Below are 72,089 nucleotides of genomic sequence, written 5' to 3'. Positions count from 1 at the left end.
AGTTTGATGTTCTAGTCCAACAGCGTACACATGCTACTATTGCGGGAGAAGGATGTTCCTTCCTCGTCACTTAGTTGTACAATCGATCTTATGAATCTCTCTTCTCAAGATGAAATCGAAGAAATCTTTTTGTGCTACTCACTATGTCATTTTTTGTCAAATGTTGATAATGTTTTGGATGACAATTCTTCAATGCCGCATGCTTCTCTCTCTTCTCTTCTAGCTATGGCTACTTCTCTCTCTCTATAGAACAAGCAAATGTTGATAATAAGTTAAAAGATTTATTAATGGAATACAAAGATGTATTCCCAAATGATTTGCCACCAGGCTTACCGCCGACACATTTTGTGCAACATGGCATAGATGTGGTTGCAAGCAACAAGCCCATACATCAACCACCCTATTAAATGAGTCATTTTGAGGTTTTTGAGGTGGAATGTCGCTTACTGACTATCTCAATAGAGGGTTTATCTAACCGAATTATTCACCATGGGCCTCTCCCATCTTGTTAGTGAAGAAAAAGGACGCTGGTATACGCATGTGCATAGATTTTCGTGGATTGAACGTGGTTACTATTAAGAACAAGTATCTGTTGTCAAGAGTGTATGAGTTATTTGATAAGCTCACCTATGCTCGTATCTTTACGAAAATAAACTTGTGGTCAGGATATCATCAAGTACGCATTTGGCTTGCTGATATATTCAAAACTGCGTTTTGAATAAGGTTTGGACATTATGAGTTTTGGGCTATGCACTTTGGGTTGACCAATGCGCCAAAAACTTTCATGACACTTATGGACAATGTCTTAAAACCATATCTAGGCAAGTTTGTTATCATTTTTGTCAATGAAATTCTAGTGTACAGTGCCCAGCACTTACAACATTTGATGTAGGTGTTTGAATTGTTACAGCAAAATAAGTTGTATGCCAAGGAATCCAAGTTGTGTGATTTTCTCCATGAGTAAATTCACTACTTGGGGCATGTGCTTTCAATTGTCGAGCTACATATAGATAAATCCAAAGTGGAAGGCATAGAAGATGGCCTTCTCCCAAAAATCTAGAAGAGTTCCAGGTTTTTTTGGGATTTGTAGGTTTTTATCAAAGGTTTATTAAAAACTATTCTCATATTGTTGTTCTACCAACTGAAAGCCAAGGGGAAAACCTTTCAATGGGGACAACAAAGTTTCAATGCTCTCCAGGATGCAATAGCTACACCTCCTATTTTGGTAATTGTTTGAAACCATTTGTATTAGAATTGGATGCAAGTAACCATGCTATTGGAGTAGTTCTTCTGCAAGAGGAAAGGCCAATTTCATTTGAAAGCCAGAAGCTTAATTTTGCACAACAAAATTATTCTACCCACTACAAAAGAGAACTCTATGCAATAGTATCTACTCTAAAAATGTGGCAACATTATTTGTATGGAGCTTAGTTTGAGAATGTGTTTGACCTTAAAAGTATCAAATGGTTTACACAACAAACACATTTGAAGGGTTGAAAGGCTAGGTGGACTAAGATTCTTCATGAGTATGATGCAAAGCTCCGGTATCATAAAGGACGATACAATGTGGTAGATGATACTCTTAGTTGTATGCCTGGGATCAACTCTCTTCCTTTCACTGAGCTTCAAAGTGAGTTTTCTGAATCTCTTAAGGGAAAATATGAGCATGATGATACATACTCCAAATTGCGGAGCCATGTGAAAATGAGAGATACTTCTCACCCTAATGCTTATAGTATGCCTTTAACCTCCATACCAAGTTCTCCTCTTTTGATTGATGAGCTGCAAAGATGAAAGAATTTTCCCATAGATGATGGTTACCTACTCCACAAGGGAAGAGTTTGGGTATCGACGGAGGCGGACATTTGACACCAAAATATTTATGAATGTCATGACAATCCTAGTGCAGGGAGACCATGCATAAAGAAAACGTATGCACTCATACGACGATAATTTTACTGCCCAAGTTTACATGGCTATGTTCAAAAATACATCTTGCATTGCCATAAATGTCAAGTGAATAAAGCAGAGCGTCTGAAAACAAGAGGTGTCTTGTATCCACATTGGAGATAGGTTGTATGAATTGCCAAGTAATATTGTGAGTGATCATGATACCAAGTTTAATAGTCATTTCTGGAGGGCCGTGTTTAAACGATTTGGTACTCAATTCATGTTAAAAATGAGGATCAATCTAAGCTAGGGAGTATGCATCCTAAGCTCTACCATGACACATGCGTGTGAGATATGTACAAACAAGTAATGTGACTCAAGCAAACTAGGTTCCAAGATAGATTAGCTTGGACTCATAAACACAATCTTGAGTTAAGTGCAAGTGATCACAAGTTCATAGGAAGCATTGCATTTCATGTTCACAAACTTCGATGATTTGCATTGAGAAATGGGCCTCTTTTATACCATGCCATACACTAGTACATTGCATGTGGGGTTTATTCCCCCTTCTCTCCTTCACTCTCCACCAAACTCACTACAACCTTCAACACCCCCCATCAAAGATACAATCTTTGCATTTCCATGTCCTTTATTCCTACTTCTAAAGTAGCATAGCCCACCCATGGTACCCCAGACTCCTTTAGCCCAACAATGGCTGCTAACCCGAGCCTTCACAAATGCACAAAGTACAACTGGGGTAATCTAGGAATAAATGATTTGAATGCGACTGGAGCATTTGTCAGGCCAAAAAAGCCTCTAATTCTTTGGGAGAAAGCTTATTTTTACCTTTGTAAGATTCTTTCTCCTTGGCCTTGTTGTTGTCAATGTTGGTGTTGCACTCCACACAATGAGAGAATGTGTGTGTGTGTGTGTGTGTGTGTGGGGGAGAGTATACCCCCCTCTCATGCTTGGTCCACACCTTTCTCTCTCTCTCTCTCTCTCTCTCTCTTGTATTATTTAATTATTTCATTTGGACATGTGTCCTCTTTTTCCTTTTTGAGAGAAAGAAATTATTTATTTATGTTTATGTATCTAAATTCTCATTGGGCCCCTTAAAAATCTATCCAATAGGATTCAAGCACATCATGAGGGCCACACGTGAAGGATCATTTGAACATGTGTCTTTGATGCTTATTAAGTCATTTGGTTTGAATTGAATACTTCAAGCACTTAGTCAATCAAGCATGGAAACTTTTTGTGCCTTGTGAGAGTTTATCTTTGAATTGAACACTTCAAGAACCTTAGTCATTTAAGCATAAAAATCACCTCAATCTTTGGACAAGGTTCCCACAACCACTTTAGGCATCTTAGCATCTCATGCTTGGGTAGGATTCCCACCTCAAGGTTAGCCTAGCCCTAACTTGCCTAAGGTCAAAGGACTTTTTAACACTAACTTTTGGAGGTCGTTATGGAGCTAACCCTAAGGTTTTTTAAGCTCCATTAGATGCATATTGCTCTTTGATAGACTACCAAACCTGCAAAATTGCGATGAGCTCGCCAAGCAGATAATGTAACTCTGTCCACTCTACATTTGGAGTGTGAAGATTGCTCACCAAAGAAACTCAACAAGCGTACATTTTACTATTTTTGTGTAAGTTGTAAAAAGAAAACATGTGAAGTTCCCGGAGTACACAGGCTAAAAATTGTATCGCATATACCCTCCCTTTCTGTCAAAAGGTAGTGCCAAAAAAGCGCTTTCTAATGTAGCCAGTACCAAGAAAGATAGGTGATCGATGTCACGAAGGAGGTCTCAACCGTGCGCTACTCGATGTGGCTTGGTAATATCTCTGTGTCTGCAAGGCAAGCCAGTCCAGTCCTTGCACGTTCTTTCTTGTCGCCTTGCTCCTGTCGACGGCCTCGGTCTTGCGTCACCTTCCCTTGACGCTCCTTCTTGGACACCCGGTTGCTCTTCGAATGCGAGCCAATAGATCGTGGAGTCTGCAACCTCCGCCTATGCAATAGCTCTCAAGCGAGACAACCTCGCTACTTGTTTGCGATTTTCTACAGGATGGTGAAGCTTTGATTTACTATAGATTTATGGTGGAGTTCAACAAAGGTTACCTAGTCTCTATTAAAAGGTTTGTCTTGCCTTCTGGTGTACAAGCTTATGCAGAAGTCAACCGATGCCCTGCACGATAGGAGGAGAGGGATGGCTTAGTTGAAGTTGCAAACCGAGAGAGATGGGATAGCGGAGTTACTTGGAGCAGTAGCAAGCTATGAGCTGCAATTTACTGTTGTTATTTAGATTGATATGAACATAGTCACCCTACCGAAATGTCTCCAAAGCATTTAGAAAGTCTAAAGACTGGGCCAACACATAAATTATCTCCGAGGTATTGTGGGCCTTTTAAGATACTCAAGTGAGTTGGTGATATGGCCTACAAACTCTCATTACCTGTGCACTCTCGTATTCATCCGATATTTCATGTAAATTGTTTACATAAATGCTTACATAAGAACAACAATGTTATTGACCATGTTACGAGACTGGGCACCCTCCTGTTGTAGTGGTTAGCTGCAATTCGGATAGCTGACGTAATGGTTAATTATGTGATGTCTATTTATTTTACTAATTGAGTTGATGATGATTTGTAGAGTGGAATGCGGGGAGTTGATGAAGAGGCGACGGCAATTACTCTTGGCCATTTTATAGTTGCACAGTATCTTAGAGCATCATTTCAATAAGCCACTATGGCTCTGTAAATAGTTGTAGTGGGAACTCCCCTTATGGGTCATGCAAGAACTAATGAGCTTCACTCATTTACAAAAGTGAAGTGGTTGTAAAAAGAGGGGCCTCAATTTTTGGCACCTTAAACTTAAAATAATATATTAAATACCAACTCCACAAGAGAGGTGCCGTGGAGTTTGGGGCTAGATTTAGGCCTTTCTCTTGCAGATTCTCTTCTCTACTCTCTTAGGCTATGGTTATTTGCTGTGTACTCTCTAATCTAGTCTCCATCTCTTACACATCTCTTACAAGCATGACTATGTCAATTTTATGTTTACTGTGTGTGTGTGTGTGTGTGTGTCATAGTCTAGGTGTGAGTGTGTGTGCTTGGAAATTGGAAGAAGAGGTGGACAGGTTGATGGTGATTGCTTGGAAGCTTGTGTTGAATATTTTAAGCGGTCAATCTCCCCCTCTTCTCCCAACAGTGGTATCAGAGCGAAGGTTCTGTCCAATTGGAGTAATTTTGCGAACAAGAAGACTCCAATTCGTCAATTAAGAAGCTATGTTTGCAAAAAGCAGAGGTACATCTTAGAAATTTGGGTTAAATTTTTCATTAAGGAATTATAGACTTCGATCAAGAATCAAGGAAAATCTATATCGACCACAATTCAAAACCGGCGAAGCTTTGAAATCGGCAAGCCTTGAAAATGGCAAAGCTTTGAAGTCTTGCTACGAAGACTTGAACATTGAAGGAAAGCAAGAAGCGGCGAAGAAGAGAAGAGAAAAGTTTGCAGGTATTCGAGAGCTGGGCAATTTCCAGCTTCAACTAGCACCTCCAAGAGGCTCGGGTTCTCTAATCAACTTGGGAACAGGCTTTTGGTCGCAATTCCCAGCACTGTCGACCACCACAGAAATTAGCCCAGTAGCCCTCAAACTGGTCGCCCAAGGTGCGTGTACCCTTTGTCCTTCTTGCTCGCGGGTCGAGAAGCCTTCTACAGGCCGTAGCAATCTCTGCAGGCCCTCGCGCTGTCGGCAGCTCTGACTGCACGCCACCATGCACTAAAGTGTACACACTTTAATCAAAAAGTGTGGCTTAAAGCATTGGGTCTTTGGCCGGCCGCCCAAAATTAACCCTATTTCAAAAATTAAAAAAATCCTGCTTAACCTCGAGTCCCACCATTCTGCTCAAGTCCCTTACCAAGTGAGCTATACCCCCTAGCTCCACTTACCAACCCAATTGGGTCTTCCTCATTCGGTCACCATTTCCCAAGAAGTATCGAGCTCGTGCTACCAAAAAGTGGAAGGACAACCACCGAGTTGCTAAATATTTTTGCAACGAAAAATTATCGGCTCATCCAACTTACTTCCTCCTTGACACCGACTATCTCAATGGAGCTGCCAGATTACTTGCCAAGAATCCGAACATCGTCAAATGAATTGAAAAAAAAAAAATCAACCTACGGACTTCTTCTACAATCGATATTGTTGTCTTCTTTCGAGAGGATAAGGGAGACCGCACGCTACAAAATTCAATTGGCTTGGTAAAGCACCGTCGGACCGTCTACTTCTCTGGCAATTTCCTAACGCATCGCCATTCAGGACTGGACGCCACCGCTATTTCTCAGCTACGTACATTACATTTCTGTCATTTATTTTACTCTTTTATTCCGCATATTGCATCTGTGAATATCACCAAATAGCCTTTTTAGCATTACCATTTAAATATTTATTTATTAAAAAAAAGGAAAACATAAAAAGCACGCAATCATGGCACATCTTCCCCAGGCACCCACGATTGCGAAACAACTTCAAAATCTGCAACAATCACTCACATATGAACGCATGCGAAGGCAAGAACTTGAAGATAAATTATTGCATTCTACACGCACCGAATCTGCACCGGCACCCAAGAAAAACAAAATTAGCAGAAAAGCCTTCACTTTCAAAGATTTTGATGGCACTAAAGATGCTAGCACGGTTCTAGCATGGGTTAGTCAACTAGATGACTATTTTCATGATGAAGACTTTCCCGAGTGTGAAATGGTAAAGCGTGCATCCAATCATCTCACTAGCAGTGCTGCATTGTGGTGGAACGCCACCAAACAACATGGAAGAAGACCACGCACTTGGAATGCCCACACAGTACAAAGCTAAAGCACAACGTCAGTGGGATTTTATTCGACAGGGTAGAAATGAAGATGTACAGGGTTACATTGACCGTTTTTGGAATTGTTTAATTCAATTGCAAGCCATTGAACATGTTAGTCGTAGGAAATTGAAGCGAAAGTACATATCAGGCTTGGCACTACAAATTAGTGATGAGGTAGATATGTTCAAACCAGATTCTCTGTCAAAGGCTATTAATTTGGCTCTCAACGCAGAAAAGAAGAAAGGTGGACATTCCTCTCACACTGATCAACCTGCTCTAACACTAACCGCAACAAGAGACCTCCTTCCTCTCCTAACTTTGACAGAAGCAAACACCAAAGCCGTACTTTTTTCAAAAGACGTAGATTCGACAATCCTCCTACAACTGTTCAACCTCATACAAGCAAAAACAACAACAACACCCAGCAACGAGGCAACCAAAATTCTTTCAACCAACGTTCTCCTCCAAATTCTAATGGTAACAAAAAGGTGAAGTGTTTTAAATGCTTTCAGTATGGTCACTATGCAGATAAGTGCCCAAATGGTCATGCTAAGGGCAATGGTCAATCCAATGGCCATTCCAATGGAGTCCACAGAAATTCAACTCAAAAACCCTTCAACAACAACCGCCCCAACGGAGCTACTCTTAACCTCATCAAAGATGCTACATCCGACGACAATGAAGTGGAAGTTAACTACGGTGAGGGATATGATCCTGATTATGATAACTATGACAACCCATCCTCAGGTACTCCTATATCTCCTCACACTTTGTTTAAAGTGCAAGGCACTGTTAAGGGTGAAAATGTCACCATTCTGTTAGATGATGGTAGTAACCATGATTTCATTTCCACACGATTGGCACAGCAACTATCACTCTCTGAAATCTCATCACCTCACAAGGTCAAAACTGTTTTTAATAATCAACGTTTTAATTGTAAAACTCAAGTCACTGTTGAAGTTTGCATTGGTGAGTTCACTCAAGCACGTACATTTTTGGTAGCACCATTGCATGGTCTTGATATGATTTTGGGAATGCCATTTCGTCATGAATTTGACCCGTTGATTAATTATAAAACACGTACAATGTCTCTCACTTATAATAATAAAAATTTCTCCATCCAAGCAACACTGGCACATCAAAAATTTCCACTCCTCTCTCACACTCAAGCCAAACTAGCAATTTGAAAACAGGGGAGAACATATCTAGTGTTGGTAAATCAAATTTCTATTGAAACGGAAACTTCACATAACTCCACCCACGATGAATTTCTTTCACAATTTAAAGATTGTTTCATGCATGATCTGCCACCTGGAATTCCACCATCATGCCCAGAAGACCACAAATTGACATCATACCGGGTAGTGAACCTCCTTGTAGAGCACCTTATCATGTAAATCCTACCGCACACAGGGAAATACAAACTCAAATCACTGATTTACTTGACCGAGGCCTAATCCGACCTAGTAGTTCACCATACGGAGCTCAAGTACTTCTTGTCAAGAAGAAAAATGGAACCTTTCGTATGTGTATCGACTACAGGGCTTTAAACAAGATCACCATTAAGAATAGGTTTCCTATTCCTAGAGTGGATGATCTATTAGACAAACTGAAAGGGGAAAACATCTTTAGCAAAATTGACCTCAAATCAGGGTATCACCAAGTCAAAATGTTTGAACATGATATCTACAAAACTGCTTTCAGAACACAAAGTGGACACTATGAATTTCTTGTCATGCCATTTGGTTTGACAAATGCACCAGCCACATTCACACGCATGATGAATAGAATTTTCATTGACCATCAAGATTTTGTGATTGTATTTTTTGATGACATTTTGGTATTCAATAAATCTGAAGAAGAGCATAAACAACATTTAACACGTGTATTTGCTCTGCTTGCACAAAATCACTTGTATTTGAATCCTGAAAAGAGTTCGTTTTTCCAATCTAACATTGAATATTTGTAACACATTGTATCGGGTAAGGGAATACATGCTGATCCAAAGAAAATTGAAGCCATTCAATCATGGCCTAGACCCAAAAACTTGCATGAGCTACGATCTTTTATTGGTCTTTGTAGCTATTACAGGAAATTTGTTCGTAATTTTTCTTACAAATCACATTATTTGACTCTCTTGTTGAAGAAAAATAAACCTTATGAATGGACTGATTTGCAAGAAAGATCATTTAATGCACTTAAACATGCTTTGACTAATGCACCTGTATTGCAATTGCTTGATTTTGAAAGACCATTCTTTGTGGTAGTCACTGATGCTAGTGGAAAAGGTATCGATGCAGTCCTTATGCAAGATAACCATCCAATTGCTTTCGAAAGTCGTAAATTCAAACCGTCTGAAGCAAAGTCTAGTACTTATGATAAAGAGTTGACTGCTGTGGTACACGCATTGAAAATTTGGAAACACTATGTAATGGGTACTGACTTGATCATTAAAACTGATCAACAAAGTATCAAATATTTACTTTCTCAGCCCTTAATAGATGATAGACATATTAAGTGGGCCGCTTTTTTTCAAAGTTTTTAGCCCAACATTCAATACCAACCTGGTAAAGAAAACGTTGTAGTTGATGCTTTGAGTAGAAGACCCTCACTTAATCATCTATCAACCATTACGGGAACTTCATTTGACACTATGCTTGACACTTATGCACATGATGATGACTTCAAAACGACATGGTTACACATGCTTGATAATTCTGTACACACATTTCTCGAATACACTATTCAAAAAAACTTCCTTTATTTCAAACAAAAATTGTGTGTGACTAAACGCTTCTGTACATTAATTATTGAAGAATTGCACAAACCACCTTATGCTGGACACAGAGGATTTGCTGCAACTTTTCAAAATTTATGTCGTGATTTCTATTGGCCTACTATGAGAATGGATGTTAAACAGTATGTTTCAACTTGTTTGATTTGTCAAAAAATCAAAGCAGCTACAGGTAAGAAATTTGGACTTTTATATCCTCTCCCCATTCCTAAAGACCTTGGGAACATATTTCAATGGATTTTGTTACTGGTTTCCCACTAACAACGCACAACATGATATGATATGGACTATTATTGAACGTTTCTCTAAACAAGCGTATTTTGTTCCATGTAAGAAAACACTCACAGCACATCAAGCTGCACTTTTGTTTCTTAAGACTGTTTTCCCACATCATGGTTTACCTAAAGTGATTATTTCTAATCGAGATTCAAAATTTTGTAGTGCTTTTTGGACTACTGTGTTTGACAATCTTGGGACTACACTTGACTTCACTTCTGCGAATCTAATGGTCAAAGTGAAGTCACCAACCGCACTATTATTGACTTGTTAAAGGCTTATGTTTCTTCTCAACCTAAGAAATGGGATGATTACCTACGTATTTTGCAATTTGCATACAACAACACCACTCACACTGCCACGGGTAAGTCTTCATTTGAAATTGTCTATGGTCACTCACTTCCTACTCCTGCTTCAAGTCTTTCTAATGTTGTGCCTCGGCGGCTGATGATTTCACTACCGACTTTCATGATATTTATGCAAGTGTGCATTTTGCCATTAAACACTCACAAAACTTTACACCAAGCATGCTAACAAGCGCTGCAAGGCACACCAATTCAAAGAAGGTGATCATGTTTTACTTCGCATCGAAAAACGAAGGATCAAAAGTGTTGATACTAATGTCTTTATTAAGCTTGCTCCTCATTTTAAGGACCTTTCAAAATTTCAGCTGTCATTAATGATGTTTCTTTCTGTTTAGAACTACATGCACATTGTCACCTTCACAATGCCTTTCACATTAGTCTTTTACGCCCATTCCGAGGACCCCTACCTACACACCACATTTATGAAGACCCACCTTCACTTGTAGACCAAGAAGAGCAACTCATCTCTGACAAAATAGTTGACCATGAGACCACCACTACACGCACTGGAATGGTTTATAACCGTTACCTTTTGACCTCCAAGGGCCACCCTAGAGAGGATGCCAAATGGATGCCTGAAAAGTTTTTTCGCAACTTTCCCGACCTTCTCCACACTTTCCATCACTCACGGTCCAATTGATTTCTCTATTGAGCAAGTGAGGACAGTTGCTATCCCTGGTGGGAGGGATGTTACGAGACTAGGCACCCTCCTATTGTAGTGGTTAGCTGCAATTGGGGTAGCTCGCGTAATGGTTAATTATGTGCTGTCTATTTATTTTACTAATTGAGTTGATGATGATTTTGTAGAGTGGAATGCGGGGAGTTGATGAAGAGGCGACGGCAATTACTCTTGGCCATTTTATAGTTGCACAGTATCTTAGAACATCATTTCAATAAGCCACTATGGCTCTGTAAATAGTTGTAGTGGGAACTCTCCTTATGGGTCATGCAAGAACTAATGAGCTTCACTCATTTACAAAAGTGAAGTGGTTGTAAAAAGAGGGGCCTCAATTTTTGGCACCTTAAACTCAAAATAATATATTAAATACCAACTCCACAAGAGAGGTGCCGTGGAGTTTGGGGCTAGATTTAGGCCTTTCTCTTGCAGATTCTCTTCTCTACTCTCTTAGGCTATGGTTATTTGCTGTGTACTCTCTAATCTAGTCTCCATCTCTTACACATCTCTTACACTCTCTTACAAGCATGACTATGTCAATTTTATGTTTACTGTGTGTGTGTGTGTGTGTGTGTGTGTGTGTGTGTGTGTGTCATAGTCTAGGTGTGAGTGTGTGTGCTTGAAAATTGGAAGAAGAGGTGGACAGGTTGATGGTGATTGCTTGGAAGCTTGTGTTGAATATTTTAAGCGGTCGATCTCCCCCTCTTCTCCCAATAGACCAACAGAAAGTCTCAAGATTGGGCCAACACCTAAATTATCTCTGAGGTATTGTGGACCTTTTAAGATACTCAAGCGAGTTGGTGATATGGCTTACAAACTCTCATTGACCAATAAATTTGGTTGATTTCATTGAACTTCCAACCCAACCACATGAACCTGAGCGTATTCTCGACTATCATGATCTATGTATGCGTCAGTATGTACATCGACAAGCATTAGTCAAGTGGAAAGACGGATTTGAAGAAGGTGCCACTTGGAAAGACATTAGTGCTCTTAAGAAGAGAATTCCCACTTTTGTTTTTGAGGACAAAAACACTTCTCCAAGGGGGAGTAATGTTAGGCCAAGAGAGCAGAGGCCAGGGGCCAGTCTAAATGGAGCTCATGAGTGCCTATATAACGGGCATTGGTTTTGCAAAGAGTCATAGTTCAGGCTTTCTCTGGTCTCAAAAAGGCCTTTCATGTATACCAAATTCACCATAACTATGAAATTTAAATTCAGATGTGATTTGTGAAAGGCCTCTCTCTCTCTCTCTCTCTCTCTCTCACACACACACACACACACACACACACACACACACACACACACACACACACACACACACACACACACACACACACACACACACACACACACACACACAAGGTGTTGAGTTCAAGTACGATCAGGTAGATCTTTGACTCTCTTGGAATTGTAGATCTTTGAGTCTCTTTGGATTGTTCCTACAGGCTACAACATTAAAACCTCTCTCTCTCTCTCTCTCTCTCTCTCTCCCCCCCCCCAACCCTAAGTTCTAACCTAGTAGCCCTCAAATTAGAAGGTTTTGAAGCAATAGTTATATGCCCTTTCAACATGGGTGCCCCAATAGTTAAAAAAGAAAAAATATGGGGTTCCTTGCAAATGCCCCATACTCTCTCTCTCTCTCTCTCTCTCTCGCGCGCGTATTTTTCAATGGTAAGGCTTGCCAGGTGGACAAAAGGGAAGGGGATCTCTCTCTCTCTCTCTCTCTCTCTCTCTCTCTCTCTCTCTCTCTCTCTCTCTCTCTTCAACGAGTAGGTTGTTGGCAATGGTAGCGCCTTCACCCCCCCCTCTCTCTCTCTCACGCTCCTATATTCTCTTCACCGAGTAGGTTGCTGGCAATGCTAGCGCCTTCACCCCTCTCTCTCTCTTCTCTCTCACGCTCCTATATTCTCTTCAATGAGTAGGATGCTGGCAATGGTAGCGCCTTCACCCCTCTCTCTCTCTCTCACGCTCCTATATCCTCTCTCTCGCTCTCTCTCTCTCTCTCTCTCTCTCTACGTGCATGCAATGCATCCTTCTCTCTCTTTCAACCTCCTCTCGTCTTGTCCTGTCTGATCTATGTAGCATTCATGATCCAAGCAAGGCAAAGATCATGACCTTTGGAGGTAGAGGGGACTGGGTGTAGGGAGGAGGTGTGCGATCTAAGAGAAGGTGTGAGAGTAGGGAGGAGATGTGCAAGTGAGGGGAGCTGAACCTTTGGTTTGGGGGGGGGGGGGGGGGGGGGGGGTTGTGGCATCTAGCTAATTACTATATTTTATTATCATACTATCCAATATGGGCGCATGATTCAAAAAATGGCGTGACTGTATCGGGATGGCTAGCTGGAATTCGTCCGTTTAAGTCGAGAGTTCGATTCCAGAGCTGCGTGATAATTTTGCTTCATCCGCACGCTGGTATGAGGACAAAGGTATAAGGGAGCCAATATGGTGAATATGAATATATGAGAGAACAAAAAGGGAATTTCTTGTAATTTTATTACCATATAGGGTATGGGGCCCAATAATGGGATGGAGTCCAATGTGTGGACACCCCACCCCGCAAAAGTTGACTATACGCGAGACCACTTTATGACAACAATGGCAAGAGTTATCACGACTAGCCCAATTGAAGTTGAGTCTAGACCGTCGGATGCATGTTCAATTCGTGCCGATAGTTTATCCTTGTAAATAGTTTGTGGTTGTTTCGCTATCGGCCCTGCTTTTTGGTACATGAGATCGCACAAACCCTACTTGACCTCGGCTTGTAAATATCATTTGCACCGGGCTTTATGCTGTAGGTAGGTCTACACTAAAGCTATCAATTGTGCCCCTCCTCGCCCAAAATGGAGCAATACATACAAATTCCGTTCGACACCACCTTAAAGGTTGTTAATATGACCCTTTCGCCCTAGCCAATATGGGTGAATATGAATATATGAGAGAAGAAAAGGGGAGTTTCTTTAAGGCTTTCAAACTCAAAAGTGCTTTTAATTTGAGGGTTGTAGGTTAACCCCTACCACGAGGTGGGATGGATGGGATCAATGGTCCCCGTGCAATGGGAGCCTCGTCACTTAATCTCGTGCGTAGATCTATAAAAATTAATTTCAAGACAAAAATTGAACTCGAGATCCCCTTATTAAAACTAATCTCGGGATCATGAGTTTAATTTTTATCCTAAGATTAGAATTTTTATAATTATAACCACATGGCCCCGCATCTAAACAAGATATGCACGCGGACGTAATGGTTAGGGAGTTGGGCTCACCCCATTGATAAGGGTTCAAATTGTGGGTGCAAGGCGTCTTGAGATTAGTTTTCCTTGCACTAATCTCGACATCCCGAGATTAGTTTTTACCACACGACGACTGAGGTCCACCACGCCCCCTAGATGCATCCTCCATCATCGATCTCATCTAGCCCCCGTGGTAGATAGAGATGAGGGCTGCAACCCCTCATAACTAATTGACACTGACCTCCCCAATAGGGATCAATGGTCCTTATCAAAAGGTGTCCGACGATGTTCATCTACGACGTTGGATTGCGGATGTGATCAATTGTGATGACAACGTGATCATCATATGATGTGATCACAATGTGTTTTTTCTATAATCACACAGTGATTGCCATGTGATCTAGACAAGTTGTGTGATCCATAGAAACGTCAAAATTTGGGCTTTTCTTTATATATCTTATTTATGCACCTCCTTTCAAGTTGCGACGAATATTTTAGTGGTAAGGCATTGGGTCAAGAAGCTCGAGGTGATGAGTTCGAACTTCGCGCCCCATCCACGTGTCTTTCCGAGGCCCATAAGATTCTGTAGAATCTTTAATTATTCTCCTTATCGATCGGGCGCCCTGGATGGAGCTTGCATGCCAACCCTTGATCCCAAGTGGGAAAAGGGTGTCAATTAGTCTCGTGGGCTGTAACCTAGAGACTTGGTGAATCACACACAAAAAGTACGGATGGCTCTCTCAACCCCCACCTTCAATTTCGTTCCGTGAAGTACACTTCTGCAGAGGATCTGCTGCAGGTCAGCTGCTCCTTCTCTGGTCGTTTTGTTGGTTGGAGGGACCTTACTGGACTGTCCTTTGTTACGTGCTGCATACCCGCCAATAACACAGTTTCTTGATCATTATAATTCTATTCTGGAACGACAAGATCTACAGTAGTTCTTCGGTTTCTTGAATTGAAACAAAATCTTCATTGTCCTTACCTTGCTATCTTTCATTTTGATTTAAATCGGATGAATTGCGGCCTGTGCAAGCTTACATGGGCTACTACATGTGACGAGATGTTGGTAGCAGTTTTTCAGCTGTTTCCTTAACCTATTTGTGAGCTGGGTAGCACTTGTTCTTCTCATTTTCACTTGTTTTAGCAGGTAAGCATGATGCACATGCTTTTGGCACCATTCTTTTATGTAAACCTTTGACTTTTCATTTTTGCGCTGACAGTCGACTTCGTTCATTTGATTACTGTAGCTCATACCAGCAGTCCCTTTTCTCGCTTCTCTAGCATTCAAAGTATCTTTTATTCATGACATTTTTCCAACACACATGGGCATGTAACCATTTGACAAACATTTGATGTGCATGAACTTTGGATACGAGATGTGTGAGAAGGAACGTGGTTGACATACCCAAATCAAATTTTTTCAAGTTTCTCTTAGGGAGGCCTAAGGAAAGCATTAAGCATGAGAATTGTAAAAGAGAGGCTTCATTTTTCTTTAATGTCAAGCCTTGGTATCATTTTTTTTTTTTGAGAAAGAATTTGGTTGGCTTCTCTAGAGAAACACTTTCTCGGAGGGTGTAACACACGATTTTTGAGACAAGCAAGATTGCGTTTCTTCTTGAGTTGAACCAAAGAGTTTTGAGGGGCTTCTTCTTCTTTATCTTCTTGTGACACACAATGATTATTGTACCCCATCGGCTTCGGTGTTTTTTAATTAAGCTCTTAATTTATCTTTCGGGTTTCTTTGTTTTGTCTTTGGAGATCTGCACTTCTACATATGACATTATTGAATAGAAAAATTCTGAAAGGTGGATCTACCCCATGGTCTCTCGGTGATTTTTAATTAAGGTCTTGATTTTTCTTTCATGTTTCTTTTTTTGTCTATGGTGATCCCGAGCTTTTATATATGTCATTATTGAGATAGAAAAATTCTGAAAGGATTATTCACTTTTTACATTGCTACTAGTCAACCTAGTTGTAACCAGGTTGGACATTAAGAGGACAAACAATTGTATAATTTCAAAGACAAAGTTGAAAGGCAATGGAGCCAAGTCTGAGAATGGTTGGCCCCTCTCTCAAAACTTTTGTTTATTCATGGGAGAAATTAGAATGTTATTCAGTATCACGGGAAATACAATGCCAAACTTCCATATGGATGCAAGTTGAAACTCAACATGTCTGACCCCTTTATAGGCAGGGACGAGTGGTAGGCTAGGAATGCTCTTTTCATTTGTGTCGGTCATTTGTTGGTCTTCTTAGGCAACTGACTGGCGGTTGATGGTGGTTCTGGGGGTTTGATCAACCCCGTGTGACATCTCTACTGTTTTTGTCCCCTCTCTCTCTCTCTCTCTCACACACACACACACACACACACACACACACACACACACTTCTGCACTTGCAATCTCACACAATACATGTATGAAAGATATTAAATTTCAATGCATAATGTATATGTCAAATGAACCATGAAAGTGTGCACTATGACACGGGACACATGTAGATGATCGAAGGTCGGTTCAAAAATGTCTTTTGGCATTTGGTAATCGATTGTAGATAATATTGATAACTGTACTTTGAGTTTGTATGTCACCAAGGGATAGAGTGAGTCCTCTTTTTAGTTCAAGTGTTGTGGCTTCCAAGTTCATTCGTGTGTTTATTGTCGATTCATTGCCTCATTAGTGACTTGTTGGTTACAGTGGTGTTAGAGCACCAATCAACTCTTTTTCTGCGGAGGATCCGATCCGACTTTTAAGCGGAACTACAAAGTTTGAAGATTGAGAATATTAAGATAAAGTAGCAAAGGAAGCTGGGGAAGAAGCTGAAGAAGGAGTAGCCGATTGTGAAGACGTTTTGTACGATGAGTTTTAGCGAGAGGATGCTCAACGCGAGGAACCTACAGGGGAGGGTATTTCCGCCACGTAACCTGACCGAGAGAGAGATCTTACTCTTGCCGAAGACGAGGAAGAAGCTCAAGAAGAAGTATCATGAAGAAGTTTTGTATGGGGAGGTTGGGTTTGCCGGCCGACGACGACAATTAAAGGTGTAGATTTATAAGGATGACTTTTTACTTTTTCCTTGTGATGTGTCACAAAGTGATGATGTGGCATGGCCTAAAGGATGGAAACCGGCATAGGCTAAAGGATAGAAAACGGCCGAAGGGTCTAAACCCTAGTGAAAAGAAGCAAAAGAAGTTGTACCAACTTATAGGTTCCTTCGGTGTGCCCAAAGGGGTTAGTTTTAAAAACCTAACCCTCCCAAACATATGGAACTTGATTGAGGGGCCTAAATTTTCAGAAAAATAAAGCTAACACCCAAACTAGCGTAGAGGTGCTGATGTGGCAGTTGGTACGGATTTCCGCGATTTGCGGCGAAATTTACGGACAGGTTGTTGATGTGACAACATGTGTCTTGCTTTTGGAGCTAGGAGCTTTTAGAGGTGTAGCTTTTCATGTATTGCTTTTGAGTTTGGCCAAGGGCCTTAACAAGTGTGCCCAGGGCCTCTCTTCTACTCCGATTAGCTTGGGAGCACTGAGAGAAAGGGGACCCTCAGACATTGTACTTTGCGAAGTATAATAATAAAGAAGTACCGAGAAGAGACGCCTGTCTTTGGGGCTATTGCGTTTGGGTGTAGAACTACGCCATGTCGTGTCCACTCTCCTTTTCACTCTCTCTCTCTCTTTATTTAAGTTTTGCACAGTTTGCAGTTTCTCACGTGTTGCAATAGATCTTTGGCTTGGAATGTCGACTGCCCAAGTCTATTAGAGTGGTATCAGAGCTCAGACGATTCTTCTACAATTGATCTGATCCCTTTTTCGCTACATGGATTCCGACAATGAACTTGACAGGGAGGAAATTGTTCTACCTACTCGCATGAGTGAGGAAACCAACCAAGGTTCTAGCAGGAGTCCATCCGTTTCTGAGTACTCGAGAGCATGGCCCTCTTCCTCAAAGTGACCTTGACAGGATGTAAGCCCAATGTCAGTTAGAGGTTGAGATATGTGCCAACCAGATGCTCAAATACGCAAAGGATGCAGATTTCTGAAGAATTACCCACTTGACGAGATCCATTCGGGATAAGAGGGGGCCATTCAATGTCCTCTTATGAAACAAAAATCCAAGCCGAGTGCAGACAAGCGAAAGTTGTACTCCCAGGATGAGTTTGACAATGCGGTAGAGCAACAGGTCAACAAAGTCATGAAGTCTTCGAACAGGTATTGAAAGAAAAGTCGTGCAGCTGATTACCTCGTCTACCTAGGCCGGAAACTACATTCGAAGCAATTAGTAGAACCAAGAAGCGTGCACGCTTTGCGGATGATCCCAATTCATCTTCGCCTTCAAACAACTCTGAGAGTTTCTCTTTTTCCAACTCCGGTGGGGAGGACGGGAAGCACCGGAAGCGGAGAAAGACTTGAAAGAGCAAGAAGGTGTTATTTTGAATCCGATCCCTTCCGGGGGAAATGACATAATTCTCCCCAAGCGAAGCCAGATGAGCTACAAGAGCGCCCAAGTGCCATTCCCCCCCGAGGGGGGTCAACTTCACCTAAAAGGGGTTGGGAGGTGCAAATGGGAGACACCACCAACCTCAGCAGATGCCACCTGTGAGCTGACGCCCTTCCAAGCGGGTATGGCATTTCCTAGGGGAGAACCGTCGGGTTTCAAAGGCAGTTTAGTGAGGTGAGCGATAAGTTACCTGGAGGAGGCAACTCCAAAGGGAAGACCGAAGCAAGTTCCGCAGTACCTGGGCCTCTGAACAGAGGTACTTGGTCGCTGTCACGCCCAAATCCAAGTGGCGAAGTGGGTCTCTCAAGGGATTAGTCATGGCCCTAAGAGTGTAGATAATTCTGAACTCGTAGTCCAGAGGAAACTATGACAAAAGCGTCTGCCTTCAGTTTCTGGGAGCATAATCCTGGTCGTTCTTCTTGTATACTTTTTTTTGGTGTATGAGGGGAGCGGCCGGGTGTGCCCTACCCGACTCCGAAAACAAAACAAAACAAAAAAAAATTGCAAGAAGAAGAGGAGTCGACAAACCAAGAAGTGCAGGTCCCGTAAAGGATCTCCGAAGCATAGAAAGCATTCTGACACGTCGTCTTCAGGAAACTTTGATTCGGACGAGTCAATGTTTGGAAAAAGGCGGAGAAACGGTCATCAATTTAATCAATTTGACCTGCTTGAGAAGAAGGGGGGGAAGACAATGGACTTTCAAGAGGAGTGTGGGCAAGCACTTAAATTCGACACCTTTTCGGGATATAAAGACACCCATAGAGCTCTTGATTTTATACATAAGTTTGACATCGTTTTCTTTTTCCGAGCATTCTGAAGTACAAGGAACATCTTCTTATCTGGAAGAAAATGCCCAAACTTGGTGGTCGACCCTACTTTTGCAAAAGGAAGCACCCACGTGATAAAATTTGAACGTGTTTTCACCTTTGCATGGCTCACCGAAGAAAATGAAGAGGATGTTATCACAGCCTAGAATCATCTTAGGATGACCAAGGAAGACATCTTGGACGATTATTGTTGAAGTTTTGGGATACTTTTCTACCGGTCTCTTCCTGCAAGAAAATTACCTTCAAGCAACAATTGCTTATGGGTCACGCCAAGCAGCGATTCTGTATGCATGTCGACACACTGACCTACCCGACGCACATGCAAGTGTCCTCTCAAAGGGGGCCAAACTAATCCAATGTTAACAAGAAGAAGGGGAAGCAATAAAAGAAGAAACCAACCAGCCCTAGGCTATTAGCCAAGTAGCGAGTTGAGTACTATAGAGAGTGCAAATGCTATGAATGTGGGGAACAAGGGCACGTTCTTGCCAAGTGTCCTAACAAATCGTCCAATGATTAGGCCGAGGACAAGCTAGAGAGTTCCAAAGCGGCAGAGAAGCAAGCAAAGAAAGGGAAGACAAAGGCAAGACTGGTTCTAGACTTTGTGGGGATCGACCTAGAACAGATTGATGTGAGTATGGAGCTATGCAGAGCTTGGGGCTAAGTACGAGATTAGAAAGTCCTTATCTTCCTCGACGGAGGAGCCAAGGCCAACTTCATCTTGACTGAATTGGCGGCTCGACTTGGAATCACGCCAGAGGAAATGGGACCACCAATGGAGGTAGTTCTAGTGGCACCATGATTGGATGTTGCCATTACACTTGTTGTCACAAACTTGGGGACCCCAAGTCGAGAATCTGGCACGACACACGAGAGAATCATTGAAAATACTTCACAACTTTATCACGCTTTAAAATTGAGTCGACATGTCATGGCGTAGTTTTGTGCCCAGAGGTATGGGCCTCAAAAGCTGGTGCCCCTTTCGGTATTTATTTATTATATTAATGCTTGAGCAAAGTACAACACCCGCGGGCCCTCTGCTCTCAGACTCTGCATCCAGATGCCCTGGAGAGTGAGGCCCGTTGGGCCTATTCATTTTTACAAGGGATGCCCCAAAAGTAGAGCCCGAAAAGCTTCTAACTCAAAAGCAAAATAGTCCCAAAAGCAACTGGTCCCAAAAACTGCCAAAAGCAGTCAGGGCAATTTGTGGAAATCTGTCACAAAGTGATGACGTGGCTACCGAGAGCAGATACTGCCAGAAACCCTAATTCCTGCAAACCCTAATTTCTTCCAAAAGCCCTAATTTGCAGAAACCCTAATTCTTGGAAACCCTAACCCTAACTGCTGGCTGAAACCCTAAATGTGGTGGAAACCCTAATTTTGGCGGCTGAAATGCCAAGTGGCAAGCAATATGGATTTCCGAAAAATGCGGCGGACTTTACGGGCTGAAAATTCAGCTTTTGAGCGACGCTACTTTGTTGCTTTTCTCCACGCATGATGTGGTGAGAGAGAGAGAGAGATACCTGCTTTATTTTAATGGAATACCCAAGAGGGCTTGTGAGAGAATCTTTACTTTTGAACTGGAAGCTTTTGGGGCTCTGCTTTTGGGCATCCCTTGTAATCTTTAAATACGTGGTTTAGGGCTCACTCTGCAGAGCATCTGGACGCAGAGTCTGAGAGTGAAACCCTAACCGCTCTCTTGTACTTTGACATTGATTAATACATAAAGAAATACCGAAAGGGGCGCCAATCTTTGGGGCCAATATCTCTAGGCACGGAACTCCGCCAGGCCAGTGCAAATCTATTGTGATCTGTGAATTGTTTTGAAGTGGTTATTTGGTGTTGTGGTGATTGATTCTTGACTTGGAGTGTCCAAGTCTGTTACAGTGGTATCAGAGCCGGTTTAGGGACAGCCTTTCGGACTACTTTTGGGTTATTTGAGTTTTTGGTGATACCTTTTGGCTTAACCAACTCTTGCGACATTTAACCGGATGATGGATAGGATTTTTCGAGAGTACAGGCTATTTGTTGCCACTTTCTTTGACGACATCATTGTTTTCTCCAAGAATGAGGCATAACACAAAGATCATCTGCTTCAGGTCTTTCAGGCATTACGAGATCACAAGTTAGTGATTAATGCAAAGAAAAGTGAATTTTTCCTACCAGAGATACACTTTTTGGGACACATTGTCTCAGCAGCAGGAGTGAGTGCAAATGGATCCGGCCAAGATAGAGACTATACGTGATTGGCCCGATTTGAAGAATGTTTATGAAGTTAGAAGCTTCTTGGGACTGTGTTCGTACTACAGGCGGTCCATACAAAAGTTTGTAGAGGTTGCTTCTCCTTTGTATATCTTGACACAGAAAGGAGTCCCTTTCTCGTGGGGACCCACGGAGGTGACTGCCTTTCAGACATTGAAAGAGAAATTGACTACGGGACTAGTTTTGACTTTGCCGGATTTGTAGAAGTCATTTGAAGTATATTGTGATGCTTGTGGTCGTAGTCTGGGTGCGGTCTTAATGCAAGAAGGCCATGTCATTGCTTACGAGAGGCGATTGTTCTCAAGGTCGGAGATGACAACACAGATTTATGAGAAAGAGCTTTTGGCGGTTATCCATGCTCTTACTTAGTGGCGGCATTACCTACTCGGAGCGGATTTTATTGTCTTTACAGACCATCAGAGTTTGCGCTACTTCTTGTCACAGAAGCAGCTTTCGGAAAAGCATATGCGGTGGGCGAACATCTTGTCACAGTTTCACTTCCAGATTGTCCATGTGCAGGGACAGAAGAATGTGGTGGCAGATGCTTTGTCTCGAAAACCGTTGGTTCTGGCTATTTCTGCGATACATCATAGGAGAGGCGATTGTTCTCAAGGCCGGAGATGACAACACAGATTTATGAGAGAGAGTTTTTGGCGGTTATCCATGCTCTTACTCAGTGGCGGCATTACATACTCGGAGCGGATTTTATTGTCTTTACAGACCATCAGAGTTTGCGGTACTTCTTGTCACAAAAGCAGCTTTCAGAAAAGCATATGCGGTGGGCGAACATCTTGTCACAGTTTCACTTCCAGATTGTCCATGTGCAGGGACAAAAGAATGTGGTGGCAGATGCTTTGTCTCGAAAACCGTTGGTTCTGGCTATTTCTGCGATACATCATAGGAGCTTCGAGGATATGGTCGACCAGTATGCCACAGATACAGATTTTGCAGACATTTTCACACGGATACGGGATGGGGAGACAGTAGTAGGATACTCCATTCGGGAAGGCTACTTGATGAGAAAAACCATGTTGTGCGTTACACAGCCGTTGAGGGAAAAGGTTATGACTGAATGCCACTGTCCACCTTTTACGGGTCACCGCGGCATTGCTATCACCATGAAAGGGGTAGAGAGATACTTCTTTTGGCCGAGACTCAAAAAGGATGTGGAAGAGTTTGTGCACAATTGCTTAGTATGCCAGAAGGTCAAGTTTGACAGGCATAAGGCACAGGGATTGTTACAACCTTTACCCATACCCACTCGCCCCTGGGAAAGTATTGCAATGGATTTCATTTTTGATCTCCCGAGAACACATAGTGGTCACGATGGTATTTGGACTGTTATTGACAGATTTAGCAAACTGGCTCATTCATAGTTACAGGGGACGGGGGGGACGGGCCCTAGGGCCGGGGAACGGCCGTAACCGGGCCGGGAACGGCTGGGAACGCTGAGGGACGGACGGAAAACGGGCCGGACGGGCGGGTCGCAGGGGGGACGGACCGAGGACGGCCGGGGCCGGATCGGGGCCGGACGGACCGGACGGGGACGGCAGGGGTCGGCCGGGGTCGGATTCAAAAAAGTGACCGTTTTTGACCGTTTGCAACGGCTCTGTGCAGCCCCAACTGCCATATTTTTTAAGCCTTGGCCCTTCGGAGGCTATAAAAGGCTCCCTTGGGCCTCTTAATACTCATAGTCTCAATGCTCAATGCTCATTCCATTTCCCTCAAGCTCAAGGCTCAAGCTCATTCCATTTCCCTCAAGCTCAAGGCTCAAGTTTGAACTTTGAAGCTCTCCTCTCCCTCTTCTACCCACTTTGAAGCTCTCCTTTACTCTCTCTCCACACAAGCTCTCCTCTAACCCTTCTAACTTCGAAGCTCTACTCTCTCGAGTCTCTCCTCCATCATGTCATCTCAAGCCAACTCCACTTCTCAAGCCGCTTCTTCTCGAAGGAGGCCCGCCGTGCAAACGTGGTAGTGGTGGGATGAAGTCGACTTTAGCTCGCGTGGCAAAGGTGGCGGTGCAAGACCATGGACGTGCAAGCTATGTCCATACAAGAGATCGGGTGGTTCAAACAAAGTGCGAGCCCATCTTCTTCATGAACCCGGTCACGAGGTGAAGTTTTGCCCTCATGTAGCTCCCGAGAAGAGGTTGGATCTTCTTGAGAAACTCACGGTGTATGAGGTTGCGGAAGCGGCCAAGAGGGGCCATTTTGTTGCCATTGATCCCTCCGCCACGGTGACACCGCGAGAGCAAAGGGAAGCCAACCTTGACGACATCTCTCGAACCTTCAAGAGCCATGGATCTACACCGTCCTCTTTCCTTCCGCATCGCCAAACCACTCTCAACGAAAATTGGAATCCTAAATTGAAGGAAGAGGTAGATAGGTCGGTTGTCCGATTCTTCTTCCACGACCACATTGCCTTCCATGCTTCGCGGTGAGTTTCCCTTGGCATATGCACATTGCAATCTTCCATTTTGTATTCATAATGGGTTATAATTTCTCGACTCTCCATACTAACGCAAAATGCTCTATTTTGTGTGGATAGGTCTCCATACTTTCGAACCATGGTTACGAAAATAGGGGAATATGGCTCCTCTTATGTGCCACCTTCATCGGAGAGGCTTCTCACCACCCTTCTTGACAAAGAGAAGCTTGCCGTGGAGCAAGCGGCCCAAGCAACAAAGGATTTGTGGGAGACCAATGGCGTCTCTCTTCTTGTAGATGGATGGAGCGACACCCGCAAGCGGTCCATCCACGGGGTGGTGGCCTACTCTCGGGGGTAGATGTACTTTGTGGAGTCACATGATGCATCCGATAGTGGCAAGGCCGCCGAGATGCTTGCTGCGGAGTGGACAAGCACCATAGAGATCACCGGCCCGGAGAATGTCCTTTGTATGGTTGCAGATGGAGAGGCGTCAAATAGGGCAGCCGGAGCTATCATTGAGGGCATGTATCCCAGCATCCATGTCACATTTTGCATGGCGCATTGCCTCAATAACCTCCTCAAGGACATAGGGAACTTGTCATGGATTTCACCCACCATTGGTGACGCCTCTCGAATTGTCTCCTTTGTGCTCAACCATCAAAAAGTGCGCCATGAATTCTCAAAGAGGAGCCAGTTGTCTTTGCTCAAATATTCAGAGATAAGATTTGCATTCAATTGGCTTATGCTAGGCCGCTTGTCTACATGTGGCGGAGCCTTAAGGGGCCTCTTTCTCAGTGATGAGTTCCAGGCCATGCCGGAGTCTACATCAGTAGTAGGATTGAAATGCCGAGAATGGGCCGACGACGCCGCTTGGTGGGAGGAGGTGAAGACTCTTGACGCCATGGTCAAGCCTATTCTACACCTACTTCGAGTGGTGGATGGCTTGCAGCCATGCATTGGCAAAGTCTACGAAGCCATGGATCGGATGATAGAGGCACTTGAGAAGCTTGTGCTTGACCCTGTTCAGTATGCGGAGATTCATGGCTTGTGTGAGTCGAGGTGGAATGGATACCACTCTCCACTTCATGCGGCAGCTTATGTGCTTGACCCTGAGTTTCAAGGAAGGCGTCAAGAGACCGACAAGGAGGTGAGCAAAGGATGGCGGCTTGCATTGGAGCGCCTTGAGCCTAGCAGTGACATTAGGCGCAAGATTAGAGACGAGCTACTCAACTACAGGCAAAAGAAGGGCTCCTATGGATGTGTAGATGCACAGCTTGATCGCAACAAGATTGGCTCGGTTTTGTGGTGGGAGGACTATGGAGGAGATGGCCCACATTTGCAGCGCTTGGCTGTTCGTGTCCTTAGCCAAGCATGTACCACTAGTTGCTTGGAGCAACTATGGAGTGTGTACAGCCACATTGCCTCTAAGAAGAGGAATCGCCTTGGCGTTCAGAGGGCCAATGATTTGGTGTTTGTGAGCGCTAACTTGCGCATGCTTGCCAAGAGCATCACACACAAGGCAGATCCTTTCACTGAGTGGGAGATGGCACAAGAGAATCCATCTATGGCCGATACTCTTTTGGAGGAGCTAGAGGAGGATTTCGAGCCTCAATGCGAGCCTCTCGAGCCGGAGCCCTCATACGTTGCTGACGACCTCGACTACGACGACGATGTGGAGATTCAGCAGGCGAGCACTTCTTGAGTTTGATGATCATTGATCACTCGACTCTCGAGTCTAGACTCTTGAGTCTACGACTCTATCTACTACATAGCCCTTTGTACTTTTTGTTATCCTTGAGGCCTCAGGCTTGTCCCAAGTCCTTTAGGCTTTTTGACTCTTGAGCCCTTGTGGCATGCACTTCTCATTTTGTATCCATCGATCATCGATGTTTTATTAGCACATTTCAGCCTATATGACTTGTGTTCTTTGGTCTATTTAGTGTAAATTTATGGTCAAAGTGATGCTCTATGTGTGTGGCATGTGTGTAGGTCAAAAAATGCCAAAAAAACTCTCTTTTTTTTTGCCGTTCCGACCCCCGTCCCCGTTTCCTGACTTTTGCCGTCCCGACCCCGTTCCCGACCCCGACCCGCCGTCCCATGTAACTATGGGCTTATTTCATTCCAGTGAGAAAACAGTCAAGCCGGATCATTTAGCAAGATTGTTTGTGGCCCTGATCTTCAGATTACATGGCATGCCTAAGACGATTGTCTCCGACAGAGACCCCAGATTTACGAGTTTGTTTTGGAAGGCAATTTGGGAGAACATTGGCACGCGGTCGCAGTTCTTGTCATCGTTCCACCTGCAGACTGATGGGCAATCTGAGATTGCAAATTCAGTGGTTCTAGATTTATTGAAGTCTTATATCTCAGATCAGAAGACTCAATGAAAAAAGTACTTCCCTTTGGTGGAATTTGCCTACAATAACACGATACACTCTTCGACGGGGAAGGCGCCATTTGAGATTGTTGAAGGTGCTGCGAAGGTTCCACCCTTCCAAAGCACGCAAGATAAGATTTTTGAAGTGGATGAATATACGCGAGATTTGGATACGACTTTTGCCAAGGTTCGCGAGACTTTGTAGAAGTCTCAAGAGCGACAGAAAAAGGCAGCGGATCGCCATCGGCGCGACTTGAAATTGAAGGAGGATGAATGGGTGCTCTTACGTTTTGAGAAGGCACGCCTCAGAAAGAAAAAGGGAAAGGAGAGGCTTTTTCCAAAGCTTAGTATGCGATATTACGGACCTTTCCAGATCACTGAAAAGATAAATGATGTCTCCTTTTGATTAAAACTGCCAGATACTTTGGAGGATTCACAATGTTTTTCATGTGAGTCTCTGGAAACCTTTTAAAGGTGATGTGCCTGATGAAGGGGAGCCTGATGAGCAACCCGAAGTGGAAGAAAACGAGGAGATCCTTGTTCCTGAACAGATTTTGGCACACAAGGATACGAAGAATAAAGGTAAAGTCCGAAGGTGGTTCTTGGTTAAGTTCAAGAACTATCTTGCGTTGGATGTGAAGTGGATGGAGGAGGAGGACCTAGCAGATACTCCTCAGATTGTGAAACTTTACCTCGATGCTTTTGGTTTAGCATAGTCTACTCCAAAAGGAACTTAGAATTCAGCTTGGCCGGAGATCTGGTGCAGTGGGATGCACAAGAGGGGAGTCACTCCGCTCCTTTGTCAACGGATGCCTTGATTTAGATACTAGAGTCACTGATGTCTCTTTGAGCTTCAGGGATATTGAAAGCTGACAGTAGTCTGCTGTATGACTTTATGAAATGGAATTCCTGATTATGATACTGATTTGTTCTTGACTTCTTTTAAGTGCAGGAACTGATAGACGAAATGACTGCAGCATTTTGGTCTGATTGATCTCGAATAGACATGGTTGCAATAGGGGTTAGTCAATCGGACATCGATGAGGTCCCGATTGGATCTAGATGCGATTGCTAGCTACATTGCCGATAGATCATGGTCTAAGATCCGAATGAATGTTGAATGTCATGTGATGTCCTTTGATGTCGTGTGATGTGACTGTCGATTTGGTACATGTGCTAGATGTGCGTTCCTAGTATGTAGGTACTAACAATCAGTGTCTGCTAAGACGGTTTATGCCTTCTATCGGTTTTGTAGGCGTGGGGGGTATGTCACAAAGTGATGACGTGGCTACTGAGAGCAGATATTGCCAAAAACCCTAATTCTTGCAAACCCTAATTTCTGCCAGAAACCCTAATTTCTGGAAACCCTAACCCTAACTACTGGCTAAAACCCTAAATGTGGTGGAAACCCTAATTTTGGCGACTGAAATGCCACGTGGCAAGCAATACGGATTTCCGGAAAATGTGGTGGACTTTACGGCTGAAAATTCAGCTTTTGAGCGACGCTACTTTGTTGCTTTTCTCCACGCATGATATGGTGTGAGAGAGAGAGAAAGATACAATGGCAGCATCTCCTAAAATTTAGGGAACTGCTATTTTGGGACCTGAAAATGTGTCCGCGTCATTACCTCCGGTATGCGGTATGACTAGGGGAACATTTTATTACTTTGCCGCGAAGTCAACTGGGCAACCGGTCAGGATATTTTTAAGCGGCGAACCCGAAACGGGAAAATGCTTGTAAATGCGCCAAGTGGCACATTTCTGTGCACTTGCCTCCTCAAGGAAGAACTGGCGCTGAATTTTAAGCTGGGAGAGGCTCATTTGCAGATTTTGTCACAGGTTAAGAGCTATGGAGTGCTTCCTTTCCCTCCTATGTATAGTGCGGTGCTAGGAGTGATGCCCTGCACGCTATGCACTACCCTCTCTCTCCCCTATGGCAGTATGTTATGCCCCTCTAGTGGGCTTCTCAATTGACCAATGTACAGTTGTGTGGGTTCATGCGCGATTGGCGAGGCAAGAGCCTCTTGCACAGGTACTGGATTAGCTAGCGGCTAATCCCCCGCAGGTACAGGTGAATTCGGAGAGGTTTCACGCCAGAAATCTCGTCCGATTCAAAGGGCAAGTAGCCCTACAGGTGCGGGAGCTCCAGGACTTGCTACGGATGCGACCGGCACGCGAAACGGAGCCCGAAACAGACCGCTGTACAGGTGATCTTGCGCATTTTTGGGGCTGAAAACAGAGAATTCAGCGTGCTGCAGATTCTCGCCAGGTTTTGCAAAGTGCCCGTATGCGTCGGGAAAGTCATTCAATGCGTGGGAATACTGACTTTGAAGGATCCTAGTACAGTTATGTTGCCGAAATCGGGCTGGAACAGTTGAAATTCAGCCGAGCTTGTGTGGGGCAGCTTGTAGGGAACCACAGCGTTTATTCCCTCTTTTTAACAATAAAGAAATACCGAAAGGGGCGCCTAAGTTAGGGGCCAATCTGGTGTCGGTCTACTCATACAGGTGCAATCTAGCAGCCTGTATCCCTCTCCCCTTTGTTGTGTCTTGAAAGTACAGGTAAAGTGGGCGACGAATTAAATGGGTGAAAGCAAATAAGGTTTAAGTCTAAAGTCTACCGCCCTTTTTGAAGTTAACAGGACGGTTTCATGGTTCCGTCGTCGGAACTAAATCACTTTTTCCCATAGAAGTGAGCCTTGGTCAGTTTGGGCTTGAAGACACAGGGAATCATAGACCAGACACAGGGAATTGCAATTATGGCAGATGATGTGACTGAAGAGGTTTTCTCTTCACAGGGTCAACAGACACATGAAGTGGGTGAGTCTTCAAAACCACCACAGACGGATGATGATATATTCAGGACCCAGTTGGCTACTGCTGTGGCTATGTTCACATAAGTAATGCAGAACCCGAGGTTTTTAGCCTTTCTGCAACCTTCTCTTCCGTCTCAGCAAGTTGGGTCACTGGATCATATTCAAAAGCCTGTTAAGGCTCGAACACAGGTGATTCATACTGCTGAGTCAATGGAAACACCTGTACACTTAACGGAGAACATGCAGTCTCCAATCCCTGTGCCTAAGGTGCAAGAATAGGTGGCTGAGATGCCAGTCTTTCAAGCTGTACCAGTTCAGCCAGCCACTTTTCAACAACCTATAGCTGGTTCTAATGGGCAGGGAAGCAACCTACAGGCTATGCAACAGGTCTTCCCACCGCCTTCAGTACACCCTGGCTATTTTGGAGGTGGATCGGTATTACAGAGCATGGTTGGTCATGCACCTGGAAATCAGTTTTACACTCCAGGAACAGTGTTCGGGGGTGCTCAAACGATGATGCCTAACCCCATGTATGGTGTCACGGGCATGCTACCATGGTTTCAAAGCACTCAGGGCCAATTTGGGATGCCACAAGCAAATTTTGGTATGGTTGGAATTACAAATCAGCAGGCAAATATTGCATTTCCAGGTCAACTTAATTGCGGTCAGGGAACACAAATGAACCCTAACAGTGTTCCCATGTTTCAGTCACTTCCATATGACAATTTAACGCCGCTGGAGAGGCCAACTCCGTACAAAGAAGGTGGCAAAGGTGTGACTTTCACGACCTTTGCAGCGTTTGATGACAGGAAGAAGGCTCTCTCATTCCTCCAGCAGTTTGACAAGGCCTATGTAGGGGGAAACTTTATAGAGGCTTCAAAGGTCCACAAGGCAGCCACTTTCTTGACAGGGAATGCGGGACAATGGTGGACAACTTTATTGCTTCAAGGGCAAGCTCCGTCCACATGGATTTACTTTAAGCAGATTTTTGCAACAGCATGGTTATCTGATGATTTCGAAGCAGATGTCATGATAGAATGGCACCAGCTTAATGCTGCCACTTGTAGAAATCTGGATGATTACAATCGGAAGTTTTGGAAAGCTCTACTTCCAGTAACTTCCTATAGGTTTGTGCCATTGACAGAACAGATTGAAAAATACTGTTGTGGCCTACCCAAAGGATTGAGAAAGTACTGTACGAAGACCAAGGTCACTACTTTGATGCAGCTCATCGAGGTAGCAAACAGTAGCAATGGTTTGCTCAAGGGAGAAGATTCTGAACTCAATACTGGCGTCAAGGAAGGATCAGCCAAGAAAAATTCAGCGAAGAAACACGTTCCCAATGAGGTTCCTAAAGGGACTCAGGAGCCAGCCAATGCAGCGAAAGGCAAAGCTACGGCTGAATCAAAAAAGGGACCAGCAAAGAAATGGAAAAGACGTTTTCCTCGCAAGTCGGAAGAGCAAAAGAAGGTCCTGAGGTCAGAGAACAAATGCTTCATCTATGAGCAGCCTGGCCACATTGCTTACAATTGTCCTACAAAGAAAAGGCCAGCTGATTCTGAAGACAAGGAGGATAGGAAAGGAAAGAAGCCCATGGCTGGTCTAGTGCCAGATATGGTGGGCGACCAACCAAATTCAGATGCAAGTGAGCTTTGCAGAGCATGGGGAAAGGTCAGGCATCAAATAGTGCTTATCTTCTTTGATCCAGGTTCCAAAGCTAACTTCATTTCCCCAGAATTGGCTTCAAAGTTGGGAATCAGACTTGAAGAGATGGGTATACAGCAGAGGTAGGTTTGGCATGTCTTGGCCATACAGAGGCTGGGACACCCATCATTGGAAAGTTGCGCCTACATATCCGTGAAGAATTTTACATCATGCCACTGGACGGATGTGATGTGTTGTTAGGTATTCCTTGGTTGTTTCGTGTACAGGGAATCATGGATGCCTACAACAAAAAGATCACTGTACAGAGCAGGGGAAAGACTCACATTCTGGATGTAAAGCTTAAAGGGGAGTCTATTCCCACTGTATCAGCTTCTGCTATTACTTCTGTAATGAAAAAGTATCTTTCTGCGTACTTGGTTTTTGCACGTGAAGTGTCAGATTGTGATGAATCAAATTTATCTATGCTAGATAAAGAAAGGTCAATGTTTTTACAACAGTATAGTGATTGTTTTTCCGATTTATTACCGTCTCAATTACTGGCAGAGAGACCCGAGGACCATGCGATAGATTTGGTGCCAGGCAATATGAAACCGGCCTGTTCAATCCAAAAAGGGCGGTAGACTTGACTTCAAACCTTGATTTAGCTTTCACCCATTATTAGTCGTTTATTTTACCTGTACTTTCAAGACACAACAAAGGGGAGAGGGATATAGGCTGCTAGATTGCACCTGTATGAGTAGACCGACACCAGATTGGCCCCTAACTTAGGCGCCCCTTTCGGTATTTCTTTATTGTTCAAAAGAGGGAATAAACGCTGTGGTTCCTTACAAGCTGCCCCGCACAAACTCGACTGAATTTCCACTGTTCCGGCCTGATTTCGGCAACATAAGTGTACTAGGACACTTCACAGTCAGTATTCCCACGCATTGAATGACTTTCCCGACGCATACGGGCACTTTGCAAAACCTGGCGGGAATCTGCAGCACGCTGAATTCTCTGTTTTCAGCCCTGAAAATGCGCCAGATCGCCTGTACAGCGGTCCCCTTACGTCCCCGAACCTCCTGGGGGTATTAGGGTCCGTTTAGGGCCAAAACCCTAAACCTGCAAAAATACACAGCAGGCAGTAATTCACTGTTTCGGGCTCCATTTCACGTGCCGGTCGCATGCGTAGCAAGTCCTCGAGCTCCCGCACCTGTAGGGCTACTTGCCCTTTGAATCGGACGAGATTTCTGGCGTGAAACCTCCCCGAATTCACATGTACTTGCGGGGGGATTAGCTGCTAGCTAATCCAGTACGTGTGCAAGAGGCTCTTGCCTCGGCAATCGCGCATGAACCCACACAACTGTACATTTGTCAAATGAAGAGCCCACTAGAGGGGCATAACATACTGCCAAAGGGGAGAGAGAGGGCAGTGCGTAGCGTGCAGGGCATCACTTCTGGCACCGCACTGTACATAGGAGGGAAAGCAAGCACTCCATAGCTCTTAACCTGTGACAAATTCTGAAAATCAGCCTCCTCTCTCATTTTAGGCGTCCCCTCTCTGCCAGGAGTAGCAGAATGCTCACAGAGTGCCACATGGCACATTTTCCGACTTTGGGCATTCCCGGCTAAAAATATCTCAACTGGTGCGTTAGTTGACTTTGCAGCAGAGCAAGAAAATGTTCCCTTTGTCATTCCGGAGGTAATGACGTCAACACATTTTCAGGTCCTAAATAGCAGTTCCCTAAATTTTAGGAGATGCTGCCATTGTATCTTTCTAGGTCATCCGACCCTCTTTGTACACTGCGGCCACATCCAGAACTCAAATGTAGTCTCTGTAGCAAAGGATTCCACTTTGGCTAGTCAATGACCCCACTTGGCTAACCATAGTCCTTGTCCAACCTTAGTGCTCTCTTGCCCTCAGGCCTGGACTCCCTTTGGACAGTTCCACACTAGCTATGCAATGCAGGGCAGTTAAATTTCCCGAGGGGTGTTTCCAAAAAGTGAAAGTAAATAGATACTAAGAAAGAAATCAACAAAAAGGATAGATAGTAGTCACACGCTGGTGACATACCCCACTCTTGAAATCTCAAACGTCCTCGTTTGCATCTATGTCGTGCATGCATATAGTCAACACTGATGCATTCAACACCTGTCGACACATGTACGACACATACATGCTCATTGTCAACCGTGGTGTATTCAACACCTTGTCGACTCATGTATTGCCTGCATGTGAACCCTGTCCCAATGACATAGTGGTAGCTTCGCACTCTGCCATTGCTTTGAGTCACTAACTTTCCAATGACAAAATAGTAGCTGCACATTTTGCCACTGTCTTATAGTACACGTTGGATCCCGTAACACTTTCGAGCATACCCAAACCGACAGTTTAAGAATGCAGTTACACATGTACTCTTCAATAGAAGCAATCACTGTATCCTTGACAAACTGATAAGAAATACTCACCTCTATAGCACTAACCAAACTTTTGGACATTCAATAAGAGCAATTGCCAAACTGACAATCTGTATAGCTCTAACATTCATGTAACAGGTATTTGATTTGAGCTCACTTTAAATACCATGTACATCATTTGTTTCAGAAGCCATTGTCACATTGACAATTCATTTAGCTTTGAAACTCAAGGGGTCAAGGTAGGTTGCAAATCGAAGGCTTCCAGGTAAAGTGATAACACAGTTGGTGACTCTGCAAGTTCACCTTCTTCAATCCACTTAGACTCAGGCAAAGCAAAAGAAAGCAACTGAAGAAGGTGAACTTGCAGAGTCACCAACTGTGTTATCACTTTACCTGGAAGCCTTCGATTTGCAACCTACCTTGACCCCTTGAGTTTCAAAGCTAAATGGATTGTCAGTGTGACAATGGCTTCTGAAACAAATGATGTACATGGTATTTAAAGTGAGCTCAAATCAAATACCTGTTACATGAATGTTAGAGCTGTACAGATTGTCAGTTTGGCAATTGCTGTTATAGAATGTCCAAAAGTTTGGTTAGTGCTATAGAAGTGAGTATTTCTTGTCAGTTTGTCAAGGATACAGTGATTGCTTCTATTGAAGAGTACATGTGTAACTGCATTCTTAAATTGTCGGTTTGGGTATGCTCGAAAGTGTTACGAGATCCAACGTGTACTATAAGACAGTGGCAAAATGTGCAGCTACCATTTTGTCATTGGAAAGTTAGTGACTCAAAGCAATGGCAGAGTGCGAAGCTACCACTATGTCATTGGGACAGGGTTCACACGCAGGCAATACATGAGTTGACGAGGTGTTGAATACACCAGGGTTGACAATGAGCATGTATGTGTCGTACATGTGTCGACAGGTGTTGAATACATCAGTGTTGACTAGGAGCATGAACGACATAGATGCAAACTAGGACGTTTGAGATTTCAAGAGGGGGGTATGTCACCTGCGTGTGACTACTATCTATCCTTTTTGTTGATTTCTTTATTATTATCTATTTACTTTCACTTTTTGGAAACACCCCTCGGGAAATCTAACTGCCCTGCATTGCATAGCTAGTGTGGAACTGTCCAGAGGGAGTCCAGGCCTGAGGTCAAGAGAGCACTAAGGCTGGACAAGGACTATGGTTAGCCAAGTGGGGTCATTGACTAGCCAAAGTTGAATCCTTTGCTACAGAGGCTACATTTCAGTTCTGGATGTAGCCGTAGTGTACAAAGAGGGTCGGATGACCCAGATAGATACAATGGCAGTATCTCCTAAAATTTAGGGAACTGCTATTTTGGGACCTGAAAATGTGTTGATGTCATTACCTCCGGAATGACAAGGGGAACATTTTCTTACTCTGCCGTGAAGTCAACTGGGCAACCGGTTGGGAGATTTTTAGGCGGCAACCCCGAAACGGGAAAATTCTTGTAAATGTGCCAAGTGGCACATTCTGGTGCACTTGCCTCATGCAACAAGAAGTAGCGCTGAATTTTAAGCTGGGAGAGGCTCATTTGCAGCTTTTGTCACAGGTTAAGAGCTATGGAGTGCTTGCTTTCCCTCTTATGCACAGTGCGGTGCCAGGAGTGATGCCCTGCACGCTACGCGCTGCCCTCTCTCTCCCCTTTGGCAGTATGTTATGCCCCTCTAGTGGGCTCTTCATTTGACCGATGTACAGTTGTGTGGGTTCATGTGCGATTGCCGAGGCAAGAGCCTCTTGCACAGGTACTGGATTAGCTAGCGGCTAATCCCCCCGCAGGTACAGGTGAATTCGGAGAGGTTTCACGCCAGGAATCTCGTCCGATTCAAAGGGCAAGTAGCCCTACAGGTGCGGGAGCTCGAGGACTTGCTAAGGATGCGACCGGCACGCGAAACGGAGCCCGAAACAGTAAATTACAGCCTGCTGTGTATTTTTGCAGGTTTAGGGTTTTGGCCCTAAACGGACCCTAGTACCCCCAGGAGGTTCGGGGACGCAAGGGGACCGCTGTACAGGTGATCTGGCGCATTTTCAGGGCTGAAAACAGAGAATTCAGCGTGCTGCAGATTCTCGCCAGGTTATGCAAAGTGCCCGTATGCATCGGGAAAGTCATTTAATGCGTGGGAATACTGACTGTGAAGGGTTCTAGAACAGTTATGTTGCCGAAATCGGGCTGGAACAGTGGAAATTCAGCCGAGTTTGTGCGGGGCAGCTTGTAGGAACCACAGCGTTTATTCCCTCTTCTGAACAATAAAGAAATACCGAAAGGGGCGCCTAAGTTAGGGGCCAATCTGGTGTCCGTCTACTCATACAGGTGCAATCTAGCAGCCTGTATCCCTCTCCCCTTTGTTGTGTCTTGAAAGTACAGGTAAAATAGACGACTAATAATGGGTGAAAGCTAAATCAAGGTTTGAAGTAAAGTCTACCGCCCTTTTTGGATTGAACAGGCCGGTTTCAGTATTCTTGTTCAATGCATGGTAGTCGATGCACATACGCCATGAGCCATCCGTTTTCTGCACCAACAACACTGGAGAATAGAATGGAGATGAACTGGGCTGAATCAGCCCCTTTTCTAACAACTCCTGTACTTGGCCCATTATCTCTTTCTGCTGAGCCGCACTAACCCTGTAGGGAGGCTTATTTGGTGGGCTACTGCCTGGCACCAAATCTATCGCATGGTCCTCGGGTCTCTCTGGCGGTAATTGAGACGGTAATGAATCGGAAAAACAGTCACTATATTGTAGTAAAAACATTGACCTTTCTCTATCTAGCACAGATAAATTTCATTCATCACAATCTGACACTTCACGTGCAAAAACCAAGTACGCAGAAAGATGCTTTTTCATTACAGAAGTAATAGCAGAAGCTGATACAGTAGGAATAGACTCTCCTTTAAGCTTTACATCCAGAATGTGAGTCTTTCCCCTGCTCTGTACAGTGATCTTTTTGTTGTAGGCATCCATGATTCCTTGTACACGAAACAACCGATGAATACCTAACAACACATCACATCCGTCCAGTGGCATGATGTAAAATTCTTCAGCATCTACATAGGACTGGAGATGTAGACGCAACTTTCCAATGATGGGTGTCACAGCCTCTGTATGGCCAGGACATGCCAAAGCTGCCTCTGCTGTATACCCCATCTCTTCAGATCTGATTCCCAACTTTGAAGCCAATTCTGGGGAAATGAAGTTGACTTTGGCACCTGGATCAAAGAAGATAAGCACTGTTTGATCCCTGACCTTTCCCCATGCTCTGCAAAACTCACTTGCATCTGAATTTGGCTTGTCGCCCACCATATCTGGCACTAGACGAGCCATGGGCTTCTTTCCTTTCCTGTCCTCCTTGTCTTCAGAATCAGCTGGCCTTTTCTTTGTAGGACAGTTGTAAGCAATGTGGCCAGGCTGCTCACATATAAAGCATTTGTTCTCTGTCCTCAGGACCTTCTTTTGCTCTTCCGACTTGCGAGGAAAACGTCTTTTCCATTTCTTTGCTAGTCCCTTTTCTGATTCAGCCGTAGCTTTATCTTTCCCTGCGTTGGGTGACTCTTGAGTCCCTTTAGGAGCCTCATTGGGAACGTGCTTCTTGGCTGAATTTTTCTTGCCTGATCCTGCCTTGACGCTAGTGTTAAATTCACAATCTTCTCCCTTGAGCAAACCATTGCCAGTGTTAGCTACCTCGATGAGTTGCGTCAAAGTAGTGACTTTTGTCTTCGTACAGTACTTTCTCAATCCTTTAGGTAGGCCACAACAGTATTTTTCAATCTGTTCTGTCAATGGCACAAACCTATAGGAAGTTACTGGAAGTAGAGCTTTCCAAAACTTCCGATTGTAATCATCTAGATTTCTGCAAGTGGCAGCATTAAGCTGGTGCCATTCTGTCATGACATTTGCTTCGAAATCATCAGATAACCATGCTGCTGCAAAAATCTGCTTAAAGTAAATCCATGTGGACGGAGCTTGCCCTTGAAGCAATAAAGTTGTCCACCATTGTCCCGCATTCCCTGTCAAGAAAGTGGCTACCTTGCGGACCTTTGAAGCCTTTGTAAAGTTTCCCCCTGCATAGGCCTTGTCAAACTGCTGGAGGAATGAAAGAGCCTTCTTCCTGTCATCAAACCCTGTAAAGGTCGTGAATGACACACCTTTGCCACCTTCTTTGTACGGAGTTGGCCTCTCCAGCGGCGTTAAATTGTCATATGGAAGTGACTGAAACATGGGAACACTGTTAGGGTTCATCTGTGTTCCTTGGCCGCTATTAACTTGACCTGGAAATGCCATATTTTGCTGCTGATTTGTAATTCCAGCCATACCAAAATTTGCCTATGGCATCCCAAATTGGCCCTGAGTGCTCTGAAACCTTGGTTGCATACCCATGACACTGTACATGGGGTTAGGCATCATCGTTTGAGCACCCCCAAACACTGTTCCTGGCGTGTAAAACTGATTTCCAGGTGCATGACCAGCCATGCTCTGGAATACGGATCCACCTCCAAAATAGCCAGGGTGTACTGAAGGCGGTGGGAAGACCTGTTGCATAGCCTTTAGGTTGCTTCCCTGTCCATTAGAACCAGCTATAGGCTCCTGAAAGGTGGCGGGCTGAACTGGTACAGCCTCAAAGACTGGCATCTCAGCCCACTGTTCTTGCACCTTAGGGATAGGTTGTGGAGACTGCATGTTCTCCGTCAAGTGTACAGGTGGTTCCATTGACTGTGCGGTATGAATCACCTGTGCTCGAGCCTTAACAGGCTTTTGAATATGATCCAATGACCCAACTTGCTGAGACGGAACAGGAGGTTGCAGAAAGGCTAAAAACCTCGGGTTCTGCATTACTTGTGTGAACATAGCCACAGCAGTAGCCAACTGGGTCCTGAATATATCGTCATCAGTCTGTGGTGGTCTTGACGACTCACCCACTTCATGAGTCTGTTGACCCTGTGAAGAGGAAACCTCTTCAGTGACATCATCTGGTCTGTCAGCCATAATTGCAATTCCCTGTGTGTGGTCTATGATCCCCTGTGTCTTCAAGCCCAAAACTGACCAAGGCTCACTTCTATGGGAAAAAGTGATTTAATCCTGTCGATGGAACCATGTAACCGGCCTGTTCAATCCAAAAAGGGCGGTAGACTTTACTTCAAACTTTGATTTAGCTTTCACCCATTATTAGTCGTCTATTTTACCTGTACTTTCAAGACACAACAAAGGGGAGAGGGATACAGGCTGCTAGATTGCACCTGTATGAGTAGACGGACACCAGATTGGCCCCTAACTTAGGCGCCCCTTTCGGTATTTCTTTATTGTTCAGAAGAGGGAATAAACGCTGTGGTTCCTACAAGCTGCCCCGCACAAACTCGGCTGAATTTCCACTGTTCCAGCCCGATTTCGGCAACATAACTGTTCTAGAACCCTTCACAGTCAGTATTCCCACGCATTAAATGACTTTCCCGACGCATACGGGCACTTTGCATAACCTGGCGAGAATCTGCAGCACGCTGAATTCTCTGTTTTCAGCCCTGAAAATGCGCCAGATCACCTGTACAGCGGTCCCCTTGCGTCCCCGAACCTCCTGGGGGTATTAAGGTCCGTTTAGGGCCAAAACCCTAAACCTGCAAAAATACACAGCAGGCTGTAATTTACTGTTTCGGGCTCCTTTTGGCATGCCGGTCGCATCCGTAGCAAGTCCTCGAGCTCCCGCACCTGTAGGGCTACTTGCCCTTTGAATCGGACGAGATTTCTGGCGTGAAACCTCGCCGAATTCACCTGTACCTGCGGGGGGATTAGCCGCTAGCTAATCCAGTACCTGTGCAAGAGGCTCTTGCCTCGGCAATCGCGCATGAACCCACACAACTGTACATTGGTCAAATGAAGAGCCCACTAGAGGGGCATAACATACTGCAATAGGGGAGAGAGGGGGCAGTGCGTAGCGTGCAGGGCATCACTCATGGCATCGCACTGTGCATAAGAGGGAAAGCAAGCACTCCATAGCTCTTAACCTGTGACAAAAGCTGCAAATGAGCCTCTCCCAGCTTAAAATTCAGCGCCACTTCTTGTTGCATGAGGCAAGTGCACCAGAATGTGCCACTTGGCACATTTACAAGCATTTTCCCGTTTCGGGGTTGCCGCCTAAAAATCTCCCAACCGGTTGCCCAGTTGACTTCACGGCAGAGTAAGAAAATGTTCCCCTTGTCATTCCGGAGGTAATGACGCCAACACAGTTTCAACTCTCAAAATAGCAGTTCCCTAAATTTTAGGAGATGCTGCCATTGTATCTTGCTAGGTCATCCGACCCTCTTTGTACACTGCGGCCACATCCAGAACTGAAATGTAGCCTCTGTAGCAAAGGATTCCACTTTGGCTAGTCAATGACCCCACTTTGGCTAACCATAGTCTTTGTCCAACCTTAGTGCTCTCTTGCCCTCAGGCCTGGACTCCCTCTGGACATTTCCACACTAGCTATGCAATGCAGGGCAGTTAGATTTCTCGAGGGGTGTTTCCAAAAAGTGAAAGTAAATAGATAATAAGAAAGAAATCAACAAAAAGGATAGATAGTAGTCACACACTGGTGACAGGAACTTTCTTGCCACCTTCAACTATCTCTAAAGGTGCCTTGCCAGTTGATGAATGCACTGTATTATTGTATGCATACTCCACCAATGGCAAATACTGCTCCCACTTTCCTTCATGCTTTGACACATAACACTTCAGCAGATCTAGGACAGTAGAATTTGCCTCTTCTGACTGCCCATCTGTTTGAGGATGAAATGACGAAGAGAATTTGAGCGTTGTGCCCATATTCTCAAACAAGCCTCTCCAGAACAAACTTGTCATGCGTGGATCACGATCGCTAACAATCGACTGTGGCATGCCATGATATTTGAAAATATTGCTCATAAAGAAGTGTGCCATCTGATCAGGCTTTATCTTCTTCGTGACAGGAATAAAATGAGCCTGTTTGCTGAATCTGCAAATGATGGTCCAAATACCATCGTTTCCTGTCTGCGTTCTCGGAAGATCAAAGATAAAATCCATAGCAATACTTTCCCATGGTTTATCTGGAATAGGTAGTGGTTGCAATAACCTTGGTGCCTTTTGCCTGTCAAACTTGACCTTTTGGCATATTAGGCATTCTCGCACAAAGGCATCCACATCTCTTCTCAATGTAGGCCAGTAGAAGAATGTCTCAACCGCTTTAACTGTAGCATCGATACCACGATGCCCTGCATACGGTGGGACATTACTCTCTTCTATAACTTTGCGTCGCAATGGCTTTGTGACACACAATCTGCCATGCATCATCATGAACCCATCTTTGAGAAGATAGTGTTCATGACGTTGTCCATCCATTAGCTGCTCGAAGACCCTTGCAAAATCTTCATCATTTGCATACTGTTCTCTCATATCATCAAGTTCATGATGATAAGGAATTGACACAACTGAAATTTGTGGCTTCCTTGACAAGGCATCAGCCACAACGATCTTCTTGCCTTCCACATGCACAATCTGAAAATGGAACATGGACAAGATATTTGCCCATCGCATATGCTTCTCAGATAACTTTGTCTGTGTCAAGAAGTACCGCAAGGTCGAATGGTCCGTTTGGACAACGAAATCTGCACCTAGCAGGTAGTGTTTCCAACTTAAGAGCGCATGAATCACAGTCAGTAACTCTTTCTCATAGACTTGCATGGTCATCTCTGGCCCTTGCAAAATTCTGCTCTCATAGGCTACTACCCTGCCATCTTGCATTAGCACTGCACGAGTGCTACTACCACAGGCGTCACACTGGACCACAAATGACTTCCTAAGATCTGGCAACACAATGACTGGATCTGAAGTCATCTTTTCCTTTAAGAGATTAAAAGTTGAAATCTCTTTCTGTGTCCATCTAAAGGTGACTGCCTTCTTTTGAAGAGCATGTAAAGGTGAAGCAATCTCACCGAAATTTCGGATAAACGTTCTGTAATAGGAGCATAGTCCCAAGAAGCTTCGGACATCATGCACCGTCTTCAAATCTGGCCATGACTTGATCGCTTCAACTTTTGCAGGATCCATTCTGACACCATCCTTTGAGACAATGTGTCCCAGAAAGTGGATCTCTTCCAGAAAAAATTCACTTTTCTTTGCTTTGATGAGAAACCTATGACTGCGTAGCTCTTCGAATACAATGGCCAAGTGATGCCTGTGCTCCTCTTCATTCTTTGAGTAGACTATCATGTCATCAAAGAATGTACCAACAAACTGCTGGTGTGGACGGAAAATTCTGTCCATCATCCTATTGAACGTAGCAGGAGCATTTGTGAGACCAAAGGGCATCACTAAAAATTCGTAAAGGCCAAACGTCGTTCTAAAAGCAGTCTTCTGTACATCCTCTGATCTAATGCGGATCTGATGGTACCCACTCTTTAGATCTATCCTGCTAAACATAGCTGCTCCTTCTAATTTGTCCATAATATCATCAATTCTAGGTATAGGGAACCTATTCTTGATGGTATTCTTGTTCAGTGCATGGTAGTCGATGCACATACGCCATGAGCCATCCTTTTTTTGCACCAACAACACTGGAGAGCAGAATGGAGATGAACCGGGCTGAATCAGCCCCTTTTCTAACAGCTCCTGTACTCGGCCCATTATCTCTTTCTGCTGAGCCGCACTAACCCTGTACGGAGGCTTATTTGGTGGGCTACTGCCTGGCACCAAATCTATCGCATGGTCCTCGGGTCTCTCTGGCGGTAATTGAGACGGTAATGAATCGGAAAAGCAGTCACTATACTGTAGTAAAAACATTGACCTTTCTTCATTGACCTTTCTTTATCTAGCACAGATAAATTTGATTCATCAGAATCTGACACTTCATGTGCAAAAACCAAGTACGTAGAAAGATGCTTTTTCATTACAGAAGTAATAGCAGAAGCTGATACAGTGGGAATAGACTCCCCTTTAAGCTTTACATCCAGAATGTGAGTCTTTCCCTTGCTCTGTATAGTGATCTTTTTGTTGTAGGCATCCATGATTCCCTGTACAAGAAACAACCAAGGAATACCTAGCAACACATCACATCCGTCCAGTGGCATGATGTAAAATTCTTCAGCATCTACATAGGACTGGATATGTAGACGCAACTTTCCAATGATGGGTGTCATAGCCTCTGTATGGCCAGGACATGCCAAAGCTGCCTCTGCTGTATACCCCATCTCTTCAGGTCTGATTCCCAACTTTGAAGCCAATTCTGGGGAAATGAAGTTGACTTTGGCACCTGGATCAAAGAAGATAAGCACTGTTTGATCCCTGACCTTTCCCCATGCTCTGCAAAGCTCACTTGCATATAAATTTGGCTTGTCGCCCACCATATCTGGCACTAGACGAGCCATGGGCTTCTTTCCTTTCCTGTCCTCCTTGTCTTCAGAATCAACTGGCCTTTTCTTTGTAGGACAGTTGTAAGCAATGTGGCCAGGCTGCTCACATATAAAGCATTTGTTCTCTGTCCTCAGGACCTTCTTTTGCTCTTCCGACTTGCGAGGAAAACGTCTTTTCCATTTCTTTGCTAGTCCCTTTTCTGATTCAGCCGTAGCTTTATCTTTCCCTGCGTTGGGTGACTCCTGAGTCCCTTTAGGAGCCTCATTGGGAACGTGCTTCTTGGCTGAATTTTTCTTGCTTGATCCTGCCTTGACGCTAGTGTTAAATTCACAATCTTCTCCCTTGAGCAAACCATTGCCAGTGTTAGCTACCTCGATGAGTTGCGTCAAAGTAGTGACTTTTGTCTTCGTACAGTACTTTCTCAATCCTTTAGGTAGGCCACAACAGTATTTTTCAATCTGTTCTGTCAATGGCACAAACCTATAGAAAGTTACTGGAAATAGAGCTTTCCAAAACTTCTGATTGTAATCATCCGGATTCTTGCAAGTAGCAGCATTAAGTTGGTGCCATTCTGTCATGACATCTGCTTCAAAGTCATCAGATAACCATGCTGTTGCAAAAATCTGCTTGAAGTAAATCCATGTGGACGGAGCTTCCCCTTGAAGCAATAAAGTTGTCCACCATTGTCCCGCATTCCTTGTCAAGAAAGTGGCTTCCTTGCGGACCTTTGAAGCCTCTGTAAAGTTTCCCCCTGCATAGGCCTTGTCAAACTGCTGGAGGAATGAGAGCCTTCTTCCTGTCATCAAACCCTGTAAAGGTCGTGAATGACACACCTTTGCCACCTTCTTTGTACGGAGTTGGCCTCTCCAGCGGCGTTAAATTGTCATATGGAAGTGACTGAAACATGGGAACACTGTTAGGGTTCATCTGTGTTCCTTGGCCGCTATTAACTTGACCTGGAAATGCCATATTTGGCTGCTGATTTGTAAATCCAGCGATACCAAAATTTGCCTATGGCATCCCAAATTGGCCCTGAGTGCTACCCTGGTTGCATACCCATGACACTGTACATGGGGTTAGGCATCATCGTTTGAGCACCCCCAAACACTGTTCCTGGCGTGTAAAACTGATTTCCAGGTGCATGACCAGCCATGCTCTGGAATACCGATCCACCTCCAAAATAGCTAGAGTGTACTGAAGGTGGTGGGAAGACCTGTTGCATAGCCTATAGGTTGCTTCCCTGCCCATTAGAACCAGCTATAGGCTGCTGAAAGGTGGCGGGCTGAACTGGTACAGCTTGAAAGAGTGGCATCTCAGCCACCTGTTCTTGCACCTTAGGCATAGGTTGTGGAGACTGCATGTTCTCCATCAAGTGTACAAGTGTTTCCATTGACTGTGTGGTATGAATCACCTGTGCTCGAGCCTTAACAGGCTTTTGAATATGATCCAGTGACCCAACTTGCTGAGACGGAACAGGAGGTTGCAGAAAGGCTAAAAAACTCGGATTCTGCATTACTTGTGTGAATATAGCCACAACAAAATATAGCCACAACAATAGCCAATTGGGTCCTGAATATATCGTCATCTGTCTGTGGTGGTCTTGAGGACTCACCCACTTCATGTGTCTGTTGACCCTATGAAGAGGAAACCTCTTCAGTCACATCATCTGGTCTGTCAGCCATAATTGCAATTCCCTGTGTCTGGTCTATGATCCCCTGTGTCTTCAAGGCCAACCTCACCAAGGCTCACTTCTATGGGAAAAAGTGATTTAATCCCGTCGATGGAACCATGAAACCGGCCTGTTCAATCCAAAAAGGGCGGTAGACTTTACTTCAAACCTTGATTTAGCTTTCACCCATTATTAGTCGTCTATTTTACCTGTACTTTCAAGACACAACAAAGGGGAGAGGGATATAGGCTGCTAGATTGCACCTGTATGAGTAGACCGACACCAGATTGGCCCCTAACTTAGGCGCCCCTTTCGGTATTTCTTTATTGTTCAAAAGAGGGAATAAACGCTGTGGTTCCTTACAAGCTGCCCCGCACAAACTCGGCTGAATTTCCACTGTTCCGGCCTGATTTCGGCAACATAAGTGTACTAGGACACTTCACAGTCAGTATTCCCACGCATTGAATGACTTTCCCGACGCATACGGGCACTTTGCAAAACCTGGCGAGAATCTGCAGCACGCTGAATTCTCTGTTTTCAGCCCTGAAAATGCGCCAGATCACCTGTACAGCGGTCCCCTCGCGTCCCCGAACCTCTTGGGGGTATTAAGGTCCGTTTAGGGCCAAAACCCTAAACCTGCAAAAATACACAGCAGGCTGTAATTTACTGTTTCGGGCTCCGTTTCGCGTGCCGGTTGCATCCATAGCAAGTCCTCGAGCTCCCGCACCTGTAGGGCTACTTGCCCTTTGAATCGGACGAGATTTCTGGCGTGAAACCTCCCCGAATTCACCTGTACCCGCGGGGGGATTAGCCGCTAGCTAATCTAGTACCTGTGCAAGAGGCTCTTGCCTCGGCCATCGCGCATGAACCCACACAACTGTACATTGGTCAAATGAAGAGCCCACTAGAGGGGCATAACATACTGCCAAAGGGGAGAGAGAGGGCAGTGCGTAGCGTGCAGGGCATCACTCTTGGCACCGCACTGTACATAGGAGGGAAAGCAAGCACTCCATAGCTCTTAACCTGTGACAAATTCTGAAAATCAGCCTCCTCTCTCATTTTAGGCACCCCCTCTCTGCCAGGAGTAGCAGAATGCTCACAGAGTGCCACATGGCACATTTTCCGACTTCGGGCATTCCCGGCTAAAAATATCTCAACTGGTGCGTCAGTTGACTTTGTAGCAGAGCAAGAAAATGTTCCCTTTGTCATTCCGGAGGTAATGACATCAACACATTTTCAGGTCCCAAAATAGCAGTTCCCTAAATTTTAGGAGATGCTGCCATTGTATCTTTCTAGGTCATCCGACCCTCTTTGTACACTGCGGCCACATCTAGAACTGAAATGTAGCCTCTGTAGCAAAGGATTCCACTTTGGCTAGTCAATGACCCCACTTTGCTAACCATAGTCCTTGTCGAACCTTAGTGCTCTCTTGCCCTCAGGCCTAGACTTCTTCTGGACAGTTCCACACTAGCTATGCAATGCAGGGCAGTTAGATTTCCCGAGGGGTGTTTCCAAAAAGTGAAAGTAAATAGATAATAAGAAAGAAATCAACAAAAAGGATAGATAGTAGTCACACGCTGGTGACACAATAGCCCACCAAATAAGCCTCTGTACAGGGTTAATGCGGCTCAGCAGAAAGAGATAATGGGCCAAGTACAGGAGCTGTTAGAAAAGGGGCTGATTCAGCCCAGTTCATCCCCATTCTGTTCTCCAATGTTGTTGGTGCAGAAAAAGGATGGCTCATGGCGTATGTGCATAGACTACCGTGCACTGAACAAGAATACCATCAAGAATAGGTTCTCTATGCCTATGAGAGTAGAATCTTGCAAGGGCCAGAAAAGACTATGCAAGTCTATGAAAAAGAATTGCAGGCCGTGATTCATGCGCTCTTAAGTTGGAAACACTACCTGCTAGGTGCAGACTTTATTGTCCAAACGGACCAGCAGACCTTGCGATATTTCTTGACACAGGCAAAGTTATCTGAGAAGCATATGCGATGGGCAAATATATTGTCCATGTTCCACTTTCAGATTGTGCATGTGGAAGGCAAGAAGAATGTTGTGGCTGATGCCTTGTCAAGGAAGCCACAAATTTCAGCTGTGTCAATTCCTTATCATCATGAACTTGATGATATGAGAGAACAGTATGCAAATGATGAAGATTTTGCAAGGGTCTTCGAGCAGCTAATGGATGGACAACGTCATGAACACTATCTTCTCAAAGATGGGTTCATGATGATGCATGGCAGATTGTGTGTCACAAAGCCATTGCGACGCAAAGTTATAGAAGAGAGTAATGTCCCACCGTATGCAGGGCATCGTGGTATCGATGCTACAGTTAAAGCGGTTGAGACATTCTTCTACTGGCCTATATTGAGAAGAGATGTGGATGCCTTTGTGAGAGAATGCCTAATTTGCTAGAAGGTCAAATTTGACAGGCAAAAGACACCAGGGTTATTGCAACCACTACCTATTCGAGATAAACCATGGGAAAGTATTGCTATGGATTTTATCTTTGATCTTCCGAGAACGCAGACAGGAAACGATGGTATTTGGACCATCATTTGCAGATTCAGCAAGCAGGCTCATTTTTTTCCTGTCAGGAAGAAGATAAAGCCAGATCAGATTGCATGCTTGTTTATGAGCAATATTTTCAAGTATCATGGCATGCCACAGTCGATTGTTAGCGACCGTGATCCACACATGACAAGTTTGTTCTGGAGAGGCTTGTTTGAGAATATGGGCACCACGCTCAAATTCTCTTCGTCATTTCATCCTCAAACAGATGGGCAGTCAGAAGAGGCAAATTCTACTGTCCTAGATCTGTTGAAGGGCTATGTGTCAGAGCATAAAGGAAAGTGGGAGCAGTATTTGCCATTGGTGGAGTATGCAAACAATAATACAGTGCATTCATCAACTGGCAAGGCACCTTCTGAGATAGTTGAAGGTGGCAAGAAAGTTCCTCCCATACTGCATACAAAGGACAAGATATTTGAAGCAGATAAGTATGTTCAGGACATGGATGAAATGTACAAGTAGGTCAAAGTGGCCTTAGAAAAGACTCAGGCAAAGCAAAAGAAAGCAGCTGATTGTCACCGTCGTGAAGTGGTATTTTCACTTGGTGATTGGGTGCTTCTACGCTTTGAAAAGGCAAGGTTAAAGAAGATGAAGGGCAAGGAAAGACTGTTTCCAAAGCTCAGCATGCGTTACTATGGGTCTTTTCAAGTGTGCGACATAATCAGTGATGTGCATATAGGCTAAAATTGCCTGACAATTGGAAGATTCACAATGCGTTTCATGTGAGTCTTCTCAGACCCTATGTGGGTGATGTGCCGGAAGATATGCCAGCTAAAGATCAGCCGGAAGTCGAGGAACTTGACGAGATCTTGGTCCCGGAGCAGATTTTGGCACATAAAGAAAGAAAAGTGAAAGGCAAGGTTGCTAGGCGTTACTTGGTAAAGTTCAGAAACTATCCACCAATGGATGCTAAGTGGATGGAAGAAGGTGAACTTGTAGAGTCACCAACCGTGTTATCACTTTACCTTGAAGCCTTCGATTTGCAACCTACCTTGACCCCTTGAGTTTCAAAGCTACATGGATTGTCAGTGTGACAATGGCTTCTGAAACAAATGATGTACATGGTATTTAAAGTGAGCTCAAATCAAATATATGTTACATGAATGTTAGAGCTGTACAGATTGTCAGTTTGGCAATTGCTCTTATGGAATGTCCAAAAGTTTGGTTAGTGCTATAGAAGTGAGTATTTCTTGTCAGTTTGTCAAGGATACAGTAATTGCTTCTATTAAAGGGTACATGTGTAACTGCATTCTTAAACTGTCGTTTTGGGTATGCTCGAAAGTGTTACTGGGCCCAACGTGTATTGTATTTGTAACTACCATTTTGTCATTGGAAAGTTAGTGACTCAAAGCAATGGCAGAGTGCGAAGCTACCACTATGTCATTGGGACAGGGTTCACACGTAGGCAATACATGTGTCGACGAGGTGTTGAATACACAATGAGCATGTATGTGTCGTACATGTGTCGACAGGTGTTGAATACATCAGTGTTGACTGTGAGCATGTACGACATAGATGCAAAGGAGGACGTTTGAGATTTCAAGAGGGAGGTATGTCACCAGCGTGTGACTACTATCTATCCTTTTTGTTGATTTCTTTCTTATTATTGATTCATTTTCACTTTTTGGACGCACCCCTCGGGAAATCTAACTGCCCTGCATTGCATAGCTAGTGTGGAACTGTTCAAAGGGAGTCCAGGCCTGAGGGCAAGTGAGCACTAAGGTTGGACAAGGACTATGGTTAGCCAAAGTGGGGTCATTGACTAGCCAAAGTGGAATCCTTTGTTACAGAGGCTACATTTCAGTTATGGGTGTGGCTGCAGTGTACAAAGGGGGTCAGATGACCTAGAAAGATACCATGGCAGCATCTCCTAAAATTTAGGGAACTGCTATTTTGGGACTTGAAAATGTGCCCGCTTGATTACCTCCGGTATGACTAGGGGAACATTTTATTACTCTGTCGCGAAGTCAACTGGGCAACTGGTCAGGATATTTTTAAGCGCGAACCCGAAATGGGAAAATGCTTGTAAATGCGCCAAGTGGCACATTTCTGTGCACTTGCCTCCTCAAGGAAGAAGTGGCGCTGAAATTTAAGCTGGGAGAGGCTCATTTGCAGATTTTGTCACAGGTTAAGAGCTATGGAGTGCTTCCTTTCCCTCCTATGTACAGTGCGGTGCCAAGACGGGCCAAGAGTGATGCCTTGCACGCTACGCACTGCCCTCTCTCTCCCTTATGGCAGTATGTTATGCCCCTCTAGTGGGCTTTTCAATTGACCAATGTACAGTTGTGTGGGTTCATGCACGATTGCCGAGGCAAGAGCCTCTTGCACAGGTACTGGATTAGCTAGCGGCTAATCCCCCCTAGGTACAGGTGAATTCGGAGAGGTTTCATGCCAGAAATCTCGTTCGATTTAAAGGGCAAGTAGCCCTACAGGCGCGGGAGCTCGAAGACTTGCTACGGATGTGACCGGCACGCGAAACGGAGCCCGAAACAGAGAATTACAGCCTGCTGTGTATTTTTGCAGGTTTAGGGTTCTGGCCCTAAACTGTCCCTAATACCCCCAGGAGGTTCGGGGACGCGAGGGGACCGCTGTACCGGTGATCTGGCGCATTTTTGGGGCTGAAAACAGAGAATTCAGCGCGCTGCAGGTTCTCACCATGTTTTGGAAAGTGCCCGTATGCGTCGGGAAAGTCATTCAATGCGTGGGAATACTGATTGTGAAGGATCCTAGTACAGTTATGTTGCCGAAATCGGGCTGGAACAATTGAAATTCAGCCGAGCTTGTGTGGGGCAGCTTGTAGGGAACCACAGCGTTTATTCCCTCTTTTTAACAATAAAGAAATACCGAAAGGGGCGCCTAAGTTAGGGGCCAATCTGGTGTCGGTCTACTCATACAGGTGCAATCTAGCCGCCTGTATCCCTCTCCCCTTTGTTGGTGACCTTGTTACAGTAGGGGCCAACTGTTGCGGCAATGAGCGATGGCCTTGAATCTGCAAGAGCGGTAATGGTGGCAGATGGGCATTGATGGGGGCAGCAGAACTTGATACAGCAGCGGCCAACTGTTGGCGCCAATAAGCGATGGCCTTGAATGATGAATCTGCAAGAGGGAGTGCGGTGCAGCAGATGGGCATCGATGAGGGCAGCAACTTGGCCGCAAATTGATGGCAGCACAGCTCATGGAGGGAGTGTGCGACATGGCGGTTGTCCTCCTCTCTCTCTCTCTCTCTCTCTCTCTCTCTCTCTCTCTCTCTCTCTCTCTGTGTGTGTGTGCACATGTATGGTCATTTTATGAAGGCACAAGTGGTAATCTTTTTTGGCTCTTATATGTTGATTTTTGGATGCAGGTTCCTACATTGAGGTTTGCCTCGTCGCTGTTGTACTGTACGTCCTGTGCACTAGGTGAAGAATTGTTTGGCAAGGCGTGCCTGCAGTTGATGCTAGCAGGCATGGTGGGCTGCAGATATGAAAACTCTTCACATGGGGTTGATGATGAGTCATGTTCAAAGAGCAGCACAGAGGATGGGTTGGAGTGTCCTGTGTGTTGGGAAGGTTTTAACAGTAGTGCTCAGCTTCCGTACGTTCTGTGGTGTGGGCACTCGCTTTGTAAGAGCTGTTTGCTAGGCCTTCAATGGGCTACTGTGAAGTTGCCTGTGGTTCCTGTGCAGCTGCCTTTGTTGATAGCCTGTCCATGGTGCCAGTTCTTATCATGCAGGTTGGTGTGGAGGGGCAAGCTCAAGTACCCCTGCAAAAACTTTTTTCTGCTCTGGCTGGTCGAAAGTGTGAGGAGTGATTCAAGGCATCTCCATGATGGTACCAAGGCAGAGGCTGTGGTGACAGACTTACCTCAGGAAGCTCTTTATCAAGCCCCCACTTTCTCTCTTTGGGAGCTCTCACGACTGCAGCCATCCTCGGAAGTGCTCTTTTTGAACAGGTGGTTCAGGAAGTTTGCTGGCCTTTGTGCTTTGTTGCTGGTCAAGTTCTTGCTGCTGCTCCTAGTAATGTTCATCTTATTTTGTGTTCTGCCATTTAGTGCACTTGTTCTGACAGTCTATTTTGTGGCTACTTTAATATTTGCATTTCCTTCATTTTTGGTGGTGTACTTTGCTTTCCCCAGTCTGAGCTGGCTATTGAGGGAGATTGTAACATGACTTCTATGACAAGTTATGCTCCTCTTTGTAAATGTCCATGTATCTCTTCTAGGCCCACTTTTTTTATTGCATTGCAATAAGGCAGATGTTCCTCTTGAGGACCGATTGACTGTTCCCTACATTCAAGATTTGTACGTTCCTTTTGTGGTTTTCACAAAGTATAAGGAGAGCATTTTCTCGAGACCATTTCTTCTTCTTTAGATTGTTGCTTTAACTAATGCTCTTTTTTTCTCAGCCGTTTGTGAAACTTTTTACTTGTCAGAGTGGCCACCTCCCTGAAAGTCTTTGGAATTTTGCACTTCTGCCTGTGTGTGTGTGTGTGTGTGTGTGTGTGAGAGAGAGAGAGAGAGAGAGAGAGAGAGAGAGAGAGAGAGAGAGCCCAGAGTGGGTAGGTATGTAAGCCCACCCTTACCCTCATCATCATCATCAGCATCATATCAAAACAGACGGGGAGGGGTACAATCACATGGGGGCTAATGATGTGTACAATGGAGAATTATACAATGGTAGATCACTCAGGGGGTTTGCCCAATGTCGCTCAATGATGCTTCGTAGCCTTTGAAGCAGACCTTGCCTATGATGTGAAGATCCTTGCATCCGCAGGTGTTGTGAGTGGCCCAAGCTGGATGGCTTGATTAAGAACATGAGGGTGTGAGTGGGTAACATCCCTTTGCAAAAGGAAGTGATCTGCCTTTGTATGGATTCTCTATGTGTAGGTCTTGTGCTCATGGATGCAATTTATGAGTGCCATGTGTACGGTTGGCCACATTATCTTCCACGATCTCTCTATTTTAGGGTCTTGGCCGGCAGGTTATATGCCATGCCATCATTTTTTTTTTGGTGGGACAATCCCCTCCCTTTCGAAAAAAACTGATTGCCCTTGATTACGACTACAAGTCATACAATGGACAGAAAGAAGCCCAGTAGACACTGACTCTATACTTGCATGCATTTGGCCAATTCAAACCACAAACTAGTATAAAGACACAAGTCTCTGAGGAATCATAATCACATTCACATCACTATGTCCATCAAGATCTTAGACCCGATTATTGTCAGAAATAAAGGTGACTTATTTAGCCATCACATCCTAGGCCGCATTGATCTTTCATGGATGTCTTGATGCACTAAATCTTGTCACTTCAGATTCGCATCACTCTGCATTTCATTAGGTTGGCATTTGTAATTGTCTAAGCACCATAGCAATAGAGAATAGGTAAATTGAATAGAGTATACTCAATACAGTGGAATGGAAACTTGCTTGATTGATTAGAGTATTGTGTGAGAGAGAGATGGAAACTTGCTTGATTGATTAGAGAATTGTGTGTGTGTGTGTGTGTGTGTGTGTGAGAGAGAGAGAGAGAGAGAGAGAGAGAGAGAGAGAGAGAGAGAGAGAGAGAGCTTGAGCTTTGCACATTGGCTTACCATCTCAAGATGGAATGTGGAAATAAAGGTGTCCTTTTCTTCTTTCTTTCTCTAACTTTCTCAAAAAGCAACTTCTATAGAAAGATTATCAATACTATAGTTCTCAATAGGAAGTCAAGAAATGCTCTAAGAAGAATATTTGTTTGAGCTTTCAAACCATTGTAACTAGCTTGACTTTGACAAGACGATAAAATCAATGCAACAATCATCGAACTGAATTGAAAAGAAAATAGTTGAACTTGAAAGAGATAGTAGATAAAAGATAGAGTGGTAGAGTGTCCCCCCCCCCCCCCCCCCCCCCCCCTCTCGCGGGTCGCCCGAATCATTGGCCCCAAAGTTTAGCACCCCTTTTGGTATTTCTTTTTATTTTAAATAATCCATAGAGTACAATTGCCCAGGGAGTCACTTTGCAAATGTGCAACCATGCACAAACATGCTAGAACAGACCCCCAAGGCTTATATTTAAAGACACATAGACCGAAAAGAAATTGTTAAAGCTAGAGCTTTTCAAAAGAAACTTAAAAATAATCGTTGAAAAGCTTCCCAATCTTGCGTCTCCAATTTCCACATCATCAACGTAAATTGGACCACAATTTACGAGTGCCATCAACAAACCTGTAAGGTTGTCCATGTTGTCTCGGATGGCAGGTTATGTGCCATGTCATCACTTTTGTGACAAACACAATAATCTAGCAAGACCCTCTACCATAATTGATGGTGCACTCATCTTAGCTTTGATAACCTCATTTGGCACTGTGGCTTTTGCCTAGATTAGCCTCTATAGTCCTCCTAATGATGCATATCCCCTCATCAATCTCGCCTCTACACACTTCTCATAGAGAAAGTAGGTCCACTAAATACAACAACAAGATATGTATAGGAGTCTACATACCCATTATCTCCTGTCCGTATGTAAAACTAGGTGTTGATGTCCTGGCCCATTGCGCTGTAGGATTTAATACCATCACCTTGGTTTTGCCAAGGTTGATGAAGAGCTTACTATCATGTGCATAAGCATTTAACACAACTAGATGTCTTTGCATAGCCTCTGCAGAGTCCGAAATAAGCACAATATCATTGATATAAGTCAATAGAAGTATCCCTGACAATTGTGCCCCTCTATCTTGTGCAATCTCAATATAGTCATAAGTTTCATCAATATACCATCCAAACAAAGTTGAAGAAATGGACATCCGTGCTTCACCCCAATAGTAGAGTGAGTAGGCTTTGAAAGACCCTCCGTTGTCCATACTCTCCCCATAAAGATCTCATAGAATGACATGACACCACATACAAGCTCCAGAGGAGCTTGTATGTGGTGTAGAGAATCCCCTCCCATGTGCTTTGACCTCCTCAATGATCTCTCGAAGCGTGAGATACAACAGTGTAGAGAATCCCCTCCTAAATCTACTCTGCCTGAAGCTCGTACACCCTCTCTCTTTGCAATCTACTCAACTCATGCTCAAGTATAGATGTATATAGATTTTCAATGAGTGGCCAATCATGATAGTACGATAGTTTGTTGGTAGGGTCCAGACGTACTCCATAGTCTCAAGAAACCCATTACACATGGCCCTACTGAGCATGAAGGCCAACAAACCATCAATATGATCTCTAGCACGTATGAAATTATCTGCCACTATAGCATCATGATCTTGTGCCTTCCCTATGTGAAATTTTTCAATGGCTCACCTCAACATCTCTGGTGTGAAAAAAGTAGAAATGGGAGGGTAGGGCTCTAGCGGATTTGACAATGGTAACAGTTGTGCTTCTTTGTATAAAGAGGATGCATATTGTTTCAAAGTCTCTATACAAATAACAACTAGAGAGGCTGACTGCTCTCTTGAAGAGTCGTCAAGTCTCCCTTGAGTCCTGGCTCAAGAGCATTTGATAAATATCTCTCTAAACGTGAGCTAATAAGGCTCTCTTCTTTTGCTGATAGGGCATCAAAAGAGTATACATGACTGCCAATGTATGATGTCTCCCAAAGAGTATACATGATTGCCAATGTATGATGTCTCCCAAAGACACCTCTCTTTGTAGCTGGGCTCTTGTCTCTTCGCATTCATGATCATACCATCTATTATGAGACATGCTTCCGACTGTGGTCTCCTAGTAAGCTGAGAGTGGGGAAAAGTTATGGATTCCGTTGTGTTTATTATCTCTGGCAATATTTGGGTGAGCTCTATAAGGGTCTATGGGCTTCTCCCCAGCTAGAAGACTATACAACTTAGTTGTATAAAGTCCATTTGTCTCTCTCAAAAATGGTATCTTATGGCAATGTGCTGCATGATGAAAGCCACCAATAGTGTAGGTAAAATCTATTGCACAAGATGATCTACAACTACTTCAATAGGTCTAGGCAAGACTGACAAGTCCTTAATGCATGGTATAAATGATGTGGGAGCCAAAACATAATCCACAGTGCTAGGACCATGTCTATGAGGCAAGTAATCGAAGCTGCCTGAAGAAGAGAATCTATGAATGCCATTTAAAATGGCCAATCCATGAGTTGTGCCCATCTCAATTAGATATATCTCCCATAGTCTATAAACTCCTCAACATCCTTTGAGGTCCTTGAGAGCCGCATCTCTATGGAGTCAAGTTCTCTCAACATCTTCTTGAAAGTGTCAAAGAAGGATACTCGATGTTCAAATATTTGAGTAGGATGAGATCTTGAGAAACGCCCAAATAGCTGGATACAGTATCATGTATCCATACCAAATGGAGAGAAGTAACATATGGCAATGTTCCCCTCCTCTGCTCTACTATGACCCACACGCGCACGCGCACGCACACACACACACACACACACACACACTGCTTGAAATACAATGTTGCTATCCCCGTGGTATTATTAATTGGGGACTAGTTGGCCTAGGGAACATTGGGTGAATAACCGTATTAAATTTAGTAGGTGACTTTTTTAGGAGGTACCTTAAGTGGCACCTAACCCTTAGTAGCTAAACTAGGGTAATGGGAAGAGGCGAGGTGCCTGGCTCTGTGTTTTCCGTCCTATTCTGCGTAATTTCACTGTGGCCCCTTGGTGGGTGGGTCTACGCTAATGTGCTATCTAAATTCCCTCTTTCTCCCCCCTTCTCTCTGGCCACCTCTCTCTGTACATGATGACGATGCTGTATATTCTACCCATTGAAGCCGGGATCGCCTCACTACTATGAAAGAAGGTGGCCACTGAATAGGGCGGTTCTGCTGTATCATCTTCATCTTGATGCCGCCTCACTGCTGTAAAGGAATATGGCCACTGGCTCCCAACCCTATAAAGGTGAGCTTCCATGCTCACTTAGCATTGTTACTGTGTGCGTTTGTGTACTTGTGTACATTGGGGTTGTGAGGGTTTTTGCCCACAAGGGAGTAGTGTTAAGTAGTCGGCTATGTGGAAAAAGGCAAGGAGAGGCAGGCTATTGTGGACTTGGCTGCTCCGACTCAAGCTCAGGTGATTTATAGAAGTGTTATGGACGACTGTCCGTATTGTATGGTGTGATTCACTTGATGTTATGGTATTATTCCTCATGCATATATTGTAATGTTACTTGAATGGCAACTTCTACTGAGCCGGTTGTGTCGACGGCACTGATGGTTTACTCACCTTTAGGAAATGCTTTCAATTTATTGATGAATCAAAAGCTTGAAGAAGTGCAGGTGGCCTTGGTTTTGTGAGTCCCTTTCAAATGTAGAGTTTTCTGTTGATGCATATATACGGTCTTGCATAGGCATGGTTTGTTTAATCATTGAAAGAATGTATCCTCTAGCAATACTGGATGAATGTTGCCTTAAAAAGCTAAAATAATGATTGAGGTTCTGCCTAACACTTGGTAAAGGACCATGTATGGCAGGGTTGACCTACTTGTGGAGTAAAAAACAGCGGCCTAGCATATATACGGTCTTGTCATAAGCATGGTTTTTTTAATAATTGAATGGAGGTTTTCTCTTGCAATACTGAGTGGATGTTGCCTTGGATACCCCCTTTTTTTAGTAAAAAAATGAGTAAAGTCCGTCTTAACACTTAGTGTTGGACCCTATATGGTAGGGTTGACCTACTTATGGGTGGAAAACAATGGCCTGGTTTGCTCAAATATGGTCTATGCCGTTTTTGATCCCTTGGAAAATTGTTCAACTTGGCCGTACATGGTTAAATAGCTGGTTATGAAACAGGCTTATGGCAGAATATGGTTAAAAGTATGGCAGATATGGTTTTAATTCAGCCACTCATGAGGCTGTATATGGTTGCTCGTTACATATCGAGGATATGGGCCATGGCGGCTCTCTTTCCTAGCTTTTGGAACAAATGTGGAACCAAGGAATATCCCATCTTTATGGTGTATGTGTTTAAGGGATTAGCACTCGTACTTACTACGTTACATGTGGTCTTGACCCCATCTGGGGAGGTGTAGGACCTACTTACTAACATCTTTTTATGTTACAAGTGACTCCAAAGTATATATTGATTGCACGTATGAGCACTGTCACAGACCCTGGAAAAATAGCAGCAATTAATGCCAAACTCTGTAAGGTCAAGAAACAGGTATATGTGGCCCACTTCGAGGCGAAATTGCCTCATAAAACTCGTCTCGTGCCTTATCTCATGCGAGCTTGCAAAGCAAAATGGAGCTCCAAACGTTCTTTTCCTTTGTAATTGAAACCATCTCTGAATATTTGTGTAGTTTCACCTTTCTTATTATTTATCTTTGAAAACAGTTTAGTTGGGTGACATGTATAACATGCGGGATACCCATACATCACCTGCATACGGTGACAATGCTAACTAAAAGTTGTGTTGTTTCCATGGGTGCAGGTGAGGGTTACCTTCTCAACTATGGTTTTCAAAGTTCCTTCGCTTGAAGATGGCGGATTTATATATCTTCAGGCTCTTGATTCTCCTGTACTTGTGTATAATGTCCGTTCTGTACTATGAATGAAAATTATACCACCTTTGTTTCTAGTGTCTTTTGTAATTTAAAATGATTCTTTGGTGTTTATGTTATATTGTTACTAGAACACACATCTTTTTATGCATAATTTGATTGATTCAAGTGATACACCTTTAGAGACTTTGGAGGGGTTTTTGCCTGTGTTGTCAATGAGTTTGTTGTGGATTTTGTGACAAAAGCAATGGATTGATGACCCAACACAGCTTCTAACCTTTGCTCTAAGCAATAGATGAATGAGAAAGCCAAGATTCAATTCGCAAAAGTTCATCTACACAGAGCATTGGAAAAAGGCAAGCAACTAGAAGAACATATGTTCTACCCAATGGTCACCCAATCAAGAAATTAAAAAGATACAAGACTGGTCCTCACCAAAATATATGTATATGGTAGAGAGAGAGGTCCACTGTGCAAGATCTAGAGATAGATTAGGGGCTGAAGGTGGCATGTGAGAAGAGTCAAGGATAAACCATTGGGGGGAGCATAATGGTATGAAATTGTCCTTGCAATTGGATGTGGAAGAAGAAGTGCAAGTATGACATCCCATAATAAGATCGCTACACTCCCACTGCCTTGAAAGAGCGTGCTAATAACATGTGGCGCATGAATAATCTGTGACCACATGTCAGGTCGAGGGAGTCGGAGTAGTAGAGCTGAGGTCGCTTGGAATTGTTCCTACAACAGTAAAGTAGAATGTAGTATCCCTTCTTGGTTGGAGCTCCAACCAGCGTATGATAGTGGTGGAGTTAGCATCTGCAATCTACTCATCAGGCAATGCCTCATCATGTCTCTGTTTGGACTCAAAAAGAAATTCTGTCTATTCTCTGTAGGAATGGGTCATGCCTATTGCCTAGGATAAACTACTCAATAGACTTTGGAAGCTTTAAAATTTGTCTGCAACATCTCTTTACTAATTATTTTAACCAAAAGCATGAAGTGGCCTCTCCACTAATTATTAACAAACACACCATTGAGAATCTGATGTCATCGTTCAATTCTCTAGTGTTTGATCCGCAAAGCATCATGTGTTGGTGTTGTGGATTTTGTCACATCTCACACCCGTAGGAAAACCCCCTAGTTTAGAAGTCATGTGGAGCATGTGTGTGCCTTTATGAAGGCAAGAGGTGTGTAAAAGCATGTAACTTGTGTGTGTGTAGCATGTGCAATAGGCAAGGTGCATGTGACAAGCTGACATATAAGCAACTCTTTGTAATCTCTTTTGTGTGCAATAATCAAGATACTTTTGCATCTACTCTATTCTGTGATTTTGTCTCTCTTGTAAGCTCTACACTCACCTCTCCAAGCATGCCATTTCCATGAGGGCGCACTAATCAACCCTCCTTAACTCCACACGTGACATCAGAGCACGATTTAGATTAGCATTTCCTAATAATCTATTGAGATCCTAGGCATTCTCTCTATGTTAGATTGCACTGGTCCTCTCTCTCTTAGCCATTGCACTTGCTAATCACAAATTTTTGTGCATTGCATAACCACATTAGCACTAATTACACTTTCTATTAATTCTTAATTAACCAAGCTTTGAGCATGTTCTTGGACTGGTTCCTCTAGCCACTACTCTTCTTGGTCGAATTGAAGTTATTTGGAATGTGTATTGCATTATGATCTACCAACACGTGTACTTCAAAGTAATTATAAACTTACTATAGTTCAGGTTTCAAGCATCTGACTGCTTGTTCAGGTACTTAAAGGGGGTATCTAGGTAGTCTCAAAGTACCAATGACATGTTTTTAGTGCATGTTCTACAATGTAGAAGTATGCAAATTAGGTACTTAAAGTACCATGCATGGAACATATATGTAAATTAGGTACTTTAAGTACCATTGTTGTTAGTCTCTCAACATTCTTCACATGTATATGTCTGTAGATAGGGTACCCTAAACTACCATTGTGGGTGTTTTGAAAGTTCCCTTTTAAAATACCTGCTTGCACATCAGGTACACCACGTACCTTGGTTGGTAACTGTATTGTTACTTTCTAGTGATAGAATGCTAAAACACAACATGATTGTAATGACAAGAGGCCTCTAATGACTACACAACATGGTCTTAGAAGCCTTAACTTATGTGTCTGGCACCATCCACAACCACAACCAAACACACACTACCCACAACATACACCGAGTCCAAAGCACAAAAACTAGAGTCCAAAGCATGTTAAACTGACAGAATAGAATAACTATAAATTCAACTTTTGTGTTGCCAATGAGTTACATGCTAATCACTCAGTACAGAGGCATTCAAAATGTTGTCCAAAAAATCATCCCTCATGGGGAGTAGGCATATACATGGGCTAGTAGAGAGGGTTAAGCTGTAATGACAAAACTGCTAGTACAAGGGTTTGCTACAAAGCTTGGCTTCCTAAAATTACATGAGCTTTTTACAAATATCCCTCACATGACAAGGATGAGATACTAGGGCTCAAAGACCATTGACATCAAACATGGACCCATCAAGTATCCTTCATAATTGGTCGTCTTTCCACCTCGCTTGAGTGCAACTTTAACATAGTTGTCCTCTGATGTAGGCTTCACATTGAAGGTGAAAGCTTCGACGGACCGATCTGTAGCATCACGCCACTTGGCAAGAACCTCCTATAAATCCTTGGACAAGAATTCACTACTCTGGTCCTCTAGGTCAGGTACAATGATGTAGGAACCATGCAAATTATAATGGCATTTATAAAGACTGTTGTCGATCAATAATAGCACATTTCTTATACCGTATCACGGGACCAATTTCACAGATTCTTGAAAAGACTGATTTTCCACCTACCATTTTGAATGTGCTATGTCACACAACCGTTGTCCAACCCATCCGATGAAGTAGTCACAAAGCCCCCCAAAAGCTACCTTGATTATTTTGTTCACCCTGCTCAGCATGGCTGAACTCCAGATGTAAATATTTGCCCAACCCACAGCCCAAGCTAAGAAATGTTTTGCATCCTTGGGAACATAGAGGTATCTGAAGAACAACAATTCCCCCTCTGTGGGCATGCAATAATCATACATACAACAAAAATACTTCAAAGCCTCTGTCAAACCTCTCATCCTTTTTGTTCATGAGGTTGAATCCAATAGTTTCAAGATTAGGTGGTTGAGCATCCGAGTTATCAGGATCTCAAATCCATGAAGTACAAAGGACATCGTTAAGATCAAACACTAATGCTGGCCGTGAGGGGATATCAAATGGCAGTGATGTGATGGTTTTTGGAATATAGGGGGGTGGATCTCTGATAATTATTGTTTCTTCGATAGGCAATTTGAGAATCCTCTTTTCTTTTGGTATCTGTGTAAAAGACATGGGTTTTACATTGAAAAGGAATAGACTAAGCACTTTTTAACCAAAATAAGAGTAACAATTGCAATAAATTGAGAGACAGAGAAATGGAGGCCAACATAAAATTCTCATTTTTATTCAAAAAGCAAGAATCACAAATTCTGTCATTACAAGAGAGTGAAGACACGAAGTGTCTTCAATGTCACAGTTTCTTGCAAACACGAGTCTTTGGGGGGTGGTAAATAATACTGGGATTTTGGAGGGGAGTACCTTTTTTGGGGACTTCTTCGCAGGAGGCGGTGACTTTGGATCTTCCTCGCTCATCGCTTTTCCATCTCTGCCTAAAACCAAAACCCAAGCAACTTACACGTTAATGAGCATGAACATGAGCTACAGAGATAAAACTTTCAATGAGGTTGACCTTAAAAACTTCTTCTACGTGCTAAGATACTTTTCTTGAACAAGGCATGAGTAAAAGAGGTCTCACCATCATTCGCTTCCTCAGCCTTGTTAGATTGCTTCTTTGAGCGGTTCATCTCTGATGCTCGTATCTTTTTGGACTGTCCAGGTACACCATAAAGAGACACATCAATAAAAATCATTCAATGCCTGTAGGGAGCCAAGTCCTATATCCAAAACAACTTACAATTAGCATGTTTCTTTTGCTTCCTTGACTTGTTCACCATATCACTAAGAGACAGGGGAATCTGGATCTTCATCACCATGAACCATGTGTTGCACCGCATCCACCCCCTCTTACGCTACAAAATTTGTCATCTTAACATCAAAATCTTCCACTGGTTCAGTTTCCTTTGGTTTTGTTTCACCTACTATGTGTTTAGAGGGCTCCACCTCAGCAGCTGGGGTTTTGTCAATTGCCACATGCAAGCCTTCCTCGCAAGCTAGAGTTTTGTCACTTGCCAAGGATGAGCCTTCCTTGCCACATGGAGTTGATTGATCATCAAATTGCATGTCTGCCTCTGATGTGGGCATCCAAAGTTGCATCAACATTCAACTTTGGCACCTCAGCTGGTAATGTTGTCACATATGGCATATGAATGGAGCCTGCAACTACACCACAGAAATTGTAGCTTGTGTATTAAAAAAAAAATTATTGCATTTTTTAACAAATCAATTAATCTTGATAGACATGGAGAATAGAAAATCAACCATTATGCATACGCATTGCCTTTGCCGATACTGGAATATTCTGCTTCTAGGAGGGGTTGGCACATTCTTTCTCTGACCCAACCCATCCAGCAAAACAGCATGGTATGCATCACCACACGCTAGTTAGTGTATACACCACACACTAGTGTATACACACACACTACTTTGGAAGCCACAAAACCTAAACCACATGCAGCACATGCTATTGGAATAGTCACTTTGGCATGTCGGTGACTCCCATGCTCGCTAGCTGTGCGATGTAGCAACATTGAGTCACCTCTCTTTACTTGATTTAACAAGCTCTCACAAAATGTAACTTGAGCAACACATGTAGCTTCTGATGATGCAATCTCAATTAGTTCTTTCTGCACCACACTTGACTAGTAAAGATTAGTCCATGTCAAAAAATTACCAAGGATACACTCTAAGTACCTATGAGAGTACCAATGACAAGCTCAGAGTACCAATCACAAGAACTTACCAAGAACATATGAAAGGCACTTTGCAACAAAGGCATATGTACTATCCCATGGTACAAACACATGCATGGTACTTAGCAAAAAAAAGACATGTACTTTCACAATGTACAACACATGCACAGTACTTTGGAAACAAAGCATATGTACTTTCAAAGTATCGACCTATGAAAGGTACTTTGAAATATAAAGGCAAATATTTTGTCAATGTATCTATGATATGTATACCGAATAATACAACAATATGTACAAAGTACCTATGTGGGTACTCTTGGTTGTACCTTGAATTTGAACTACCATATAAAAAGCTACCATATTTTAGCTTCAGAAAATACCTTTAATCCTAGTCTAATGGTAGACTTTGTGATTTCCACCACCATCACTAAGATTTGTGAACCACTGGTCAATAAACTTGCATTGGTATTTACAAAAGTATTTCTACCTATTTGTCACTATTGAGCTTTGTGAAGCACCCGTACAACTCCATTGGTACTTACATTGCACTTAGAAACCTAAATGCAAGGTTTAGTTTTAATACACAATGTATCGATCTTGATGCATACCTCTATACGATCAACATCGTCTCTAATCTTTGAGTTACTTGCATCAGCCCCTAGAGCTATCAATGCACTTGAGAGAGCAATGATCTTTGCATCAATTACCATCACCTTAGAATAGCTGCACCATATGCTCCTCCATCCATGCTGTCTTTCATTGTTTGAAGCTCAGTCAATTGCCCTTGAAGCACTACAGCAGATGAAGATGTTCCCTCTATCTTCCACATGCTATAACTTTTCTCTTGTAGATGCACTTGGGATGCATTTAGTGTGATTTTCACACTCTCTAGTGTACTCTTTCTTGCAGCCAACATCTGCTCCACTTCTGCCACAATTTGGAGGTTAACAAAGTTGCAATTCAAAAATGAGTGAGGGTCCAAACTGCGGGAAATAGAAGTTATCCCCCCATGGTCAATGAGAGCCTTCGGGGTGGAATGTGGTGTTCGAGTCACATGTTGATCATTCTCATTGCAGTCAGTCCAATTCTTGAGCTTTTTGTCCATCCTGGCCGAGAGCTTCTTGCAGTGATCTAGGACCTGTTCACCAAAAACAACCCATGCAACCTTCCGCTGACCCGTTGGACTCTGCATGGCAGTTGGGCATCTCTCATATACAAACAAGGTTGAAAACTTGTGCGTGATTTATTTGTTGGTTGGTATGGCTTAATATACTTTGTGAAAAAATAATCTACATTCTTCTGCATATTCAGGCCACACCATATGAAAGAAGATCTTGGCACCCTTGTCCGTTTTATTTGTGAAGAGTACCAGCCAATCCTCATCTGCCACATCCTCATCAGATAAATTTTGGTACAACTTGCCTTCCAAACTCAGATTTCGTACTCCTCGTGTATGTCATGTCGTGTAAAGCAGAATTTGGTCTACTTGGGATATTGAGCCTTCCAAGATGCTACTGTTGAGCACAAAAAATCAAAGGGAAGGGGATTAGTAAAAACATTTCCATCACCATGTAAAACTATGCATCCAACAATAAAACTTATGAAATGTGGACATGGGAAAAACGATGGAAAACCTTGAACATCTAATTTTTTAACCAAAAAGTACTAATTTAATAGATTCATCCATTCATGATAAGGAAATGGGTGATTACCATTGCTCTTATCAAAGGCAAGAAAGGTGTCCTTTGACGACAAACTTGCACCACTCTTGGGTTTGCTACTGCTAGATTGCAAGCTGGTGGATGACACCTCAAACGGTGATTTGTTTGGTAAGGTGCACTTTTGTGGTGGCGTCTTTATTTTTGGTGTCCCAATAAAAAAACCATCAAATCTCATCCAACAATGAGTGCAACACCCTCAGCGTAGGTAGAGAGAGAGAGAGAGAGAGAGAGAGAGAGAGAGAGAGAGAGAGAGAGAGAGAGAGAGAGAGAGAGAGAGAATCCAACATTTCAACAATCTATGCAAGGAAATATTACTCAACAGACATGAGCAAGCATCACCAGGGGGGGGGGGGAAGAGAGAGAGAGAGAGAGAGAGAGAGAGAGAGAGAGAGAGAGAGAGAGAGAGAGAGAGAGAGAGAGAGAAAGAGAGAGAGAGGGTGTGACTTTTGTTAGGGTTTAAACCTACTTCCATCCTATGCTTATGTGAACAACTCCTAATGATGCTACTCTCACACACTCTAGTGGGAAAGGGCTCTTACACCTTGCATGCCACAAAGGTTTCCACCTCACATCACTTGTGAAAGCCACATAGCATGCTACCTACTAGATTGTGTGGCCCATCCCTATCACTTCTTCTACTCCTATATCAAGAGCCCATTGTACACATTTTTATCTCTCTTGAATTAATGCAAGCTACTCTATTTCTTTACATAGTGTGCTAATCTTGATTAGCAAGTGAATTAGTCATTGTTATTATATTTAATTTATTATGAACGCTACATTGGTGCGTCCACCATAGCCTTTCAACTTTATGGAAGAATCTTGCAAGGATGGGAATGTCTATGGTTTGACCATGTGTTATGACTCATGATCCATAAAGTTCAAGACTTTTTCCTTGTTGACTCCTTGAAGAAGTCAACTTTTAAATTTCTAAAATGGGGTTCTACACAAGGACAAGCGGCACTTAAAGATCTCTTGACCCATGTGCATTATAGGGAAAGACCAAAAACATATGTCAAGCATGCAGCTCTCTTCCACCAACCACAACCCAACTCACCAGGTGAGGATTTAGAGCTGTTCTTGTCCAAAGTTGTACTCCCAACGGGATAGGAAGGAAGAGGAGGTAAAAGAGCTAGGATGGACACACATATCCGGGGAAGAGGAGGGAAACCTAGAAATCAAAACTTGAGGTATCTTACCCAGACACCAACAAAAGGGGACTCCTATAGCCTCACCATCACAGTTGTTTGGAAGCTATTCTATAGTCAACAAAAATTCATTGACTCCCAACAAACTCCCCCGTCTACCTCGATTATGCATAGTACCCCTTCAAAAATGCCTACTACTAGAAATAGGTGTGCTTACACCCCACGATGTGCCCAGTCAGCTAAAAATCTTTTATATTTTTGATTGCAAGAACTGATAGTCAAAGATAAAGTTGGGAGAAGGAAAATGACCCAAAGCTTGCCTATGGCAACCCCCCATATATATCATCACATGAAATTACTTAATTCTTTTTTTTTTATATTAGCTCTATAAGGAGTTTTATTAGCCTCTTTTTCTATGGACTAGGAGGCAACAATGCAGGTAAACTTGATCATGTTTATTTTGATGGACGTTTTTGGGATAAATTGAGAACAAGATGTGAAATGCCTATGAATAATAGCATGTATGTCTATGCAAACAAGGTATAATGGACTTCTTTGAAGAAATCCAACACATACTCTCATAAGCTACTTTTGATCCATATATTCAGAATATCTTATATAAAGGGTTAAACCATATACCTACTCAACCCTTATGCAGACAATGTGGTTTCCATAAATTGCCCCATGGATTAGAAGCTTTTTTGGGATTTTTGCAGTATACAAAACACAAGCTCATTAAGAACATCCAAGACAAAAATCAGGATGTGGACAAGCTAAAGAAGGCTTTTTTTTGCCACTGTGTTTAGATCAAGTTGTTCCTGGTATGCAAGGCAAGCAAAAACAAGACTAGCAGAATCAACTTTTGTCCCATATAGAGAATCTCAATTAGAGCATTTTCATATCTTGAACACATCACCACATCCTTGGGTAATGGCTATTTCTAAAGCTCACAAGAAGGATTTTAGATGGATAACTAATGGGGCAAACTGTTGTTTTTCCAATTTGTATTTATTACTATCATGTATCCTAAAACCATGCATAAGGGTTGACCATTAAAATAAAAAGCAAAGTGAGCCATGTTTTTAGAGAAAGAAAACTGCTTTTCACAAAATTAGTAAATATTTCAAGGAGAAAACTAGGCACCTAGAATTCTACTTGGCTTCCACTCATCCTATTGGACACCTATGTAAGGGGGAGATGTGCTCAAACACAAGGTAGATACGTGACTTACATACACATTAAAACTCTACATGATTCCTTAATATAGGGGAATCCTAGATTAGTATTATCAATGATAGTAAAACGTTTGGTGATTTACTGTACTAATTATAGGACCTAAAACTCTTTTAGTACCAAATATGGTGGACTCATTTTAGACATTAATCATCTTTGGTAGTAAATAGTGTCAGATTGAAATTACTTACCATTTGAAACTATGTGCCAGGTTGGTACTATATAACGGTTTGGTACTCAATACTACCAATCTAGAGTATGCACCACTTTGATACTTGTCACTACCAAATTAGCTCTATGTATAATTTTGGTAGTCAATACTACCTAATGTTCGTATACTTGCTACACCCACCTGTTAGTTTTGGAACACAATGTATATTGCATAGCTTGTAAGGCCCCCATATGAGGAGAAGCCAATAGTGCAAATATATTTGGTGGATTCCAGCTTGCACGATGATGAGGTCTTTATTTGTGATCGTGGATGGTACGAAGAAAATTCAGGGTCAACAAGAGAAAATATGAACAAAATTGTAAAAAAGATTCATCAGAATATTCCTTCTTGTCAAAATACCTTGGTCTGTGGACGACGATCGAAAAGTAATAAAAAAACAGCAAGCTGGTGGCCAATGGTCCATGGTCTTTATTTGGTGGTTGGATTTCAATGGGCGGTGGTCGGCATTCTATGGTCGGATTTCAATGGTCAGTGGCCGGATTTCAATGGTTGGTGGTTGGCATTTAATGGCTGATGGCCAAGTTGTACTTGGACTTGGTTACACAAGGAAGGATACACATGGATGCATGATTGAGTTCTACTTAGACTTGGCTACACAAGGGTGGCCACACATGAGCATATAGAGGCTCCCTCACATCTATATAAAGAGGCCTTCTCTATGAGCCATTAGGTAGACACACACGTCCTTATTGAAGGATAACGAGCCCCTTGTAGTCCTACTTGCTCTAGTTGTTTAAATTGCCATCTAAGCTCTACCTAGATAATGCATGGGTGGATGACGCGCATACACGAATGGAAATATGTCTCCATTGTGCCATTGCCAGAGATAATAGAAGAAAATAACACCAAAGATGAAGAGAATGAGGAGGGAAGTAGTGCTGTATTGGCCATGCAAATGGGCCAAGATTCTAACCTAGAAATCTATGAAGGAAACCCTGAATTGTTGTGTGAGATGTTTTCTGTTGGGGAAAACTTTGTAGTCAAAACTGCTGAGGCCATCGAGGACTTTTACCTTCTAAAGTGCACAAGAGCAATGTATCAAACAATGAAAACACAAAGGACAAGTGGCATAACTGTATTGTCCATGGTGGAATAGTATTTGAAGGCTTGTACTATGGACAAATTGAGAGGAAGGTTGATACATATAGCTTATTAGATCAAACACCTCAAGTGATTGTCTACTTCCATCTTATAAGAACCATACACTTTTACATGGAGCCTATCCTTGGATTCCATGATAGTTTAGATTGTCCACTAAGATATATGAAAATATATACAACAATATGCCATTTGATGATGGAAGTGACCAAGATGCTGGCATCTCAACCTTCAAGCCACCTCCCAAAATTGCAAGTGGGACAATCTGTACTTCTCCCAAATAGAAAACTACTTTTGCTGATTTCTTGTATTTTAGTATGTACTTCAGTGTTTGTATTGCACTAATTTGTGACTAAAACAAGAACCTACAACAAAGGAGCATCAACTCAACACCTTATGATCATGTACAAATGTTGATTTTCAAACAATACCAAATTGGTAAAACAAAATACCAAATGTACGAGAGATGCAAGCAGAGAATGCATTGACCATGTACACCAAATCGGAGATTTCCATTAGCCAGGATATATAGCAAAGGGGTATCTGGTTACAATTTTCAATCGATATCAAGGTGGTTATGGTTAGCAATGATAAGGGAGATGCCATCCTCTACATCAAACAAGGGGTTCTTGTGAGAGTAAGCGGTTGGGTATTTGGAGTGTATCTAACCAAGCAACAACAACATGAAAGAATCCATTAGGTGCGAGGGGGCTTCTTTGTCAAGATATTTTGGCTCATAAGAACAGATACACAAAACCATAATCATTTTTCAACGACTTGTATCTGGTATCATCGATCATAATTGTGTTGGTTTCATTAAACTATGGATGTTTTTGCCTTACTCTTATCAGCCTCTTCAAGAATACTGGCTTGCCGCCTAGCCCTTTTGGTACATGAAAAACTTTCTAAATAGTGTCATCGCAAACCTCACATTTGTCCTAGCAGAATTGCACATGTAAGTAAGAGGTTAGTTTCAAGTACATACTTGTAAAGAGAATGCATAGTATTAGAGAAGTTTGACCGTGCCTAAAAATAGTCCTTGCATCTTCATCAATTTAGGAAAGTAGGTGCGCATTTTATGGATGAGATTATGCATTTTGTAACATGAACAAATCATAATATAGGCTTTCTTCCTTAGCACAAGGACAAAATCATCAGCATCAGGCCTCACAAGTCACAACACAATAGGAATATTTGTCGACTTTCACACCTGTGGGTTTGAGTTTATCTAGGAAGGGAAACTACCAAAGATCATCTGACACCTCGAAATAACTCTCATTAGGAAGAGAATGGGGTCTAGGAGGGCCTCTTTATTTGGCAGTTTAAGGAAGTCAAACCTTTTGTATTAAGAAAGTAATCAAAGGACAACTTTTGAATTCAAATTTTCCCCCAAAATGGAATTTAAAACCTAGCAGGTAAAACCATATCATGTAGCGTATCGATGGAAAAGCTCAACGCGTAGATTGCAGATCTATGATCTCCACTCAAATCAGAGATCATATGTGGGAGTTATGGAAGGCCAAAAATCATAAAATTGTCTACCTCCTTTTTGGGGGGAAAAGTGCATCCTTTGACCACTCTTACACATCTCTTACACACCCACCATTCTTGCACACATGGAAAACACCTATTTGTCAAAATGTTAATCACCCCCATAAGCTCATGGCAAATAAACAGACCCTCCTAGACCCCATCCTCTTTCTAATGTCAGCAACACATCATTGACATCCAGAATTACCAGACAATGACTTTTAGCTGTAGATCTTTGGGGAGCTTTGTGTTTGCCAATGGCTCTTCTAACCACCATGGATGTTGCTTTCCTACAATACCCAAAGTTCAAAGGAGTGAAATCAGAGACATTATTTTTATCAAAATCTTGAATGCAACAACTACAACTTACGTCGCTAAGTATATGAATTTTTAGTGCCAAAAATAATGTTAAAAGTACCAAGATTTAGTACTTGTCTGGCACTATAGAGTATAAAACTGACACAACACAACCAATTTTGGGACTAGGCATTAACACGTTACCTTCTTGGAACCACTCAAGGTACCAAGTAGTTTCAATTTGGTACTAAAAAGTTAAAGGTAGAAACAATCCACTGGAAAATACCAAATTGGTACTACTAGACTGACCTTTTGGTAGTATAAAGTTTCCAAGTTGGTTATATTAAGTACCAAATTTGATGATGTGCATTATAAAAGCTAACATACAATGTTATTTGACTCCACAAGAACCTTACAAGAAAGACAACATGAAAGGACGAATAATTTATAAGAAAGACAACATGAAAGATTTCTAATGGCCAATACATAAATTGGTACTATTAAAGAGACCACTTGGAAGTATGAAGGACCAATTTTGATGGTACAAAGTACCAAAATTAGTACTGAACAATATAAAAGGTAGCATTTGGTTTTATACTTATAAGAAAGACAACATAAAATACTGTTAAAATTTTATAAGAAAGACAATATGGTTGATTCTACAAGACAATTGCAAATTTTGGTACTACTAGGCGGACCATTTGGTAGTATACGATATTCGGTTTGGTAGTACGAAATACCAAATTTTGGGGTTGAACAGTACCAGAACTAACATTTGGTTTTACACAAGATTACCTAACTCATTCACAAGACAACATGAGAGACTATAAAAGCTAGACCAATGATAGATGGAAACAACAAAAGAACAAAAGAATGGCTTTGATTCATGTAAAACCAATACAATTTGCACACCCCAGGGGGCTAAGTCTTGCAGGCACGCGGCTTCAAGCACAACCTTGTAGGGTGCAGGGTGCTTTGGTCCATTTAGAATAAAAAACTCTGATAAGTGGCTGATTCAGATTCTTCAACTACATATACGTCGCCCACAAAAGACTTATCCCTCGTAGTCGTACCTCCCTTTGCAATTTTAGTCTCATCAGTCTTTGTCTCCCCCTTTGCATCAACACCCCTGTCCCCTTGGAAGCTTGTCGTGTCAATCCCTCTTTGGCCTCATCTTTCCCCTTGCCACCTACGGTGCCCCGCTTCTTGGCAATACCTTTGGTATGTCTGTTCACCTTTGTTGTACACTTTTGAATTGCATCATCCTCCCCCCCTTTCTCCTTCTTGCCATCTCCAATGCTCTCCCCCTTCTTGGAATTACCTCCCACCTTCTTACTTGCCTTTGCTATATGGTTTTGTGTTGCATCGTCCTCTCCCTCTTTCCCCTTCTTGACATATCTTGTGCTCCCCCCTTCTTGCATTACCTCAATCAACTACTGGCCCAGGGTACAGATGCTGTGTGTGTGTGTGTGTGTGTGTGTAGATGTTGCTGCCAGTTTGTGTCATGCGAGGATTCTTGTCATGATGGGGAAAACCTCCATGGGAGGCACTGTTATCCCTCCTCCAGGTTTCAACCTTTCTCTCCAAGCCTCCCACTCTACTATTACACATATTGCACACACACTCACTAAAGCAGGCCCATGCCACTTCATAGGATGTAGGGTTCTTCGTTGATGCATGGCACCTTTCAAATGCGTAGCACCATGCAAACTTACTTGTAATCTCTTTGCATGATTTGGGGGGGGGGGGGGGGGGGCTTGATAGACTTTTTGATACAACAGTCTACAATCATTGACCAAGTGGGGTTGCACATGATACAAGTAATTTTGCGTAGCACCATGTAAACTTACTTGTAATCTCCTTGCATGATGGGGAGGCTTAATAGACTTTATGATACAATAGTCTGCAATCATCGACCAAGTGGGGTTGCACATGATTCAAGTAAATATTTGATTTCTTTTGGTACTTTTGCATGAACATTGACAACCACTAATTGGCAGGTAGAGCATCATTGTTGAGGTCCTTTGGAAGCACACTCTCCATACTCAAGCTATATTCCTCATGTAGATCCTCTACTGTGTAGGAAAACTTGGAGAGCAGAGGATATTCTTCCAATTTGTTTTTACATAAAATGTGAAAAGACATTTTCCACTTGCTAAACATGCCTTACAAGCTTCAAAATGGTGGCATATAGTACCAAATATCGTACTTTTATTCCAAATTTGGTACGTTATGGACTAGTTTCACAACATGCAGCAAGTCAAAAAATTTACTCCTACAACACAAGGTTGTGGCGGCACATGCAAACATGCATACGTAGTACTGTATGGAATTAATTATCACACAGTGCATACTGTGCTAAAAATAATACCAAAATTGATATTATTTAGTAGCAAATCATTGATTGTGTGGAATA

General features: G+C 43.2%; 1 protein-coding gene across 4 annotated transcripts; it reads left to right on the top strand.

Moving 5' to 3' along the window:
* Positions 1-14,748: 14,748 nt before the first annotated feature.
* LOC147445262 (uncharacterized) lies at positions 14,749-51,324 on the top strand. 4 transcript variants are annotated; one of them, XM_086524815.1, is made up of 2 exons: positions 14,749-14,906; positions 50,340-51,324. In XM_086524815.1, the coding sequence occupies exon 2, from the start codon at positions 50,430-50,432 to the stop codon at positions 51,141-51,143; it is 714 nt and encodes a 237-aa protein (XP_086380941.1). In that variant the 5' UTR covers positions 14,749-14,906; positions 50,340-50,429; the 3' UTR covers positions 51,144-51,324. The 4 variants fall into 4 exon arrangements, with proteins under 4 accessions (XP_086380941.1, XP_086380942.1, XP_086380940.1 ...); XM_086524816.1 differs by lacking the exon at positions 14,749-14,906 and adding an exon at positions 14,918-15,254; XM_086524814.1 differs by lacking the exon at positions 14,749-14,906 and adding an exon at positions 16,142-16,166.
* Positions 51,325-72,089: the final 20,765 nt, after the last annotated feature.

This window comes from Adiantum capillus-veneris, chromosome 12 (assembly GCF_014529385.1).
Source record: "Adiantum capillus-veneris isolate H3 chromosome 12, ASM1452938v2, whole genome shotgun sequence".
In the NCBI taxonomy this organism is placed as follows: domain Eukaryota; kingdom Viridiplantae; phylum Streptophyta; class Polypodiopsida; order Polypodiales; family Pteridaceae; genus Adiantum; species Adiantum capillus-veneris.
This window is presented reverse-complemented; position numbering and strand designations above follow the sequence as displayed.

Bases quoted from the DNA above. Each gene is read 5' to 3' on its own strand.
- LOC147445262 (XM_086524813.1), top strand. From the start codon at position 16,965: ATGAGTTTTAGCGAGAGGATGCTCAACGCGAGGAACCTACAGGGGAGG. The intron at 17,148-50,339 runs GTGTAGATTTAT...TTTTGGATGCAG, and splicing joins GCCGACGACGACAATTAAAG to GTTCCTACATTGAGGTTTGC.